This window comes from Candoia aspera, chromosome 13, assembly GCF_035149785.1.
Source record: "Candoia aspera isolate rCanAsp1 chromosome 13, rCanAsp1.hap2, whole genome shotgun sequence".
Classification (NCBI taxonomy): domain Eukaryota; kingdom Metazoa; phylum Chordata; class Lepidosauria; order Squamata; family Boidae; genus Candoia; species Candoia aspera.
Genome location: NC_086165.1, coordinates 101,174 through 162,121, shown reverse-complemented (window position 1 = coordinate 162,121; position 60,948 = coordinate 101,174). Strand labels below are relative to the sequence as shown.

At 49.3% G+C, this 60,948-nt stretch overlaps 1 protein-coding gene across 1 annotated transcript; it reads right to left on the bottom strand.

Annotated features, from left to right (window-relative positions):
• Nucleotides 1-1,009: 1,009 nt before the first annotated feature.
• Nucleotides 1,010-59,436, bottom strand: UNC13C (unc-13 homolog C). The gene is made up of 31 exons (XM_063314469.1): nt 56,465-59,436; nt 51,765-51,787; nt 51,142-51,203; nt 49,816-49,894; nt 44,868-44,936; nt 44,162-44,381; nt 43,135-43,362; nt 39,186-39,327; nt 29,541-29,710; nt 28,955-29,070; nt 28,086-28,249; nt 26,334-26,484; nt 24,275-24,343; nt 23,984-24,073; nt 23,614-23,742; nt 20,953-21,086; nt 20,392-20,477; nt 18,012-18,138; nt 17,277-17,373; nt 16,764-16,907; nt 15,278-15,355; nt 12,868-12,945; nt 10,033-10,121; nt 9,056-9,202; nt 8,441-8,564; nt 7,810-7,866; nt 6,619-6,699; nt 5,129-5,276; nt 3,443-3,535; nt 2,664-2,823; nt 1,010-2,574 (listed from the first exon to the last, which is right to left on the bottom strand). Exons 1-31 carry the CDS (start codon nt 59,391-59,393, stop codon nt 2,286-2,288), a joined length of 6,573 nt encoding a protein of 2,190 aa, XP_063170539.1. The 5' UTR covers nt 59,394-59,436; the 3' UTR covers nt 1,010-2,285.
• Between the last annotated feature and the right edge of the window lie 1,512 nt (nt 59,437-60,948).

Genomic DNA, 60,948 nt, shown 5'->3' with positions numbered 1-60,948 from the left:
TTGCTCAGCGGGCTGCCACAAGCGAAGCCAGGAACCTCCTTTCCTGCCGCTCCACCAGGCGTGGTCTGCCAGCTACCCCCAACAGAAGGCGCAAGGGCAAAGCCTCTCATCTCTGGCCAGGAGAAATGCTTTCCGGGGCCGGAGGGAGCCAACCGAGTTCCAGAGGCCAACCTTCCTCCCTGGGGCTGCAGCCTTCCCTGCCTTTGAGGGAGCAAGAGGCATGAGGAGGGCATGGCCGTTCCATCAGCAACCCAGGCTCCCTGTTGTCCCTCTCCCACCATGGAAGAGAATCAAACCGTAATAGGAAGCAGAGATTATACTACCTGTTGAGGCTGGGGGCGGATCAGGGGATCCAATCAACAGGACTGAGGCAGCCAGGCGTCTTTTGCTGCTTCTGCTTAATTTAAGCTCCGGAGATTGGAACTGAAAGAAACTGGGGAGCAGCAGCCTGCCGGGCAGCGGGAAGGGAGAGTTGGCGGGAAGTGCCTACCTGCATGTGCAGGTGCCTCCTTGTGTGCTGAGGAACCTGAGCCTTCCCTGGCCCAAGCCCCGCACAGCCTTGCAGGACTCAAAAGGCCCAGCTGGCCTCCCCTCACCACCCCACTCACGAACTGCCACCCCTCCTGGGGATTCATACGACTGGGGCACCTGTGGGGACAGCAAGGTCTGGTTCTCCCTCTTCACTGCGGTCTCATCTTTTTTTAAAAGACTGAGAAACAAACAGCCTATTTTTCCAAAAGGAGCACAGCAGAAGGACCATGGGGCAACTGCGTATAACGAAAGGTTGGCCTCTCCAAGACTCGGCACAATTTCCCACACCCAACCTGCTCCGTTTTGGCAAGGCTGGAGACCTGGTTGTGCATGGAGCCTGTTGTAGGTCCTGGCGCCTAGCTGTGATTCTCTCCAGGGTCTTCCGGTCTTGGTAAAGGGACGAAGATTCAGAGCGGCTTCACTGGGTTGCTCGAGGGCCTCTTGGGAGGAGCTGATGGGCCAATAAGGAACAATGAGGAATAGTTTCTTCTGGCTTTATTTTATAATTTCTCATGAAATATATTTACATCACATGGATGTTTGTCTCCATGCAGGACATAGGCATGTTGCATAAGTAGAAACTTTGAATTTTTATGAAAATAAAAAATAAGAAAGCACTTAACTGAGATTTCAGCTAAGAATCTAAAACAACATCTGTAACAGCCAGAGTGAGAAATGTTAACAGCAAAATTGCTTCTTGATGGAAACCACTCACCAGCACGCTCCATCTAATTAACCCTGTATAGTCCAACACCTTTCACACAACACAACCCTGGGAAACTAGCACACTGTACTGACGTTCACTCCCTGGGAATCCTCCTCACACTCCAAGGGCCTCGAGCCAAGGGCTGCTGGCATCCTTTGGCAGCCTGCCTTCCTCACTCCAGGGGTCCTGCCCCAGGTGCCTCATCTTCCTCTTCTTCCATTGGGCCACAAAGGAGGAAGCAAGATACCCCGGGGAGCCTTTGCTCAGAGAACAGATTACGTACACCCAGGACCCATCTGCGAAGCCCTGAATCCAGGGACAAAATTACTCCTTAATACAAATACGGTATTACCTTGGTGGCTCTGGAGAGCAAACTTATCTCAAGATATTAAGCATCCATAATAAACGTGGCCAGACTTCTTGAGAACTTGCTCTGCCAGCTCTTCCTCACAGTGGTAAATATGAAAGACTGGGAAAAAAATGGTCAGCATAAAACATTTCCACTTTTTAAAAGTTTGTATGCAAAAAATCATTTCTTTAAATCAGCAACTATAAAATTACAAACACTTTCTTGAAGTAACTGCACCTGTAGATGGTAGAAAAAGGATTTCAGAAGCAAGACTTAATGGGCTTTGCATAAAATGGGAGGAAATAAGGCCAAGCATCCAGAGTGATGCTGGAGAGGTGGGTCTGCAGTAACATGACATTGCGTGGGCAGCAGGACAGTTAATGGAGACGAGAAGTGGCAACGAGGAAGGGGCCGTCATGAGACAAAATCAGTATCTCAAAAGATGCTGTTCATAGTTTTGCTCTTCACTGCAGTTTTGGCACTTCAATGGAACAATTCCATTTTTTCCTCAAGAACCTGAACACGTAGAAAAGATTGACAGCTGTTGGACGTACCTTGCAACCATAGTAATTTATGTTCTGGCAAACACAGAAACAGTCAAACATTCCCACAGAGTTGCACACACATGCACGATTCAGACATTAATGAGACAGGGCAAGGATCTTGGGGCTGGAACTTTGCATTTCCTTGCATGGAGAATCAGGCCATTTCTTCAATGGACCGTGTTTCTGACTTGAGCCGGACAAACTCCTTTGCCACTTCGTCGCTGGTCCTCTGAGAAAGAACCTGCAGGATGGTCAGCCCAGCCTCATCCAAACAGATGCTTCTCAGCAGGGGGTGCCATGCAGAGCCACAGCCTCCTCTCTCCAGGAGGCTTCGCAGCTGGACCACGGCCACGCCGATGAGCCGGTCTTCCCTGGCGAAGCAGTAGTCCTTCACGGAGAGGTGCAGCTCATAAGCATCAGGCTGTTCCTCGCCGCTCAGAAGACTAGGGAGACGGGAGAGACAGTGATTCAGAAACAGGGCAGCCAGCCACTCGGGGAGGGCTCAGCCACTCGGGCAGCAAAGGCCACTTACAACTGGAATGTTTCGTTGTATTTTGGGGACCACGTGTTGGTCTTGCTCCTGGTGCCATGCTTCCTCCTCTTGTTGCTCAGGCTGGGCCCCAGAAGGCAAACCTCCACGAAGGGGCGGAACGTGGCGCCAGTCCGCCAGCGGAGGTTGTCAATTGCTACAACTGCAAACGGCAATGGTGACCACAGGCAGGCCCATTTCACAATATGGTGGGGCTCATGGACCCACCCACCCAACCTCTCCTCTTCATCTTACTTCATGGATTGATCCAAAGAGGAAGGGCTGAGAGGATGAGCTGGGTTTGCAAAAGGCAGGGGGGTGGGGTTGGCGGTGATGGGAATCTGGCTGGAGAATAGCCAGGAGAGGAAAAAGCACGTCGTGTCCCCGGTCATCTCTCTTTTGATGCCAGGGGTTGAAATGATGCTGCCTCTTAGCCAATTGCTTTAATCAGACAGCACGACTGACCAAGACAGTCATGGCCTGAGACACTTATTCATCCTTGTGTGCTGGCAGCAAATGGTCACAGGTGACCCAGTCATGCAGCAGCTATTGTTAAAGACCTCCCAGCCACCACATCCTGGCTTTGAACGAAGAGGAAAACAAAACTGAGTTCTAGCAAATGAAACAGAAGGACTCGCTATCCTTCACCACCCCTCCTGGGCCCTTTTCAATTGCCCATCCCAAAGCAGCTGAAAACTAAAGAGGACAGCGTGCCGAGAGAAGCCTGTGTCTTCTTGGAGGGCAGGGCTGGATTTGTGCCAAGGAGGCCCTGCGAAGCATACCTCTGACAGTGACTTTATGCTCGCCAGTTGCAGGATGTGTTGCCAGATCCACCTGGAGATTAATCTCCCCCACTGTGTTGTCTGTTGTTTGATCTGCAACAGAAGGAAGTTTGTGACCTGGAGACAGTGCCCAGAACTCTGATTTGGGCCACAACTGAAGGCTGGCACTGTGGGAAGTAATTTACATAGAGGCACTTGAAAAACTAATTGCTCAGAGCTGAGAACAAATGCACTGGGATGGAAAAGCCTTAGGAAGGGCATGAGGATTTACTTGGGTAACATGGAAAGTGCAACTTTCCTGTTTTCCATCAACATTCTTGTATCTCTCCAGCAGGAAAGGTGTATGTGTAGATGGAAGTGCCTCTTGGAAGCCAGATCATCTGAGGGTCCTTGAGCAAGGGCAGCTGCTGCTTTTTCTATCATCTTTTCCTCCATCAACAGGAGCCTAAGCAGCACCAGCCCACCACCTGCAACCACCAGGCTAAGCCCAATGATAGTCTGCAGGAAGCCACTCCAGCAGTTCAGGAAACTGAAACAGAGAACAAACAAGTTGGTCTGGCCCTGGAGATGAGGAAGGGAGTGCCCTGGAGAAGACTGTAGTGAACACAAAGGCTCAACTTCCTGCTGAGCTCAGGCTGTGTCCTCCCAGTTTCAGGGGAGAGCCTAGAGCAGGACAATATTCAGCCTTTACAATGCAGTCAGCGGAGAGTCTCCACACACGATGGCAAAGAAAGAACATTTGCTCGGAGTACAGGGAGGCCAGATTTTCATGCTGATCAACTGCATGGCAGAGGTGAGAAGATGGGTGGGGTGATGCCCTAGGGAAGCGCCTGGGACAACATTTGGAAGCCTGCCTGGCTCAAGTCAGAAAGCAGCCCTCCCTCCCTGCTCATCAGCCAACACTGCTGCTGATGCTAATTTAGAGGCACAGCCTTTCGATAAAGCTCATTCATCACTGTCCAGACGGTATGTTAAGGGAGGCCACGCTCTCCCTGCAAAAGCAGGGACCAGAATTGGATGTGAGCCAGCATGCCAAGAAGACAGGAAGTGTTGCTGTGATGCCATTGTCACAATCTCCATCTTTCTTGTTCAAGACTGAGACACTGATCTAACTCACCCCCTAAGCTGCAGTGGGGCCACACATTTCAGCAAGGGGCAAAAGACTTCCTTGGTACAGCTTCACAGCTGCACTGCCAGAGCCAAGCCTTAATGCCTCCTTGGAACTGTGGTGGCACCACTGAAACACCACAGTGAGCCAGGCCCCAGAACTGAAGGTGCTCTGTCCTTGGAGCAGCATTAGGAGGAGGACTTTCCCCAGGGCCTCTCAAGGCTTTTCAGTGGTGGTACTGTGCGCATTATCACATGTTACCTCCTGGTCATTCCCCATTCCAACCAGGGGCCATCATATCTTGGCACAGCCAATGGGCCTATCTCTGAGGGAGTCATCCTGGAGAAGACATACTCTGTGCCCAAAAAAAGCTAAATAATATCTTTTTAGATCTGGTCAAGGCTCAAGTCAGAAACCCTAACCCAAAGTGACATTTTTTGCACTGGGACTGGCAAAACAAAAATGCTGCAAACTGTCTTTGAGCAGGAAGAGCCCAGTCCCCTCATGCCCCCTCCCCCCCATGGGCTGCTGGCCATGAAACTCCGAAGAAAGGCCCGTGCATTTGCCCACTCACTCACTTTGAGAAGTCTGGCTGTCGATGAATTTCTTGATCAGAACATCTGTGGTCTGCGTGTAAAGATTCAGTGCATATTTCAGAGACTGCAAGTTTGGACTTTTCTCCAGGAAGCTCTTCTTCAGCCCACTTCCTCCAGCATGAAAATATTGCTAAAAAGGGCAAAGAGATGAGAATTCACCCACCTGCTCCAGGGCCCCAAAGATTATTTCTTTGCTTCTGAGCTGCTCGGACACCGGAGGGAACAAGAACGTGAGGAATAAGTGCCAGGTACACAAAGCCAGTTTTCCTCAGTCAGGGAAAATGTATCAGCTCAACCGACAATTAAGCAGGAAGATTACTTTGAAAGATGACAAACCTGCACAGCCAGGAGCAACTGGCACAGTGTTGACAGGACAAGTCCGACTCAGCCAGGTGCTGCCCTGGGGGAAACACCCTCACAGACACTCTGGCCGAACCAAGAGAGCTGTGGGTGAAGAAGGAGGAGCCCATTTCTGCAGGATCCTCTCCTGGGCCAGCAGCTGGGAGGGAGGCTCAACTCTCCATTAAAGCTCTTATCCCTGTTTGTATGAAACAGCTGACCAGCCACAAACAGTCCCAGCCTGTTTAGTGTTAAACACAACTTCCTGCAACCCCAGAACCGGCTGGATCCAGCTTTTTACACATGCACTGGCCCAACCCCCCCACCCCCCCATGATCCAGGACCTACGGCCTGAGAACTGGGTCCCCACGTGCCTGACCTGACCAGCGCTGAAAGTGAGCCCACCAAGACAACACAAGGTATGTGACAGCACTCTCAGGTGCGCAATAAAAAGCATAAATGCAGAAAGCCATTATGCAAACAAGAGGGGTTATGCAAGCTGGCTTGTAGCCCTCTGAAATTTGCTGTTGATCTGTTATATTCCCGTGCTAGAGAAAGAAATCAGGGCAGACGCAGCATTTTTCTCTACACTTCTTGCTGCTATTCCTACCACATTTTCAAACTCATGTGGCAATTCTACGTTTTCCCACTTGATGGATTTCATAGTGCAAGATGAAGAGTTGGAACGGCTTCTAAAATGATTCTTGGGGAAAACAGGACAGAGGTTTGGGGGCAACAGAAAAGGGACTCTTCCCTGAGAGAGACCCGTCTCTCTCCCTCTTAACCACAATAGGGCAAGAAAACTTTTTATCCTGCGGGGCTCTTAATTTGTCCTGACCTTCTCACTTTCAGCACGGGCTGAGGTATTTTTAAATTAACCAAGCTAGTTTTGTAGCCTCCTCTTGCTACTAAAAGAGAAAGCTAATTGCATTTGTTAATGGTGGACTATTTAAATGGTGCCGTTTAAAATTCAAGTCAACGAATTACCAGGTCCCGAGGAAAGGAACCCTTGCCCGGACTGGTGCTCTTGAGTGTCTGACACAGGGGCTTCGACGAGGCTGGACAGATGGACAGACAGGAAGGAGAAGTGGCCACCGTGGCTGCGCCCGCTGGGCACCCCCCTCCCACTCTACCTTAATGGTGGTCAGAACCACCTCCATTACTGCACACTGCCCCAGAGTCAGGCCTTTTGCTTCTTCTCCAATGACGTGGTCCTGAAAAAAACAATGCTGGTCAGCAGCTGAGGAGCTCTGGGGGTACGGTGGGACATCTGCCTGCACAGAAGTCTTCACTGATCATACTCCCACCCTGTGCCTGCAACACACCTTCTTGCAACTGGATGTTCCACAAAGCGTTAACTTCCCTGTGTGCAGGGAAAGGTGCCTGTGCCTCCCTGGAGAGACACCCCCGTCAATATGTAGTCTTGAGTCTCTAAGAAGCAGCCCCATGGGCTAAGATGGATGGGCCGTTCACGGAGGAGGAGAGGCTGCACAAGGGCCATCAGCCTCTGGGTTCAGGAGCAGCTACCTCTGAGTTACAGGGCCATGACCTCCTGCTACATCTTGTGGGTTCCTAAAGGCATCTGGCCAGACTGCTCCCAGCTCTTGCCACTCCCTCAAAGAACCCCTTAACACAAAGAAAATGGCGACTGCACACACGGGGTCCAGGCACCAGCAGCTTCTGCCTGCTGCAGGAACTGAGGCGGCGGCTGCAGCTCAAAACGGCGAGAGGGGCCACACCCTCTGTGGCCGCAGCCAGGACAAAGTGGGGCAGGGTGGGAGGGGCATGGGCAAGGTGGTGGAGGCTGCCCACCAAGGAGACTGAGCAATGGGGACAAGGTCCCTCGTTTGCTGTGATGAACCTGCATTAGCAGCAAACCCAGAGCAAGTTTGAACCGTTTCACTGGGGAGAAGCTACCATTCATGAACTTGCTTCCATGCCAGTTGAAGGGCACAGGGTTGCCCCCTTCCGCCTCAAGCAGCAGAAGCAGCAGTTCTGGCCTCCTCCACACTCTTCCTCTGAGTCCCCTGCTGCTGCTGCTGCTGCAGACAAGGACAATGGCAAACTGAGGCCACAGAGAAGTCCTGGGATGGGAGAGCTGGAGATAGATCCTTCAGCTGGAAGACCTCGTGTGTGCAGAGGGAGACGCGTGGGTGTCTCTGCACGTGTGCACTTCAGATTGTGCACCGTTCTGGATACTGCTGTACCTCTGGCAGGGGAATCTGCACCACAAAGACCAACTCTAGCACTTCAGGCATGCAACGCGCCCCATGGTGGTGGCCACTGTGCCACTCTGTGTCTCTCTGCCACCCCGACCCACTTACCTTCAGCTTCGACAACTGGCTGAAATCTTTGGCTGCGCTGAGAATCATTGGAGGGCCCTGAGGAGAAGCCAAAGAGGGGAAGATGAGGCACAGTTCCAAGGGCCATCCTCACCTCCGGGCATGGTGAGGTCTCTGGACCATCAGGTGCCTTCACTGCCCTCTGCTCCAGGGAAGGATCCCCTGCAGCCAACGTGGAGAGGGCGCTTCCAGGCTGCCGGCTGAGCGTTCCAGGAGGGAACTGCCAGCCCAACAAGGTATAGACAAATCTAAGCATCTTACGTTATTTCCTTGGCCTGGGCTCAGGCCCTTCTTATCTGACTGTTGCCTTGGTAGCAGTTCTTCCTCCTGCCCTTTAAGGCCATTCCCTCTGCCCTCCACATCAGCTGGCCGAAAGAAAGGCACAGCTCCGCAGCAGCCAGCTCTGAACCCAACCACCAGCCCTCCTCTTTAAACGCCAGAGAGAGAAAAAGAAGGTACCCCCATTTCCTCTTGCAGAAGGAGCTCTGTCTTTGGAACATCTGCTGGACACCTGAGCACCTCCCTTGCGAGGGCTGGCAGGCCAAATTTTTACTTTTTTATGGCTGAATAAAAAAGGAGCTGCCCATAGGTTTGGGGTGGCTTGGAGACTCACAGTTTGGTCTGCCAGGGGTGGGAGTACAATCTGCCTTTCAATTTTTCTCAGGACCAACTTCCAGAGCTCTTTCAAAAGCCGCTTCAGAACAGTCTTCTCACAGATTTTTGCTGAGGTACTTAAGCTGCGAAGAAACGAAACCATTTTAGTCTCGTGCCAAGCCGCACGTTCTGACCATGTCAGCTAGCAGCATCCACAAGCAGGTGAGCCCCTGACGTAGAGTGCTGGATGAGGCCTTCTCAGGGAAAGCACAGCTGCTCCCTCATCTCCCCAGTCCCTGAGGACTGTGCAGGATGGATGTTTGCGGCTCAGCCCTCTGCCCAGGAGATAGGGTGAGTTTCCTGGGCAGGAGACCCTGGTCTTCCTCTACCCTGAGGCACAGGGGAAGCGCCAGGAGGACCTGCCACCTATGGCAAGCCAGAGGGTTGGGGGAGGGAGCAACAAAGGGAGGGCTGGAGAGCAGGAAGGCCTCACCCGAGAGGGGGGGGTCGAAGCATCGGGGTGGGTGCCGGGCAGAGGCTTCAGGCTGAGCATCGGTGCCTCCCCCGCTCTGCCCGGCTGCAGCACTGTCTGTTGCACGTGCCAGATCATCAGGCGCCCGCCTCCTGTGCTTACATTTTGTCAAGGAAATCCATCAAGGGGCGCAGCACAATCTCGGCCTGCACGGCACTGCTGCTCCGGCTGCCCGCTGCTCCGTTTCCTCTCAGCCGGTTTAACTCCACACTCATTTGTGTCACGCAGTCCTCAATGAGAAGCTGGAAACTAAGAGGACCCGGACAGGAAGGAGGACGGAAGGAAGGACACGTGAGATGCCCCCTGCTGCCGCCCCGCCCCCACCCCCGTCCATCTGACACACTGTGGCCCTCCCCACCCCCAGGCCTGGTAGCCACAGAGTGAGCTGAATGGTCTCATCAGGCAGGGACCAGGCTACCCAAGGACAGGTGTGTCCTGTGGGGGAGGCTGCCTTGGCTGGGGTTTCCTAGGACTGTTTGGACTGGAAGCCCTTTGCAAAACAGAACACCAGCACCAGCACCGTCACCTCTAGGTGCCCGTTTCATCCTTCCCTTCCCTTCCTGTCCCTTTGAGGCCGAAGTGGAACAGTTTTGCATCTGGAAACCTCACTTTCTTTCCATGGAATATTTTAATAATCTGACTTTTAGGAAAATCCCTTACAAGTCAGGGTATTAAAATGGGAAACAGTATCACGTATATGCATAACAAAACCAGAACCACAGAATGCATAAAGCAGCGCTGTTTTAAAAAGCTGCTTATAAACCATCTACTTTATCCAGACTAAAGCTATTCGTACAGCCACCACTAAATAAAAGCTATTTTCAAGCAGGCTCAAAGCTCCATCCAGCTTAGAGAAACCCCAACCCCTGTGCACTTGGTCCCAATGGCCGGGCCTCCCCAGAGCCACACAAATGCAGGTACGGTTCTCCAATGGAGCCCGCAAGCTGCCCTTTGGGGCAACTTTCCCCTTTCTACAGGTGTTCCCAGGCCTCCAGGAAAAGGTGAGGGGTGAGCCGTGGCCCTGGATCTGCAGGATGGGGAGTAGGTGGTGGCCCTGGTGCACAGGAGCATGGCCTTACCTGGCACTGTATGCCACACTCAGCTCGTCTAGGACGCCGCTGAGCTTGGTCTGCAGCTCTTTCAAGACCACGCTGGCCTCGGGGTCCAGCTGAAAAGAAGACACGGGTGAGGTTAGCCTCTCCGTCTCCCCTGCATCCATGCTCCGGCACATTCAGCAGGGAGAGAGATGAAATACCCATCAATCAGATGGCATTAATGGAAAACGAACGTGGAATCCAGCACCTCTTGGGCTGAAAGGGGAACATCCCACGGGTCTTAAATGGTCTCCTGCAGATGCCGCAGGTAGCAGCTTCCTCTGGCCAAGACGCAAAGGGTCCGCTCCCTCCCCCTCCTCTGCCTTCAGCAGGGCCATCTGCAGTTCAGGGAGGCAAGGTGGACCCGTTAAGGGCAACTCCCACAAGGCCCCAGAAGTCAACACTCTACTGAGCCGGGGTGCCCTCACCTTGGGGCTCCACAAAGCAGCCCATTTCTCCCCCCCACAACTCCGTTTTTGCAGCCAGTTGAATCATGGTGGGGAGTTTCCACGCTGTTTTGCATTAATAGTGGGTAGAAGCCAAGCACTCAGCAATGAAACGTGTGCAAGGAATTCTTGGAGTTCATGCCACTTCTAGGGGAAGGATATGCAGAGAGGAAGGTGTCCCAGCACCCCAGGATGGGTGTGCCTGTGCCCACTCTGTCCCCCAACAGCGTTTGGCCGCCCCTGGTGTGCTTCAGGCATGCTTGGTGCCCACGTGCCTCCTACCAGTCTCGCATACCAGGTGAGCCACAGAGGCAGCACCTCTTGGCGAGCACAGAGAGCCCTCAGGAAGGGGAGGGGCTCCATGCAAGGGCAGCGATGGCCCGCCCGATTGTGAACCTCCCAGGGGCTGACTCAGAGACTGTGGGGGTGGGGTGGGGAGGGGACCTCGCCCTCCTCCCTGCCAAATTCACTGATGAACAGCACTTGGGGCATGCCAACATTCTCCCAGAGATCTCTCAGCCTTGTACTAGATGCTGGTGTTCCCCTTCAGGTGTACTCCTGTTTGTGTGCTGGGGCACTGGAGGACGCTGCCTAGAGTTGCATGAGGTAAAGGGGGGGTGGGGGGCAGGAGGAGCTGAACCCAGCAAACGGTGGAGGCCCCTTAATCTCTTGCTTCAGCCGAGATGGGCACATGAGGCTGAGCTGCTCTCACGCTGCCACATGCTTGATGAACAAGCTCCTTGCAGCCTCCCTCAGCTCTGGGATGTGGGGCAGAGGCCATCTGTCAGGCAGCTCCTCCCTCCTAGCCATGGTCGCAGGAGACAAACTTCTTGCCCGGCCAACAGCTTCCTGGCTTGAACCCAGGGCTGCCCCAGACTCCATAGGCACCCCAGTTCTCCCAGGGAGCTTCTACTGGGTTGGACTGAGGGCCCCTCCGCTGAGGTGGGGGGAGACGAGTGCTGCTCCGTAGCCGGTTAGTGAGGCTGGGGGGGTGGGATCCGGGGAACCAATCATCCCTTGCCTGAACACAGGAGAGGGGAGATGCCAAATGTATTCAGCCCCAGGAAATTTTGCAAACCAGGCTGGAGGCCTGTGTGCATGTGTGTGTATACACATGCATAAGGGAGAGTGAGCCTGCGCACTTGCACTTGTCCGCGGAGATATTAAAGGCCGTGTCTGCTGCCATTCTCCCCACCCCTCTTCAGTGGGCTTAACGTGCACCATCTAAGGTGGGGTCTTTCCTCTTGCCCAGTTGGTTTGAGAGGAGTCAGTTAAGCCGCAGCTTCGTTCTGAAAGCCAACAGTCTCACTCTGTGCACCCAGAAGCCCACTTTCTGCCCACTGAAAAGTGGAGCACAGACTGGGCAGTCCAGAGGATCTTTCTGAGGACTGCACACCTCTGCAGACACCCCTTCCACACACAAACCCATAGACCTCGCCCACGCAACTCTTCTGCGCCCCAAATGGGTGGTTGGAAACAGGACACGCGAGAGAGCTTGGCATCACAAACCTCGTAGGAAAAGTGCTTGCCTTCTTGCTTCTTCTCAGGGATGGCGAATTACAGGCAGTAGACAAAGACAGGACGACACATTACAGACAAGCACGGGCATGCCCCCACTCCCCGCCCAAGTTGTGACTGACAGGACTGGGAGCAAACCAATGCCAAGCAAGGAGCCCAGAGAAGGCTACCCCTAGACAGCGGGATGAACTTGCCCACCTGCCTGACTTCCCTGCCTGCCTCATGGCAGGGCAGGAGGGCAACAGCAGAGGAGGAACCAGGGAATGAGGTGCAGATCTGGGGTGGTATCACATCTCTCAGTTTTTGGCCAGGAAAGAGGACAAGCCCTTTCGCCTGGGAGGGCAGAAGGCTCTTGTGGCACCGTTGCAGTGGGAAGGAGCCAATGGCTTTAGATCTCTTCTTCCTTGCCTTAGGGGACTGGAAGAGACAAAAACTGTGCCATTTTGCCCCTCACACCTCCAAAACACAGAAACACTAGCAACAAGAGGTCCCTCAAATGGCCTAGTCCCCCAGGGGTAAAACAGCCAGACCTGACATGTCTCTAGGAGCAGTAAACGGGGAGGAGCTGCCTGTGGCCTCTGACAGTTGAGCCGGGCTTAAAAAAACACCACCCCGAGGAAGAGAGGCCACCTACTTGAGCAAGCAAATGGGGATGCTCCCCACCATGCCCGCAGATTCACAGGCGTGGAACCCAAGGAGGCTTGGGGGAGATCTACTCATGATCTGCCAGTCATTGGCCATCCTGCCAGTTACTCCCAGGGCACTTTCTGTGGCACAGATGCTGCCCTCCTTCCTCTTCTCAGCTGTCAAACGCTTGGGAAGAGTTCAGTATTCAAGGCGGCAGCTGACTACTCACCTCTTTGCCACCCATGGCTTCGAACATCTTCTCAAGTTGCACTCGCAGTTGCTGAATGTTGTTCATCAAGATACAGGGCTGGAAACCACAAGGAGGGAAGCCGCCTTAGTTTGGTGAGAGAGAACTGACTGGGCAGGACACCACAAAGTTTGGGAAAAGGAGCATCAAGACTGGCTGAGAAGTCCTAGAAGACTACCTGGAGGCGTGTAAGCCACCCTACCGAATGAGGAGCTGGAAGGAAGAGGTGCACGGCGGACACGCCGAGCAAAGGGCTCCCCGTTCCTCTCACTTCATTCAGCCATGCCATTCCCACCATTTGGGACAGGTTTAAGGGCATCAGAAAGCAAACCCTGCTCGAGGACGTGGCTGTAAGACAGAAAGACGGTTTCCAGCATCCTGGCCCTTTCTCCCTGACTTGTGTTCTCCAGCCTGGGGATTGAGGCTTCCTAGTGAAGTGGCATAGGGCTTGCCCCTCCCTTGAAAAATCAGCTGCCAGACTTCCTCCTGCCAGCATGAGCAGGATGTCTTTGCAGCAATGCTCAGAAACCAGTTTGCACCTGCATATCTCTTCTTTCACTCATCCTCAGGCACTTTCCTGCAGCACCTTGGAATGTCTCTGCATGTGGGCACTGTCCAGTCAGTCTTACTGGGCAGCCTATTGCTTTCAGAAGGGCCACAGGCAGACGTGGAAACCCCCCAAAGTGCTGCTTCCTGGTGATTACCTAAATCCCTGAATGGTCCAAAGATGCGATGCAGAAGTGAAGGATGCTATGCAGGGAACAGGATTTGTGCTTGTTGGAAAATGAACAGCTCTGTCCTCGAGGAGGGCTGGTCTGTGCTGGCCTGTGGCTCTGCCACGCACAGCAAGGTGCTGCCTTTCCCATCTGAGTGATCAGCTCAGGTTTGGTGCCACTTCTCTCTCACTGGCGGTTTCCACCACCAGGCATGCTGTTCTGACTCCCTGCTTCCATGACCCTGATCCTGCCTCATCTGACTGTGAGTTAAGCAGAGCCTCGCACCTATGATGATGGTTATTTTTCTACAGTGGATGGTAGGTACCCTGAGAGCTGTTTGCCCTCGTTTGGGCGGGCAGGACTGAAAAATGAGAAGAAACACCTGAATGGGACGGAGCATCCTTTCCTTCCAGGGATGGGATCATAAAGCAGTAGGACCTCCCAAGGAAATTCAAGAGGAAAGACAGGGTGGAAGATGACCAAAGGAAAGTTCTCCATCTCCATGGCAAAATTAGTACCGCACCTGGGAGGAAGGGACCTTCTCTCCCTTTCTAGGGACTGTCCAGCCAAATGCAGCAACCCCCTTGATGCCTTGTAGGAAAACAGGTTTGTGTATTGAAAACACCCCACCCTTTCTCTGGACCCACCAGTTCTGCATGTCATGGATTCCTCAGAATCAGAAGACAAGAAGCCATTGGACTCCCACCCTGTTGGGGGGAATCAGCTGGCTCTCCACCCACCAGACAGCTGTGTCTGCTGATGAACAGAGTGACAAATTGCCCTGTTGGAGAGGCAGTGAGGATGCGCAGCTCTTGGCCAAGTGCCCAGTCCTAAAGTTAGGAGACTGCTGTGAAGCATCAGGCCAAGACAATCCCTCTACCTTTCAGACAGGAAGAGACAGGAATCAAGACATCCTAAAACATGGCTGGGGATGGGTCATACCAACAAGAAAAGCCTTATGGGTAGCAATCACTAATTCCTTGACTGACATCTCAGTCCTAAAGAAGTCCTGAATTCTTGGGCCTCCTTCAAACCAACTGGATCTTCTTCTTTTTCTGGCAACACCCCTCCATCCTACAGTTGGCCTCAGGTGAATCTCAGTTGGCTTCTACAGACTCAAGTTGTCTATGGCTGCTTTCTGTGTTCAGCGCCACTTCTGACTTTCTCAGCCTGTCTTGATGAGGACTTTGTGACAGGGAAGATGGTAGTACACTTTGGGAGGAGGTGTCTTCAACCGACAGGCCAACTTTTATTTTGGGGATAAATAATATCCATGCCCAGGGGTCATGGGATATGCATCTGCTGATCAGCAGCTGCAAGACACACAGTGCCTGGACAATACCTTCGGTTAGCCAGTTACTGAAGGCTCTGGAAAGGAAGAGCATCCTTTGAGATAGCATCCTTTCGCAGGATGATTATTGCTATGGCAAGGCTGGGTCTGGCTGAGTGTTGGTTGCTACCTTAGCCTGCAAAACTGCCTTCTGGGCTACTAATCAGTAAAACAAAAGAGATCTTAAAATACCAAGGAAGGTGATAGCAGAGCACAAAGCAGGGTTCTTCAGCTGTAGAACCTATCCCCCTCTTTTCCCCTTGTGCTATTCAATTCCTTATTGATCATACAAAGGTTGCAAAGCACAATATTAAATTTGAAAAAGTAACAATCAAACTTTGCTCACCACATTTTCCTTATCACAATAAGAGCTGAAATCCTTTGTTATAATTGCAGCATACTGAGTAAGCACTTTATGGATTATCTAGAACAAAAGAAAGGAGTTACTGTGGAGCAGCACAGCTATTCAGGGAAGGATCTAAAAGGCTGCATAGTTTGGGCCATTCTCAGGGTTGGGTGGAACAAAGCTGAGTCCTATCTTCACCCTCAACTTGCCCTCAGTAGAGCACTGTGAGCTTCTGCATCCTTCTTTGCTGCAGAAGCTATAAGAAAGATGTTCCTTACACAGGTGGTAACCACCCCAAAATTCTTACAGAACATAATGTATCCTAAACAGCAGTTTCTGGAAAGTGATTTACAAAGGAGGATCCAGGAAGAGCCAAAAAAAATCTCTCTTCTGGCTAAAACTGCTGAAGCCCAGGGAGGCCATTTACTAAAGCCGAACGGGGGGAGAGTTAGGGGGAAAAAGGCAGAGGGCACATCACAAGAGCCCCTTCCTACAGGTACAAGTGAGTGCTTCGATTCAATACAGGGAAACAGGCACCTCCCAGCAGAAGCAGTCCCAATTGTAGCACCTCTTCCCTGAAAAGCTGGCCTGGCACCTCTCTGGCCATCAAATGAAGATGCCTCTATGCACTCAGGCCTTTTAATAACTTCTCTTGATCTCTCCTTTTAAAATCAGTGTGTTCGAGTTTGGTTTTTTTCTTCTGAGTGGCAATGTTACATTTCATGTTGATTTATCTTCTTTGCTGCATTTAAACACTATTTTTAATTTTAATTAATAATTTAATTCTTGTAAGCTGCCCAGACAAACCTGTTAGGGGGCAACACACAAATGCATTAAAAAGCAAATAGAAGCTGTGAAGCTGCTGCCACCCTAGGTAGCTTCAGAAAGAAATGAGAAAATCTGTGGCATGCAGACTAATAAGAACTATGAAATGCCTTCACGTTCAGAGGCCCTCTTCACATGAGCTGGGTGGGAGGGTGCAGAGCAGGAAGGCATCTGGCTGGTCTCAGCAGAACAGGATGCTGGGCTCCTGATCCTGTTCGCTCTTGTATTCTGGTAACCCATCTCTCTTCCAACAATACTACTTGGCCTCAACTGAAACCACATTAGAAAGCCATGGCTTTCTGTGCCTGGATGCACCCAGAGAGATTGCTTTGCTGCTGGATCATAATTGGGATGCTGCCAAGCTGGCATCTTTTGACTTCTTCCCTTGAAGTCCCCAAGCATTCCTTAAGTCTTATGGATTCCTAGTTCTCTAGACAGATCACAGCTATCTTAGAGAACATTTTTGCCTTGAGATTTATTCTGATATGTCACAGGGCTAGAAAAATGAGATACCATTTGACAGGATGAAAAGCAAGAATGTGGGGCCACCTCCAGCATTCTTCCAAAAGACACAAGGTAGAACATCCACTTTAATCTGTTGTGATCCACTCTCACATGTAGATCGAATTAGGCTCCAGCAATACAACACAACAGCACCCACCTTTGCAAATTTTCTCATGAGATGAGAAAGTGCTTCAGGATTAGGACACTCTAGCTTCTTTATGATCTCGAAACTCTGGTTGAGCTGCGTGAAGACATCTACCACTGAGCAAGAGAAGAGAGCATGGTCTGATGTGGGCTGGAACTGCAGGGACAAGAAGAAACAATACACTGTGGAGAAGCCTGGTATAAGGAGCTGTTTCTTCTCAAAGATGTGGCTGTGCTACCACTTTGGAGTAACAGAGAGCTCTGCAGGACTGGATCTGAAGAAAGGGGGCCTTGGAAATAACCACAAAATCTACTGCTTAGAGGGACTGTAATGCAGTAATCTCTCAAGGGATCTTCCTGCTAACTTTGGTGCTACAGCAGCAGCTCCCTTTCCTTTCTTGTGATGGGGCCAAGGTTCCTGATTGTTCTGCTCTCTGCTCCCTTTTTATGGGAAACGGCTGGCCTCGTCTAGGTGGGGTTAGGGCCATGGGGGTGGTGACAGCCTTCACTTTGTGGTTCTGCTCACCCCATCTTTCTTGTCCCTTCCCAATGCGCCGTGGAGGAATTCCATGGAGACATCCTCATTTTCCTCTAGCCACTGCATGACAAACGGCTCAAACCACCTAGGATTGGACACATGCATGTGGGTGGGTTTTCTCTTAAAACCAGGTTCCCTTAAATTCACTTTAGGGCTGCACACTCAGAGTGAAATGGGTCAGTGCTGGTGCAAATGGATGTGTCTTGTCTCAGACATATAATCGCACCCCTTTCCACCATGATGGGACAGCCTTTTGCACACGGGGGGTAGAAAGCAGGCTGGCTTAGTGGCCCTTTCTCTTGTTCTGTAAATGGTCACAGCAGGAAGCTGCACCTGACATTTTGGGGCGGGGGGGATGGTCTGGAAAGGGAAATGCCGTGTGTGGGCCGAGGCCAGGAGAGCCGCCTCCTCTGCCTCCTGCACAAGCGGGGGCTAACCGACCATGGTCCCCTGCCTCTCCCCTCAGAGAATCTCTCCAACCAGCTTCTGTTCAGAGCAGTGATGGGGACATGAACAATAATTTCTTCATTGCATCTTTGCGGGAAACAAGAAGTCAAGGAAAGATGCCAGACTTCTTTGAAGTTCTAAATGCACCCATCTTCCGGGGTTCTCGTTTCAAGGTGGAGCTGGACGAAGACCGAAAGGTGCCTACGCTCAGCCAGAAATGAAAGCTCCAGCCCAACCCTCCCTCTCCCCGTGCACCCCCATCCCCACCCCACTTACAGAGAGTACTCAGGCACTGTGTTTCTGAAGGAGGGGAGCTCCTGCACATATTCATTATAAAACCATTTCACTTTGAAGTGTAAATTCATATAGTCTGTGCTCTTGCATAACCTGTGCTTTTCATGTTCTGTAATGGACACAAGACAATACAAAGGTTGAATAAAGCGGTAGCCGTAAATAAATAAGATTATAGTCTCCTGGCAACATTTTAGCTCCGGAGAAATAAATCATACTGGACTTTCACAACTGATAGCTGCCTAATTTTCAGAACCGCTCTGTGTTCGCTGACGTATTGCTGTGCGAGTCCTGTAGCCACACTGGATCTGGCACTGCAGGAGCCCGAGTACGCAAGCGGCTGCCAAAGGTAACCGGACGCCCAGTGGGATTCTCCTTCCCCAGCCGCGTCTGTCCACAGGCTTGCTTGGGGCGCAGTGGGGGGAGTTCCAGCAGGTATCTCCCTTCACTACTGGCTGAAGGTGTTTGTATGACGGTCATGGCCTTTGGCCGGGTGGCTGTGGAAGTCTCAGGCTGAGCCAACTGCGCTAGTGCAGCGAAAGCAGGGCTGCCTTCAGGGACCCATTTGAACAAAGGGATGGATTTGCATGCAGGGCTGACCCCCATTTCACTGCACAGAGCACACGGATCCACCAATCATTCCAGGCACTTTCTGGGCCTTTCAGCAGCCTAAGTGACGACTTGGCCCCAGAAGGTCCTCTGGCAGCAAGCACTACAGCCGACGCAACCCACTGGTTTCCCTTCTCCTGCTGTGGTGTGATAGGAAAGAGGTGGGGAGCAGCGTCTCACGTGCTTCGGAGGTGGTCAGAGGGGTTTGGCTGCTGCATCTAGGCAGGATCTGCTTAGACAGATCATCCATGAAATGGCAAACCTCCAGGTGCCTCCTGGCTCTTCCCCCCAGCCCAGCAAGACTATTTGCAGAAAGGGCTGAGGGTGCTCCATGCCTCCTTTAGGGTTAGGGTTGTGTACCTGGGCTCTGGGTATTTCAAAAAGTAGCAATGTGCTAGCCAATCGTGCCATGCCAACTGTAATACCCAACTTGCTGGTGTCAGCTGACCACTGGCAGATCATTTGGCTTCCTCTGTGGCACATGGGTGCTGCGGCAGCTTTCCAATTCTGGAAGTGGAGGCCAGGAGCTGTGCTCGATGAAGATGGATATCCAAGGATTCTGTGTTTTGCTTCCAGCAGCACTCAACCAGTCCTCCTTTTGAGTGGATTGCAGCCAAGCTGCCCATCTCCCTGCCGGCTACAGTTCTCGTTAAGGAGAGCAAGCAGCCTGAATCCAAGCTCAGCGTGGCCCTTGGAAGCACCAAGTTCAGCTTTCCCTCTCTTAAGTGAAGGGAACCTCTCCTCTTGCTGTGCATTTACTAACCAAACCTATCACCATTCTGAGGTGTCTCGCCAGGCGCAACAGGTACATTTCCTGTTAGCCTAAACTGTCTCACCGCAAAGCCACAGATATTCCAGGAGGCGGAAGGGTATATGGAGCCGGACAATCTGGCCGCTACAAGGGATTTAATGTGGTTTCTAATAATAACAAAATGCCCACCTAAACCAGATGTTGAAAGATCACTACGGTTCCCTCATAAGACTGGCCAAAGGGGGAAGGTGCACAGGACAGAGGTAAAGAGAAAAAAAATCCTACAAATTTTCTGCACTGTTGCACGACGGCCTTTCCACGAGGCTGTTGCGCACTTCCCGCTTGCCCCAGTGCAAGAGTGAGTTGTGAATGGTTTCTTAGGGCAAGAGGCTGAAAAGTGAACCCTCCACCCCCAGCCTATCCAAAGCAGCCTTTTCACAAATATGCTGGCACCCGCCATGCCCTGCAGCCCATACGCCACCCTTCAATGCGCTGTATGCAAGGCCTCTGCTCCACCCTTTCCCCAGCAGGGAGGCGCTCTGGGCCTTTCTCTCTGGAAATGCGCCGGTGTGGTGCTTGCTTCCTGTGTCCTGCGGAAAAGCATCCCCTGTAAATGCAGCCGTTTGGAGTACTCCACTGGATATCTCCCAAGGCTGAGGCTGTTTGCTGCCACTGCTCCCTTGTGACCCTTATCAAATGGGGATGGTGGGGAGCCAGGGTGAAACTGACGGGAGTTCCGCCAATGTCCCCTTCTAGCCCCAGCGAGAGCAAGAAGGGTATAAGGGTGGTGGTCAGGGGTTGGACTAGATGACCTCCTAGGAATGCTTTCAACTCCAGGGGCATTGTTTGCTTGTGCAGGTGGAAGCCAAGCGTCTTCCAAGACCCACCCCAGAAAGGGAGGCGACTGGGGCTTGCTTCCTGGCTGCTGAGCAGAACTTCCCCTCACCCTGCCCCAACACACACACCCCGCAGCTCAACCTGCCTGACCATCTGTGCCGTCCTTACCTTCCAGAGCAAACTTCACATCCTGCGCAAAGAGGGTCCACATGATCTCTGCACTGACCTTGCCCATGTTCAGCTCCTGAGGGAACCTGCAAGAAGCCAAGCAGGGCACTGTCTGCTCTTTCAGCAGTAGGGCGGGCACCCGGCCGCCCGCCTGCAGCAGCTCTACCCTCCAGGGGAGCCCCTTCTGAGTCCTTGATGCTCCCCAGCTTGAAAGTCTGGGGTCTCACAGTCAGCCCAGGAGGAGAGGAGGACCTGGGGATGTTTTGCAGGGCAAAAGGAGGTGCGCCCAGGAAGAGACCCTGAAGCCCCCTGGCAGCCGTGTGGGAGGGGCTGCCTAACAATGCAAGGAGCCCAACTGCTGCCAAGGGGGCTCGTGGCATCCTCCCTTGGGGGTGGGGTGCAAGGGGTGGGTATCCCGAGAATCCCCGCCACACTGGAGGAAGCTGAAGAGATGCCTCAACTTCCAACCTGAAGTTAGAGACAACTGGGGTGGGAGGTGCCACTTCTGTGTGGGGCACCCCAGGGGCCCTGGCTCCCCAACGCTGGCCTTTCTCGCCTTACTGGTTCAGGATGGGAGTGTAGGCTACTCCGTCTTCGTCGATGATGGTAATCATCAGGGTAATGAGCTGGGTCCAGAAATCCAGGTTCTTGATCGTCGGGCCCTGTTCCTCTCGAGGAATGTCTTGCTTTTTACCCTGTGGGCCAAAAAGAGGGAAATGTTGCATTCATTCTTTTCATCTCCACTGCTTAGCAAAAGCCCTGCAGAAAAGACTATTTCAGGACCGCTTCGCTTGGCAACTCCTCCTCCACCCTCTTGGCACCCTAGGAGGACATCTTGTGTTTGCCCAGAAATGTCTTCTTTGGGCAGAGTTCTCATCTTAGGCGAGGAAGTCACTCCATTGGCCTCTGTGGGTTGCAGCTGCTGCTGTTGGTTGGTTATGCGCCATCACGTCCGAGTTGCCTCTTGGCCGCCACCTCCATAGACTCTCCAGGGTGATCTGCCCCCAGCCTGGCTCTTCGGGCCATCCAGGGGCGCGTCCATGCCGCAACAATTGAGCCTGTCTACCTTGCTTCTCGTTCCTTCCCTGTTCCTGGCCCTTCTCAAGGGACCTGGCCTTCACCTAGTGGGCCCAAAGGGTGATAACTGGAGCCCCGTTGTTCATCCGGTAGCCCCTCCCTAATGGGCAAAATCTGCTGAGGAGCCACAAGACGCCAGGTCCTTCTTGCCGTCAGCCATTTTGTTCCCTGCCAAGGCTGAGAGGAAGGGAAGGCAGCTGGGAGGCCGGGCTCCCTGTCCTCCATGACTCTGTCCTTCCAGCTCTCGAGAGGAGGCTCAACAACTGCCTCCCCCTCTGTGGCTTAGACTGTCGCCCATCCATTGCTTGGGTGACGGGAGTGGTAAGGAGGATGGGCCACACGTCGCCTAACTTCGGCGGGTGATGCCAGAAGGGAAAGGCTCAGCGCAGGACAATGTGGTGTGCAAAAAGTCCTTCTCTGACGTCGTGCAATCTTCCACCATTCAGCTGAATCAGCAGACCCCACCGTTAGGTGAGGAAGAGGAGAAAAACACTTTCCTCCTCCTCCCTCCATCATGCCCAACTGCCTGTGATCTGGCATGATCTTCTCTGCTCGGCTGGCTCCTTTTCTAAACATAAAGGCCCCTGTGCTGCAGTCCTCCTTCTCTGTCCCAAAAACACTGGGCTTGTCTTTTTCCGATCCTGCGCCAGACCCATGGGAGCCTGAGACAATGGATGTGGAGTCAGCGCAATGCAAGCTGGTCCTCCATGAAACCCCTTTTCATAAACCCCTCTGGCTTGCGCAGTTGAGATTCTTGTAAACAGAAGCAGAAACTGGAAAGGGAACGACACCTCCAAATGTCACCAAGAGATTAAATGAAGAGAAAAATGATGGCTCCAAAGGCCAGGCCAGGCACCTCGGATGAGATAGGGGCTTTCAGGTTTTTGCATCAATGACTAAACTCTTGTTTGCCACCAAAAGCTGACCATTGAAATGACAGCTCCCTTCATCCCAGATTAACAGCACCCCCCCCCCCCCCGCATTACAGCTGTCAACATGGCTGCTGCTCTGAAGAAGCATCGCAGAGGACTGTGATAAATGTGGTCCTCTGCCACTGGCTAAGTGGGAAGCATTACCATCCTTGCACAGAGTCTTTCTTTGAAAAACGAGAGGTTCCAATTGCAGACAGTGCTGAATGGCCCCCAAGCCAGCCCGCGTGTTGATTCCCTTCCCTGCTCTAAGTGTCGCCAGTGGTATTTTCAGTGTGATGCTCCTTCAGTCAATTATATCCCATCCAGTCCCCCATCTTCCTTTTTTCCTTTGGGGAAATAGCGTGAATGGAGCATCACCGATCTTTACCTTTAAAGGAATGATTTCAGCACCCGGCTGGCTGGGATGAACAAAGAAGCAGTCGCGGGCTGGAGCTTGGTGAAGGCCCCCCTGCAGATTGGGGTTCTGCTTGAGCAGTGCCCAGCCAGAGGCTTCCCGAACTCTACCAGCAGCAGGTTGGACCAAGAGGTCTGGGTGACTGTCTGTATCAACCCTTTGAGGTAGGCCAAGTCAAGAAACAGGCCCAGCATGGATTGCAGGAGGGCTTTTCATTGTAGTAAAGCAGCAGAACAGAATCTTGAAAGCTTCCTTACAGTCCTTGGCACCTGGTTTTTAGAGGTAGGCTGCCACTGGATGTGGAGGCTCCATTTAACTGCTGTTGCTAACCACGGCAGTCACAATGGGGATGGGAATCTCTCTTTCTGCATCCATTTGGGATCAACTTGTGGCACCTCCAGTTGTACAGCCACAGCTAGCAAGCGCTTGCCTATGGTCTGGTCAGTGGGAGACCCTGACTGGCCATCTGCTGCAAGCCCGGGACCAACGCAGCCCCCGCGCCTGACTCAGAGGCGGCCAACTTTATTCTGCTCAGAATTGCCCCACCATGCATCCTCCGCTGCTTTCATGTGCACTCTCCTTGGGACAGGGCAGGGGCAGGGGGTACGTTAGAGTTTTCAGATTGACCGGGGCCCTTGGGGCAACCTAATACCGGCCACCTCCTTGGTCTCCCAATAGGGACAATGCATGCCCCACTGGGTTGCCCATCTACTGTTTCTAGCGGTCTTTAAGGCTGCTATGGAGGCAGGACAGGACTTGACCCCCCTCAAAGTGAACCAGAGGACTCCTGGGGGGAGAAAGCAAGGAGAAGGCACTCACCTGGCCCATTAACCGAGCATACAGATCATAGCAGTTGTCGAAAATGTATCTGTATGTGGAGTCCAAGCAGGCCCGGACACAGTCTTTCACAACGGCACTGGCTCGAGGGGGACTCTGCAGCTCCAGGACCTGGACGAGGTGACCCAGAACTGACCCTCAGGCTCCTCCACCGTTAGCAGCCTTCGCAGCTCAAAGGCCCTGCGTTTTACCAACGTCCACGATGGGGGAGATCTCCAGCAGCAGGGAAATTATTCCCTTCCCTCCCACTGGCTTCACTTCAAGTTTAAGGTCCGTATGAAGAATACAGACTCTGGGAATACCCTGGACTTAGATCCTGGCACGTAAGTGTCTAGGAGGGAGCTGGACTTACTTTTAGGCGAAAAAAGGCAATGCTTGTCAGCAGGTCCACCGTTGATTTCAGGTCCTGGAGCCTCTCTGGACTGCTGGCAGGAAAATTTTCCTGCAGGTGAGCAAAACCGACAGATGCTACAGCCCCCATGGCAAGCAGCCAAGCAAGGGCTGTGCAGACAGGTCAGGGCTTGTACCCTGAGCGGCTACTCTGCCATGGGCAGCCCTCTGCCCAGCGTGGCTGAGACCGAACCGGCTGGTTCTCCAGCCAGCGGGAGAGGCTGCGGCTTTGCAGGAAGGAAGGCGCACGTACCCTGTACTTGGAGAGATCGATCCTCAGCGAATTATGCAATTGGTCCAGCAGTTTGATGAACTTTTCTCTCTGCACAGAAAACACACAGAGCAGCTGAAGAGGCGGCTATAGTGGCAGCCCATGACCAGGAGCACACAGGAGGGTGGACTCCCTCCGCCGCCGCTCCCAGGAATGACCAGCCTGGGAAGCAACAGAGGTGACCCCACCCCCATTCCACCGAGAAGTGCCACCTTCCTTGCTACACCAGCCCCTTTTGTGGAAGCCGGCTGGCTGGCTGTAGCTGGAGAAACAGCAGCCCAAGTCAGCTGCCAAGGTCTGAAGCAGCAGGGGGGCCTCAAAGGCAGCTCAGATGGGTGTGCCTGTTTTCCCTATGCAATGGCCAGGCCGAAGTAACCATTTCCTAAAGCCACAGCCCCTTTGTGCTGGGTGAAAGGGTTGTCCTTCAGTGAAAATGTGCCTGTTTAGCGCACAGCGTGCCCCTGCTGCAATGCCACAGAAGGCAAGGAGCCAAGAGAAAGCCGGGGGGGTCCCCACAGGAGGACAGTCCATGGGATGATGATGGGGAAGCACACAAGGGGGTTTGGTCTGGCAGCCCTGGGCAGGCAGAGTAACTGGCCAAAGAAGCCACCATTCTGCTCTTTCACATCTGTGGCATCACTTGCTCGTTCTCAGCCATCCTGGTCCCATGTCCGGCCAACCGGAAAGGAGCCCCAAGTGAGCCGCACCACCTCAAGCAACGGGTCGAGCAGTGAAACCCAGCCTCGAGGGGCTGCCAACTGTCTCTGGGGTAAAGTGGGCTGCTCCTTGGCCACCTGCTGACCACCCACAAAGAAGGGAGAGTGTTCCTCCCAGAAGCAGCTTCCCTTCAGTGCCTTCAGGAGTTAATTTCTGTCCTGAACACACTGAGATCTGGAGGTTGTATTTTCACAGACGTGCCATGACATCACCATTCCTAGGAAGTCTGTGCTCTTACACTAAAAACTCAGCAAGAGACAAATTTCAATAGGAAGGTGTGAATCAGGCTTCATCTGACTTGAAACATTTTTTTCTATTTGGATTGGTGATCCAATTTGATGATCAAGCCAATTCAAGTGGGATGACATTAAAGCCATTTCTGTACTTCTCCAAATAGATCCAACTGGTTTGATTTGGGGACACAAATCTCCTTTAAGATCAAATTTCTAAAATCAGTATTTGTAACCCCCTTATATTCACACATCTTACCCATTGCAGTAAGCAAGGCTAATAACAGTTTTGTAACTGTGTAAACCTTCTTAGAAACTGTGAGAATGATCATTGCTTATCTCCCTGAGTTTAACCAAGTAGCATTATTGCTTCTCCATGACCCAAAGCTGTTTACTGATTTACTGTACTCTACTGATTGATCGAGTGATTGATCAGTCACAGAACTAGCAAGCATTCCCTCTTCCATCCCCCCCAACCCCCACAAATAACCACCCACCAGGTAGGGTGGAATAAGGAGAAAGACACCCTTCTCATCGCATGTACAGCCAGAGTCTGGTGACTGCTAAAGGGTGGAGCAAGAGTCAGAGATAAAATGGCTCAGAAGGGGCCCAGCACCCCAAAAGCCACACCTTTCCCTAACCCTCTAAGGGGCATCTTTCTCGCTGTCTCACACAATTCCCTCATCTGGCTGGAGACAGGCTTCTGTGACATTCAGCAGGGGTGGCGTGAACAGAATGCCACATTGCAAAATGAGACGATGTTTTCTAACATAAGTAACTCTGAAGGAAGAGGGATTGCCCCTCAAGAACACAATGCATAAAATGATGGCTTCAGCATATCACTTCCACCAGGTGCTGGAAGGAGCATTCTCAAGACCAGGAGAAGCTCATTCAAGAAACGGGACTGAATCTTTTGAGGTTAACTGAATTGATCCTAGTAAAAGGACGTATTTTGATGGATTTGGGTTTTTCCCTAGGACTGCTTTCTATGAGTTTTTCATTAATGTTAGAGCTTGGGGAAAAAAAAGAAACTTTCCTGTATTCATAAACTGGAATACTGATGGTGAGGCGCAGCACAAGGAAACCACACTCACCCCAAAGTTGGTGGCAGCAAATCGATCAGAAGCAGATACACTAGTGGTGGCTGTGGTGTGAGCATAAAAGGCATTGATGTTGGCTAACAAAGTGCTCATAGCAGCTGGAACACCAGGGCACATGTATTTGGAAGACAAGCAAGAGAAGTGCCTGAAAGACAAACCAGGGTGGGGGGGCTGCTATCCAGAGATGCCGGGCGCCTCTGGGCAGCAAGACCAAAGGGCTGCAGCACCCATGCCTGTAGGAACACGGCTCTCTGTTCAGTGTTGTCTGACTGGCTCTTGAAAGCCCCACTCTTCAGGGAGAGGCAGGACGGACCCTCAAGAGTCAACACCTGCAGACCCCTGCTTACTCTCTGAGTAGAACCTTGCCAGAGGGTCTTCCTTGACCAGGCTGGCCCAGCACTGGGTTCCGTGTTGGGCTCAGCCCGCATTACCCAGATCAGCAGGTCTGCCCACAGACTGCTCTTCAGCCACGGAGCACCCCCAGAGAAATCAGTGCAAGCACAACGGCGGCAAGGGTGTGTGTCTCTTTCTTGTCCCTGCAACGAGGAGTCCGAATGCTGGCCTGGCACCAGTGTTCAAGGACCGAACAGTAAGGAAGGTTTCCTTTTGGACAAACTGTATTCTGTTTTCTGCAGTCAGCAAATGCCTTTGGTGGAAGGCACTGATTAGGAGGGGGTTTGGCTGCACTGTAGAAATTAATCAGCACACAAGTATAATGTGTTCAAAATGATAAAGCCTTTACAGAGAGCTTTACCTTTTCCCTGGGCACAGCTAAAAGGGCATCGTTCGCAACCTGGGCTTCAACACTGAAATAAAATTAATTTGGTGTGTCAAAACCAATTTCACAAAAGGGAGGCACACCTTTTGCCTTGCAGGTCTCCCTGAAATGCCAATGATGAGGGCTGTTCGTTGGCATCATTAATGCCTACATATTCAGAACCACCAAGCCTTGACCATTTCCATTTCATCTTCATGGAGAAGATGACGACGATAATGATCTGGAATTTCAATGCTACCTGCTTGTCTACTTTTGAATTTGAACAGCCATGTTAACTACAGAAAAGTACAGAGAGCTTCTGTAAATGAGCCTGGGTAGAGTGTTCTTACTCAGTCTTAGTAAATTGGACAGTGTATGTGAAGGGGGAGCAGGATGTTCCCCCTGAACTATACTATAGGGTTCTTCGGGCTTGGAAGGGTTAGTAGACACCTGCCTCCTTCTCTGGACATCTCCCTGCCAGGTGGATGTTCTCAGCACAACTTTCTCCTGATTCCTCTGGCTGACAACACTATGACCTTGCCACAGTAAGCAGCTGGCAAGGCTAGCTATTCCTAAAGACTTGATCAGCAAGACCCAATCGGCTCAGGCACGTTCACACTCTGAATGCTGCCTGGTGCCCTGGCTTTGATAGAATTGTCCTCAGCACTGGGGATCTCGGATCCTGAAGAGAGGATATTGAACAGTTTGACCTAAAGGAATCAAAGGGTGCATATAGCTGGGGGAGAGAGAATATTATAGGAGAGACAGAAATCTACACCTTGTTCCACTGTGATTGGGCAGTCAATGCACTCTTCTGCCGGGGGTTTCCAAACCAAGATCTGCTCAGCCACTGGCAGGAACATAAGGCAGACTGAAATAGTCAGCTGCTCTCTCTAAAGAGAAGCCTTTGAAGAAACCTGGGGACAAACTGTCCTGCCAGCCTCTGCCCAATCCACTAGCCCACCAGCTGAAGATGAGATGCTACTTGCGTCATCGCTTGGTAGATGTTTTCGATTCCATAGCGCATTGCAAATTCATCCACAATCTCTTGTGCAGCGTCATCAAAGTAGACCTTCCAGGCTTCATCTCCTTTGACTGCCGGGATCTGTACAGCTCCACCTGCTTTCACCTCAGTCAAGTAGTGGAAGAGGTTCTGAAAGAAACACATTTTTCATTTCAACTGGAAGTCTCAACCTTTGGCTACTGTCAGAGAAGATGGAATTACAACGTGCTTCAGTTTTCATTAATTCCTTCTTTGGTTTGTTTGGTTACAAGTGTGACAGGCACCCTCAATCCCCATCCTTGGCATGAGGCACTCAGGGGAAAAGCATCACTGGCTTCCAGCCATCCTTGAGGCACCCACCCCATGGTGGGGAGAGCAGGGCAACCACAGGACAAGTGGGCAGCCAGGAAGGTATTGACAATGTGCTGCTCTAGTGCATTCTTCACAGGGCCCTCCTTTAACAAAAGCAGGCTTCCTCTCTTCACGCTTAGCACTTCTGCTCACCTTGGGCTTTGCTGGGGTGCTGCAGAGGAGACACTGAGCCAGTTCCCTAAGTGGGGAAGGGGCAGCTTTGACCCCTTGGCCTTGTAGGGAGAGGCTCAGCCTCAGGAGTGGCTGTGCCGCCTTCAGCCATTCTCTACCCCGGCAGCTCCCTGCACTTCACTGGGATGCTTTCTCCTGAACCCGCTCCCCGCCACCTACACAGCAGCGTCTACATCCACAGAAGGGCAGCCCTGTCTTTCTTCCGCCAGCTGCCTCTTCTAGACTCAGGGAAAGTGCCATCAAGCTTGGAGCATTACTGTGAGTATCTCTCGGTGGCAATGCGCTGAGGGGGAAGCCATTTCCACCACATACCTCATGTAGACAGGTGTACTGCACATGATATGGTGCAACCTTCTCCTCCCCTTTTATTTCAACACTGAGTTTCAACCGAATTGCCCCAGAAACGGCAGATTTATCAGTGCGCTTATCTAGTAAACAAGAGGAAAAGGAATATGTTGGCTGTCGCAAAGAGCGCTTGCTACCGCGGAGAGGGGCACCGCTGCTGTTCATTTCTCTGAAGGAATACCCTTGCCGTGTGTAGGGAGAACCACAGATTCTGCTCATCCTCAAATCAGGCTTGGGGGTTGACTTGCGGGACACCTACAGCAGGCCCACAGAAGCACCGGCGCGCCTGCTTTGTTTGGGACGTAAGAAGAGGCACTGCTTGACTCAAGAAGGTGCAAGCTGTATTCTGCAGCAAGAGACGGAGCACCTGCTTCTTGAGAAGATCCCTGGCCACAGGAAGGGAAGACACAGAGACGGTGCCCTGAGGCAACCTCCGGGGTCTGGGTCAGGGGAAAGCAAGGCTTTCTGGGGTTCCAGGAGAAGGGTCTGCTCAGGTGCTGTGGGAAAAGGGCTGGACTCCCTCCTGCTCCTTTCAGAGACAGGAGTCACCTACCCAGGTTATACCAGACATCCATTTCCCCACTCAGAGTTCTCACATCGATGATTGTTTGTCCCAAAAAGTCATCTGATTCTTTTTTGAAATGCTGCTTCACTCGTGACTTGATATCGTCATCTTCATCCCAAACTCTGACCTTTATTCTGTCGGTGGAATTGTGACATTCACTGCAAAGGAAAGGCAGGGAAGAGCTCAGGGGCTTGCAAAGATGCAGCTTCCGCTGCTCTACCGGAGCCTGGATCCCGTTTCTTTGTGTTTGTTAAGCAGTCCCCACAAACAGCTAGCACAACGGCAAACCCAGGCTAAGGAAACATCAACAATGGCCAGGACAGGAGCTAGCCGGGTTTCCACAATACACTGGACCACCAGTGCCCCAGCTCCGTTTCATTTGGGGCCAGGCCCGTGCGAGCCCAGCCAGAAAGTCGCACCTCCCCAGGAAGAGGCCTGGCAAGGTAACACTTCGAGTCTGAGCTTTCCGGATACTGGGCCACCTTACAACGCAAGGGGTCAAAGGCCCACCCTGCTCAGGGTGTGACAGGCAACTACTGAGTTTGGAGGCTTCCCGGACACAGGAAGACTTGGGGACATGTGGCTGGAGAAAACCAGATACAGCCAATCAGGTTTGGGAAGGGCATGGCTGGAAGCCCAAAGAGAGGGTGTGGGCTGGGCTGGGGCTAGGCTGACAGGAAGCAGCTGCCTCTGCAGTCAAGCCCCCCAGCCCCCCCCCCCAGTTGGAAAGTTTCCTTGTACTTTCTGACTCGGCATCTGGATAGCTGCAGCAATGAGTCCAAAGGAGCTAATTGGAGCAAATGCAAACACGTTTGGGTTTAGCTTTTGATCCATTACGGGGAAGAATTTGCTTGTGCTTATCTGTGGAAACTAATACATGTCCTGTCTCACTGAAAGCATACAGAGCACCAATCTAGGTCACTGCATAAATGGCCCCGTTACTGTGGCTCTTTCCAGCCAGCTCTCCTTAATTAGACCCCTGGTCTCCCAACGACCACATGTCTTCTTTAGCCCCAGGCACGGCTCTCCAGATGACAAATTTTCAAGGCCTAGGCCTGAAAAGGAGAAATGCAAGCAGCTGATTACCACCACCCCACATCCTGGGGACGCTCTGCTGCCTTGGACTCTGGAGAGGCAAAGGCTTCTGGGCTCAGATGCTGGCCTGGATGTCAGCCCTGCTGAGGTCCGTCCTGGGAGAACAGAGCCTCAACACAGACCCGACCGGCCAGACCCGGATCTTCTCGCACGGGGGGCTCTCTGTGTTGTGCCTGCCTCAGGATGCTGCTGGAGGGCCAAACTCCTAAACGGAAGTATCCCTCGGAGCACCGGGCTGTTTCTTTCTCTCCAGGATCAGCAGCATTTTTGCACAAGCAATCATTCCTCACAATGAATAATTGAATGCATTTCTGCGGTGACTGGCTGAGTCCTGTGATGGGAAGTACAGCCAAACTTCTTTGCTGGGGAGGGGACTCTCTCTGGGTTCAGCACACCAGACGGCATCCCTATTGCGGGGCTTCATCGTCTTAATTCAAGGCCTGAACAGCAGCAGAATTCATTTACCAATTTTTAGAAGACAAGGGGAGGGAGGCTCAGCTCTCATTCTGAAAGAAGCACCCTGCTCATTTGAGAGCCCCCCCTCCCCGTTCCAGTCTCGTTGGTTAGAATCGCGGCCTGAGGGACCAAGATGCTGCCCCTATGTGGCTCAAGACTCCAAAGAAACTGCCACTAAAATGACCCACCAAAATCTTCTGGGATACCCAATTTGCCGCAAGTCTGGTGAGGGTCCCACCATCCCAAGATAAACTTCCATCTCTCTGGCTTGCTGACAAGAACTATTAGAGATTTCTGCTCCTTTTTTGTTTTGACTAGAGGGTGCCTCTCCTGGCTGCCAAATGCAGGGCATGCCCACTGCCTCAGATGGGCTGCAAGACTTGGGCTTTGTTTGGAGACTGCACCGGAAGTCGGAGTGATCCTGGGTCTTTTTTGAAAAGAAGCGTTTCCTTCCATGCCCCAGTGTGTGATCAGCACTAGATCCCTCCAGTCTTGAGGACCTCCGCTTTTGAACCCTTCCACTTGCCTGCATGTATTTCAGCTCTACCTGAGCAACCCATTCACACAAGCTAGTCTGCTTTTTATTCCTGGCATTACATTCCAATGTCCCATACAACCCTAACCCATACAATGTCCCATACAACTCTGAGATGTGGACAACTCAGATTCCCTTCCAAAAGATGCCTCCATTTCTAAATGCCACCTCCTTTAAGATGTCAGGGTCTCCAGTGCATCAACATCTACTTATGTTGACAGCTGGAAGAGATCTGAAATAGCAGCTCCCAGGGTTTAAAAATAGGTCTGTCCCCATCATGAATGAAGAGGAGACCAATCAATAAACAGAGCACACCAAGGAGGGTTCTGAACCCATTCTCTCTAACTTTCATCCTTAGCTGTGCTTGGAACAGGACGGAATCAGCATCTTTACCCAGACGTTTCTCTTGCTGATAACATTTGCCTTTTCTACCAAACCAGAACCCTCTGACTGTATGAGCTGTCAGCCAGTAGAACAGACTGCCATGTGAAGTGATGACTTCTCTCTTGAGGTCTTCAAACATAGGGCAGATGGTCATCTGTTACAGATGTTCTTGCAGTTCCTGCGCTGAGCAGGGGCTTAGCTGGATTACCTCTAAGATCCTTTCTAACTTCATGATTCTAAGCATTGCATATTCAGACATAGATGCTATTAGATTATAAAAAAAGAGGATGAAATGGGGGTGGAGGGAATGATCAAATATGTAAAAAGCTAGATTGACAGAATATTTTCCCCAATACAATAGCCACTTTTCTCTTTCAAAGCAAACATGGGATTATTTGAAGACCAAGCAGGATCAAAGAAACAATTTGCATAATGTAAAATAAATCCATACTTGTAATCAGAAAGCTGTACACTCTAAATCCTTGGCCATTTATCTTAATCTCATAGGCCACAGATAGATTGAGAGATGCTACAGCTGAATGACATCACTCTTCCACTTTTGAAGCCTACAATGGTAGTGGAAATTATTGTTTTCAAGCCAGCATCTTTTCTCCCACAACAGTCAGAACTGGTAGAAGGTTCCCTTTCTTGTTCCACCAAATCACAAAAAGAGTTCTTGCTGGCTTACTGAGAGTCTGGCTTTAAACTTTGCATGTTCAAGCTGCAGCAGCCAAACCACTCACTCCCCTGCAGTCAACAGGCTGCCCCAAGGAACACAAATGTCTGCAGATGATCCGTTTCTTCCTTTCTGCGCTCCTCCCCAGGAAACTGCTGGACTGGCAAGAATCTCAGCCCAGAAGGGGAAGGAACCCCTGCCCCACCATGCTGTGGTGACAAAGCACAGTCTAAGCAATGGGTGGCACAAATCATCTGTCACAATTGCCAGGGCTCTGGCAGAGATAACAAAGGGCAGAGGGCTCAACAGCACTGTCCAGCAGATTTGGAAGGGAGGAAACAGTTCTCACCCTCTCTATAACTGCATTCTGAAGAGAGAAGTTGGCTGGAAGTTACCACCTTTGGTTGATTTTCATGATTCCCTTTTGAACCGATTCAGGGAACCCTCATTCAGAATTCTCCAAAAGCCAGTATTAACATCTGCAACCTAGTTCCTTTCAATAGTGGACAACCTTTGAGGGGATTCTCATGTGAGGCTGCATACAAAGCCACCAGTAAGCCCTACTGCCTCCTCCTTCCTTGGCTTCAGGGACATTTCAGGAGAAAAACTATCCTGTCACCACCTCTCTGACTTCACAGTGAATTGGCCCAAGATCTTCTGTATTTCCTGATGGATCACAATGAGGTTTCAAATTCCTTCTGCAGAGACCATCACTTGGATATTTTAAAATTAAAGAGCAACAATCTGGTCAGGGAGCTCTCACCATCTTCCACTAATTTCAGCATGATCTGATGGATGTTTATACAGAACAAGCAGAGTTCCCCACATTCACTGGAGCTTATTCTCAATTAAGTTGTCAAGGATGATAACATCTCACTCTTCTTTTATTCAACAGCATATCTGCAGGGTGAATACTGGGGCTTCTTCACCCATTTTCCTTCCATGGCTGAGTCCAACTGCAACTAGGAGAATTGCATTTTGATACCTTCCCTGGTCCCTTTCCCCATGCTCAATGCTTTAGCTGAATTATCTGGCTGCTTTTAATCTTTGTTTATGATGGGGAGCATGTATGTTAATTAATTCAACCAAATGCTGTCACTTTAGTTTTAAAGGCTGAAAACATGCTGTTATAAGGCTGGCATGATGCACTGCCAATTTCTGCTGTACACACACAGAAAGGGTTTTTTCCAAGCTTCTTTCAAGAAAGGAAGCTGTTCACATGAACTGAAGATGAGCATATGCTCCTACAAAGCTTGATTTCCGAACACTCATGCTTTCCCCAATTTCCTGACGAGGAGGAGCCAAGCAAACACAATTAGCTCAGAATGAATGTGCTGGTGGAAACAGCAATTCACGTACTTCAAAACCGCCACTGTTTTGAGTTGAGATAATTAACATTTATTTGCTTATTTTGGAGTGAGCAGCCAGCAGGGGTGGAAACTGTTACTGGTGCCAGATGGGAACCTGACGACAGCAAGCCAGCCAGCTAAAGGAGCCATCCGGAGTCAATAAAACACAACCACCAGCTAAGAAGGGCAACATTTCAGGGGACCCAACGGTTGCTTGGAAGCACCTGCAACGGGGATAGTACTGGGTTGCCTGGAGCTTGGACCTGGAAGCATAGTCCTGCCCAGGCTGATCTTGGGGCCACGCAGAATGGCTGCAGGATAAAAAGCCAAATGTGTTTCCCAAGGCTTGTCAGAGCATGGAGGAGAAAGTAAGCCAGCAAAGGATCTCCTCCAGGATTCAGTTGGTGCCCAGCAGCAAGGAGACTCCCCATTCCTGCATGTCCTCTCTTGAACTGAAACCAAGATGGCAATGGGTTTCAGGAACCCTTGCTCATTTCCAGAGGCAGCAAGGGCTGAGACCTGCAGGCAAGCCAGTCAATCATGAGAAAACAGGAAGACTGAGGATGGGAATCACACAGTGGGGAGACACCAGGTTGCCAAATCGAGATCCAGAGGAGGGCCTTCTTCTTGGCAAGTTTCAGCTTTTGGACTTTGGCCAGAAAACAAATGCATTAGAGTGAAAGCTAGTACATGGAGTAGCTAAGGCAGCTCAGGACAAGAAATAAAAGGAAATGGAACAGAATTTCAGAATTAATTTCACAATCACTAATGTCTTCCTTTCTAAATCCTTGAGAAGCACCAATATCTGGGGAGTGGGGTGGGAAATGGCTGCAATCTTCTCCAAGGCTTGAGAAAGCTGAAGGATTGCCTTCTCTCCCCAGAATGAGAAGTTCAATGGTGGGCAAAGAAGAAAGCCAGGCAATGGGGACAGGAGGCCTGATCAATACCAGAAGGTGCCTTACCTTCCGCACATACACTGAGAAAGACCTCCGGCAAAGCCCTAGCTCTGCAAGGAGGAATCCCAAGTTGAATCCTGGCAACTCTGTCAGGATAGGAAGGGAAAGAGCCCTACTGGGGCCTTAGCTGCTGTTACTGGTTGGCCTCCTCAAGAAAGGGACTGATAGGCAGAAGTCCAGCCCAACCTAAGATGCTTCCTGTCCTCTGAGTCCTGTGGCCCCCATCAGGACTGAGGGTGTGTGTACCCAGGGCTCACCTGCTCAGACTGGCTTCCCCCATGCTGATGGAGGAGCAGTGCAGCAGAAGATGGATACAAGCCTGCAGTGAGGATGAACCTGGCTTGGAAACCCTGATCTGAATCATGTATGCCTTAGAAAACATGGCCAGATGAGGAACAATGAGAAAGGCTGGGGAAAGAAGGCAGAACAGCTGACCACAACTGGATGTCCTCTTAAAGTTGTCCAGGGATTGTCCTTGCAAGCAAACAATGATAAAATTCTTACCGGCCTATCAGACTCCTGGCCAATATGCAGAGTACATCATGAGAAATGCCGGGCTGGATGAATCACAAGCCGGAATTAAGGTTGCCGGGAGAAATATCAACAACCTCAGTTATGCAGACGATACCACCCTAATGGCAGAAAGTGAAGAGGAACTAAAGAGCCTGTTGATGAGGGTGAAAGAGGAGAGTGCAAAAGCTGGCTTGAAACTCAACATTAAAAAAACTAAGATCATGGTATCTGGTCCCATCACTTCCTGGCAAATACAAGGGGAAGAAATAGAAGCAGTGACAGATTTTATTTTCTTGGGCTCCAAGATCACCGCAGATGGTGACTGCAACCATGAAATTAAAAGGTGCCTGCTCCTTGGGAGGAAAGCTATGGCAAACCCAGACAGCATATTAAAAAGCAGAGACATCACCTTGCTGACAAAGGTCCGTATAATCAAAGTTATGGTTTTCCCAGTAGTGATGTATGACTGTGAGAGTTTGACCATAAGGAAGGCTGAGCGCCGAAGAAGTGATGCTTTCGAACTGTGGTGCTGGAGAAGACTCTTGAGAGTCCCTTGGACTGCAAGGAGGTCAAATCAGTCATTCCCAAGGGAAATCAACTCTGACTGTTCATTGCAAAGACAGATACTGAAGCTGAAGCTCAAATACTTTGGCCACCTAATGTGAAGAGAGGACTCACTGGAAAAGACCCCGATGCTGGGAAAGACTGAAGGCAAAAGAAGGGGGCGGCAGAGGTTGAAATCATTAGATAGCATCACCCGTGCAATGGACATGAATTTGAGTAAACTCCGGGAGACAGTGGAGGACAGGAAGGCCTAGTGTGGGGTCACGAAGAGTTGGACACGACGTAACGATTGAACAACAACTGGATACATGCCAACAGAGTCTGAGGCCCTGGCTCCATAGCCCAGAATAAGCCCTTGAAGAACCACCCTAGCACCACCTTCCCCCTGTTTGGGCTTCAAGATACCCATGGAGCAGCAATGGCAATGCAAAGTCCTACTTTGGGCAGGGGGTGGGGGGATTGCATCCACCAAGGCTCTCATGCAAAATCACCCCTGAAATCTGGACCTGGGACAGGGCACTACCCATCAAACAGATGCTGTTATCCAGTTGTAGAGAACCGCACATGGGCTCCAGGCTCTTGAAGGCGATATTCCTAACAGCCAGGCAAGTGCAAAGAACTGGCAACCACAGAATGAATGTAGCTACAAGCAAAGATCTTCCAGGAGCCAAGCCACAGGTGTACTTGGAGAGGGTGATCTCTGAAGGATGCCCAGCTGCTCTACATGTCCACATTCCAGCTCAGGTATTACTAGGCACAACCACCTAGCTCAGAAAAGTGTTTAGATCTGCATCACTCTGTCAATAATAATAATAATAATAATAATTATTATTATTATTATTATTCAACTTATATGCTGCCCAACTCCCAGCAATTCTGGGCAGTTTACAATTGTTAAAACATTTAAAAACAAAGAACAATAAGAAAAAAACACAAAAGCACAAAAATAGCAAAGGCAGAAGAAAACAATGGCAAAGAAAATAATGTTGTGTCCTAATACATTTGGCCAGTAACATATGGCTGCGAGAGCTGGACCATAAGGAAGGCTGAGCGAAGGAAGATAGATGCTTTTGAACTGTGGTGTTGGAGGAAAATTCTGAGAGTGCCTTGGACTGCAAGAAGATCAAATCAGTCCATCCTCCAGGAAATAAAGCCAGACTGCTCACTTGAGGGAATGATATTAAAGGCAAAACTGAAATACTTTGGCCACATAATGAGAAGACAGGACACCCTGGAGAAGATGCTGATGCTAGGGAGAGTGGAGGGCAAAAGGAAGAGGGGCCGACCAAGGGCAAGATGGATGGATGATATTCTAGAGGTGACGGACTCGTCCCTGGGAGAGCTGGGGGTGTTGACGACCGACTGGAGGCTCTGGCGGGGGCTGGTCCATGAAGTCACGAAGAGTTGGAAGCGACTAAACGAATAAACAACAATAAGCTGTAACAGGAGGTTTGCACATATACAAAAAAATCCTGAGATGTGTAGATACATAAAAATATTTCAATGGGCAGCAACACCTAAATATAACACAATGAAAACCAAAAGCATAACCAGTGGCAAAATAAGTGCAATGTTTGTTGGGGAAAAATCAGAAAACTCAAGGGAGGAATGGAATGGAACAGAGAGGACTGTTTGGCTGAAGTGCTGAACAGGGGCACATTTTACTGCAACATTATTGCAAATGTCACTTGTTCCATCTTAATGATTAATAGCAATCTTCTCATCTCCTGCATGTGTTCATTAAATACTATTTTACACCTCCTTTCTGTGCAATGCACTCACCAAGTCCATAAAGCTAAAAGAGGTGATGCAGAGTTTACAGGCTTAGGAAAGATACTGACAGCTCATGTAAAATAGAAGCAGCCAACATCTATTTGCCGCACCAACAGAGAGGAAGGAGCTACAGCTGACTCACAGAGCCATGACACTGGATCTGGCCAAAGTCTACATAGCTGAGCATCTGTAATGGACAAAGCTGGTGAGGCAGGAATCACCAGGTCTTAGGCCAGACCAAACATGGAACAGGTTTTGGCAATTCTCGAGGCTGGGGAACAGCCCACAGTTCATTACTTCAAAAGGGCAGTAGAAAAAGGCCTAGAATTTAAATCCCAAGGATGACACAAGGCTGGGGTTTTGTTTTCTGCAGGAAGCTTCTGCTTTATTAGCAAGAAAACAACGTCAATAGTAGTGCTGAGTCTGTGAAGCTTCTACTGTTAGCTGGTTACTGAATGCAGGACTGAACTTAGAGATTCATTGAGATGCCTGCATCAAGACTAACTGCATCCCACCTGGGGCTTGAATTATGGGACATGCTGAATTGGGGAGGGGTAGAATTTCACCAGCCACACTCTCTAATTCCACTAATTTTAGCAAATTCAGATCCCCACTTTAAAAAAAAATCACCAAAAGGACCAAATAAATGTCCACATACACCAAGTGGGTGATCCTCCTTTTGTAATTTGGGTTCTGAAGCTTACTTTCCAAGCACTGATCAACAGGTACTTCTAGAAAATGCTCAGACTGGGCCTAAAGTCCAGGGCCTGCTGCTGCTCTCCAGAAATATTCTGTGGTTTATTCAGAGAAAAAGAAATCTAGAATACAAACAGTCTACACCCAACCAATCTGGATAACTACCAGACTGTAGTGACACTGTCCCTCCTCCTTAAATTAAGCTAAAATCTGAGAGACAGTTTGTTGCCAGTAGGGTTTTCAACGCTGCAGATAAAACTATGGCTATATGTATCATGATTGCATTTTAAGTCCAATGAAAAAGAAAAAACATCATCATCATCATCATCATGAAATGAACTGTGCCTTCTAGTCTACCAAAAGTTGGCCATTTCCCTGGCCATGAAAAGAAAAGGTGGAAGAGGTGGAAGAATCCAGCTTCCCATCCTCCAATAACAGAACTTGGCACAGTTCCCTGATTATTCCATGCCACAAACATGTGAACTTTGAATAATAAGGATCAATATTTTGACTGTAACTCAGAAGCTGAATGAGAAGGCTCGAAGTTTTTTGTACAGCCCAAAAGATAAACATCCAAATAAACTGAATAATGGAAGCAAAGAAGAATGCACAAAGCCCTTATTTTTCAGTACTCACAAATAAAACTTTTCATCCCACGTTGGATTCAGGTTTCCGAAGATAGTCTTTGTCCTCCTTTTCGTTTTGCCAATTTGCACAGTAACATATGGATCGCTGGAGCCAGTTTTGTCCTTGGCTTGCAAGCCCTGGGCACAAACCACTGTGAGAACATGACAGACAAGAAGCTGAATCTGATTTGCCTATCAGGACTGGCCCAGAACACACCATGCTCCTGCACCTGAGGGTGGCAATGGGGGAGCACAAGCTTTGCATCCCAGAGGCCCCAGAATCTCTGCCTGGCCAGCTTCGCTAGGAAAAGTCAGGCCACAGGGGATGGACGACCTTCTGTGGAGATCCTGGAGCAGCTGCCAGACCAGCCAGGATTCAGTGAGAATGGGAGAGGTCAGAGCCAGAGAAGACGCCTTCTGGACTCTGACCAAGCAAGGCACAAGCACAGACATGGCTTCAGCCCCAGTGCTGCACCTCTGCCTTGACCACTGGATGATCACTACACAGAGGACCAACCCTGCATGGACAGAAAGGTCTGCAGGAAGCAGGGGGAGAAACTCCCCAGCCACTGGTAAGCCAGCTTGGTAAATTGCCTGAAAGCTCTTCCCCTGAGCTGCAGCAGAGGTGGTGCCCTGAGCCTCCTAACACTGAGGGCCACCATGTCCTCGTTCTCCTCTTCCCTCCTCCCTTTTTGTGTCTTTTCAGCCTGAGCCCGAGGAGGGGAGGGGTTGTCTTTTTTTACTGAGAAAAGCAATGACAGAGCCCCAGCTTTGAAGGCAAGGAGATCCACTTCAGATCTGCAAGAAGAGCTGGGGAAGATCCCAAAGGATCCGGAACCCAGGAATGATGAGCCAGCAGAGGAGACAGGCTCGCCTGGAGAGACCAAAGACCTGGTCCCAAAGAAGGGAGCTGCTTCCTATGTTGCTTATCTGGCTTTTTGATGCTCATTTATTGTGGTCACAGATCTGGATCTAGATCAGCTGGATTTCTACAAACATGGACACTTTGCCTTGGTTTTCTTTTTGTCCTAGATGGGGACTACCCATGCAGGAAAAAACACATCATGATATGTGCATCAAGCACATGGTAGAAATAAATATAGCCCTGGCTATAAAAATAAACAGTTTCAATAACACAGAGAAGCAGACAGGTTTTATAACCAAAATGGACAATGTAGTCTAAAACCAGAAAAGCAGATGATGAAACTGGGGAATCTCAGGTGAGGAATACCCCTAAGAGGGATTGCACCTCTCTGACCACATCCCACAAGTCAGCTTCCTCCAGCTGGGGTGGATTATCACCAACAGAAAGTCTTTAGTTTAGCTTGAAAACAATAGGTTGTCCCTCAGAAAGGTGGGATAAGCCAAAGCTGCAGGATGTTTTCTACGAAGTCAACTACCTTTCATATCCCAGTAAATCCTTCAAACATCTCAATCTCAGGAAGAAATGTCATGTTTTATCCTGGAGCAAGGCACACATTCCAGATCCCCCATTTCTCCAATTTGCAAGCCCAACTGAAAACTCTCCCATTGCAGATACCAGAATTTATGCTAGCTAGTGTGTACTTATGCTGCTATAAATACTTGTCAGCTGCTTCTTCCATCACAATTCATAACAAAGCAAATTGCTCAGCCAGAAGCCAGAAGCAGGCTCAGGCCACTAAAAGCAGGAGCTGCATCACAGCCACATGTCCCCCCACCCCCAATTTGTATTATTAATTTTGCCTGTATTATTTACAGCATTTAGGCAGCCACATGGTAGCCACATTTTTGAATGGTCTCTGCTAGGATGGTGAGCCAGTCAGATGCCTGCCCAGAGAAGTGTTGGGGTCAGAATGCCCTGTTCCCTCAGCTCTACTTGGACCTGGGAGACCAGGATTGTGCCCCCGCCCCCGACTCTAAACCGTTCAACTAACGATTGTCCTGGGGTGGGAAGGGAGCACCGTGAACAGCAGCTGGGAGGGACTTCAACCCAAGGAGATGAGGTGGTAGGAAGGAAATAATTAAATAAAATTTGGGGGGGGAGGGAAGTTGATTTAGAGGTTTATATATATATTTTTTTTCCCCCCAAATATAAGGGGAAGGAGCAATTGTATTTAGTGATTTTTACAATGTGCTAATGGTATGATTTATAGAAATAATGTGATCTTGGTTTGATATAGAGTAAGGGATTAATTATGGAAATTGTTGTATATTCTTGTTGCTGAAAGTCGGAAGTCACTTCTTCATGTAATCTCCAAAATTCTTTTTCTTGTGTTTCACACTTTTTTAAAAAAAAAATTTCCTTTTTGTAGTTTTTTGCTTTTTTGTAGTTTTTATCTTTCTTCTAAACTTAATAAAAATCTTATTAAAAAAAACAAACCCAAGGAGATGAGGTGACCCAGGCAGGCTTTTGAATTCTTTCTCCTGGCCCAACAGGTCTGCGCCTCCCTACCATGTCCTGGAGCTTCGTCAGAGAAAGTGCCACTTTGTATCCAGATCGTCATTTCACCCAAGTAGATGAGTCAAGGCCCTGGAGCCTAAACAGCATCTTGCTTTCTCTTCCCAGGGCCTGTTCCTTCCTACCAAGTCCTGGGGCATGGCTGGATACAGGGCCACTCAGCTCCAGAACTCATCCCCTTCCTGGCCTGTGCAGTTCTCGAGCCCAGGCCCCGTCGCAGACGAAGGGCTCCATGGCAACTGGCCCCATGCCCTGGATTGTGCAGAGGACTCCTTCTCTGCTGGAGGCCTCGGTGTTACTAGTGAAAAGTTACCCCTGGTTGGGCAGCCATTGTTTGGGATGGTCTGAGGATTCCTGCCCTGGGCAGGAGGCTGGGCTAGAAGACCTCTGGGATCACTTCCAACGCTATGATACCATGAAACAAAAGAAATGGATTCTTCTATGAATCTGAGAAAGAGAGAGCTTTCTCTCTCGGTTTTGACAGCAAGACCCTCCTGTGGCCTTGCCTACCTTTCTACCAGAATCATCCATCCCACAACCAAACTTCTTTACAAGCTATTTGACCCTCTTCCTATCTTGACACAGCAAATCTTTGTTGTTATTATGGCATCATAATACAGTGTCCATTGTGCATAGTATTCTTTTGTGTAAAGCTCTAGAAACATTCCTGCTGTAGGTCCCTTGTATAGTTTCACAACTGAACAATAAAACTGCTATGCATAAATAAATAAATCAACCAGCTATTAACTGTTGGCCAGTTAATATGGTTACTTCTCTGCAGAAGGGACACATCCTTCATAACTCACACTCAGTTTCAGACAGTGGAACATTTCCCAGTTCAGTAAAATTATGCATAATAAGATACTATGAAAGGTGGAATATAAATGCCATAATGAAAAGATAATTTGATTTAGCACAAGTCTCCCTGCCAGAGGGGACAGCAAACTTGGACCATGGGATGTCAAAGAGCAGGGAACTGACAGCAAGGGAGGATTCATGCCCAAACCCTCTGGAGTACTTTCAATTCTCCCCTGTGAGCGTGGGGTTGCATAAACAAACCTCCAAGCAGTCCGTGGATAACTGATATGAAAGGATCTTTGCAAATGGGCAGGACAAAAGTTGTTATTTCACCATGAGTACAGTATGCATGAGCTGGAGAGGACCAACAATGCCCCCTGGCCTACCCCCTGTGCCAGGGGAGAAGTCTACTGCACCATTCCCAACAGAGGGGCCCCCAGCCCCCAAGTGAACACCTCCAGGGAGGGGAATCCACCTCCACTCCAGGCAGATGGATCCGCCACTCCACCCCATCAGAAGACTTCCTAGGTTCAGCCCGAGATTCCAAAAGATAAGCCTCAGCCTGAGCCAGTTCAATCTGCTCATGAAGCCTGGCAGAACTGCCTCTTCTCACAATGGATGCACCATTTTGTTTGCATCTTTCCATTTGCAGGTCGTAAGGCAGATTGCTGGACCAGACACAAAAAGACAATTGGAGAAAAATGCTGGGCAACCATCGCACCTGTGATCATTATTTTGGCTGACCACTTGGAGGTGCCATCCAGGACACTCTGTTTGGCTGCCTTTGTGTGCTTTGAGAAGTCTTCCTTTGAAACCTGGAACACCTCCTGGATCAGATGAAAGACCTCCAGTCTGTTTTTCTCTCGAATCGTCATTTGTTCCTTCATGGCTGTAATGATGTTCTGCGTCTTATCTTCAGCCCCGTGCTTTGAGCTCTTCTCTGCAGCCCCTGAGGGAATACCACAATAATCGTGTTACAAACCGTAACTCATTGACCTGGGCTGCTGAAACCTCTGTGGGTCCTCTGGTTCATCCGTCCCTTTGTCCCTCAACTGGGGGGGGGGGTTAGAGAGCTGGTTCCTCTCTAAAAGTTCCTCCCCACCCCTGGACAGCCAAACACAGCAAAGACCCCTGAGAAATGCCATCACTGCACGCTGTTGCCAAGCCCCCCAGACGGAAACCAAAACTGAAGGGCATGCTGGCACAAAGCCGAGCCTTAAAGCCCCTGTTCTAGCTCAACCACATGTGGGGGAGCACCAAGACCTGCATTTTGCCTTTGGTGGGACAGAGAAGTCCATGACATCTACAGGGCCTAGGCTTGACCTAAGGTGACCCTTCGCTGATTTCGCGAGATGCAGGAAGCGATGGCTGTAAACCATCGTTGTATACGAGATGGGCAGCAGAGAAATTTGATAGATAAACAAACAAAAAAACAAATACGGGGAGGAGCAGTTCAACATGGAGGCTGCCCGACCCACCAGGCCACGAAGGAGGCAACTGCCTTTAGCTGATGCTCTTGGGCTAACCCAGCCAGTGGGTCTAGCTGAGGTTCAACGTGCTGCACGAACCAGTTAGCAGAGTGAGTAAATCTTGGGGCTAGTAGAGACAGCGGTGAAGGGCTAGTGGTCCACAGCATTTGGGTGTCAGTCATCCCCAGAAAAGGACTCACTATGGCCTCTTCCCCCCCCCAGATGCCCACAGAAGCAGGCCCCCTTCCTAGAAAGAAGGAGCAGCATGCTGAGACTCACTCTGCAGGCAGTCGGCGTTGAGAAGGTCTTGGCACTTTTCGTGGCATTTCACTCCACACTCGCTGCATCTCATTCCCTGCCGGGCGATGCCCCAGAGGAGCCCTTCACATTCATAACAGTAGGTGGGGGCTGTGGCTGTCCACACCTCAAAGTAGTGCGGAGTGGTCAAGGACATGGGATAGATGAGCGCCTGCAGAGTCTTTTTGAAAACATGCATTTTCTGTGGGAGGAACACAACTGTCAGGGCATGTTGGGGGAGAGGCAAGATGTGTGTCTGTGTCAGGGAGAGAGAAAACGGTCGCTGGCTACAGAGGCAGCATCTCTCAATTCGTTGTCATTAATTTAATTAATTTGCCCTGGTCCTGCCCATTTTTTTTTTTTGAGCGTGGCTTCAGCCAGCTGTGCACACACATGCACGCACATGCGCACACACACACCCAAGAGTGCTATAAGCACATATTTCTAGTGGAAAGGGGAATCTAAGGATTGTTCGGCTGGAAGTGGCTCCCCTACATAGGCAGGGCAAGGAAGCTGGGCACAGCACAGGGGCTGTGTTTGTTTTCTACCGGCCCTTCCTTGGGGGTGGAGGGGTTATCTTCCATTCAAGACCAGCTTCTTTTCACAACTATGCAGCGAGGCAGGCCTTCCACCCGAAAAACAGGTCCTGGTGGAGGCCTCGGAAAGCATGTTCCTTTCTCGCCCTTACCATCTCGTTACTCAGGGATGTCCGGACCAGTGTGGCCAGTGAGACTCCCGGCTTTCGGGCAGCCAGTGTCTGTGGAAGGCAAAAGACGCAGCAGTAAGAGGCAGGGCAACAAGGAAACAGCGGCCTAGAAACCTTTCTTTGGACCTTTGCAGGATGAAGGCAGATGAGCTGCTCTCAAAATCCCCACCAAGACCCCTGCAATGGTCTCTGGGCCCAAGCAGAAGGACCTGCCATGAACAGCAGGCAAGAGGATAAAGGGTCCAAGGCCGCCTTGAACAATCTCTTTTTGCCACCTCAAAACCCAGGGACAGGTCTGGGGAATTCTGCAACTATGTGCCAACTTGGGCTCTGGCAGGTTCCAAGAACTGATCCACAGAGCTGGACCTGACTCCTAGCCCAGGGCCAGCTAGGAATCAGAACGAAAGCCTTGCTGGCTGGTTCTTCCCTGGCCTTTGCGTGTGATGGCACCTCCCTGGAGGACTGGTCTCCATTGAACGGTTGCTCCTGTTAAAAGGTTTTCCAGAAACCAGGCAATGGGGCAGAAGAGCCAGAAAAGACACCCCCAAGCTTCCCCTTCCAATGAAACGTATGTCACTAATATAGAAACAAGACTGCAGCAGCAGGAAGACAACCCTGCCGATTTTGAGGAACGCTGAATCTTTTAAACTTTATTTTTAGCACCTTTCACAGATATAAAGTCACTTTATATCTTTATAAAACCTGTAATATATAGTTTGGTTCATAAAAGTATGTTTGGTACAAAAGAATGAAAAGTATGTTATTCAGACAATAATTATAAATGTATTAATTCAATTTCATTTAAAATGTTCAGGTTTTGTTACGAATAGAGTACAAGCTGCCAAGGAATTATGTCAGGTAGCATCTGTTTTACTTTTATCATTGAGAGAAGGAGAAAGGCAAAAAGTTAATACTGAAAACAATGTTGAAACAATAAAAATCACACCTTGTGGACCTTTCCCTCCACACTCCTGATACAGAAAGGATCAATTTGCAGGAAGAACATTGGGGAAGCGTGGGGGAAGGAGAAGCAAGTACGTGCCTCTTCCTGCATGAAACACTGCCTGATGGGCTGCTCTCTGGACCTCTCTGCTGCTACTCACCACCCACTTCCCCCTCTCCCCCCCAGCAGTTTTCCGATCCCTCGTCCAGCTAGTGGCCTCCTCTCCGTGTCCTTCCACAACAGCCACTTATTTTGAGCCTTGAGACAGGGATGCCAATGACCTGGCTTCGGCTGATTAAAACCATCGACCGGCTCTTCCTCTTGTCTGGCTCTGGCTGTGATTCCCACGGCAAGGAGGGGAGGTGCTTCAGTCCTGGAAGAGGCGCCTTCACAAGAGCGAAAATCCCAGATTACTCCTGATGTAGATCCAGGGATTTAAAGTGGATTTGGGGGTGAGGCTTGAGACCCTCTTGGGGTCATCTTTTGTGTATAGAAGTCAGGACCACCCCCTCATCTGCATATCCTCCTGGAGTTGCAACCTTTGTTACATTAATGAATGGCCCACAATGAATTCACAAGCTGTAGATCTCCATAAACTGCAACAGTTATCCAAGTTAATAGGAGTGTTTACAACTCTCCCTTTCAAAGCGTGATGCAGGGTCAAGGTTATTGTGAGAATAACGATCAGCTCGACTGGCACACATGGATCCCAGTACCCTCTGTTCTCTTTCAGTTACAAAACAATTCCTCATCAATGGTCAAATGTATAGTACGTTCACTTTCAGTCTCTGTAACCCTGTCTAAAAACTGGGATGATCAGTCTCTGAATTCTTATTAACAGCAGGAGACCAGTGACTCACTGTTGACAGTTTTAATAAACTGTTGTGTTCTGAGTTTTTCTACCACACATGATTAACTCCACACATAATTATCAAGTAAGGGAAGAACTAATCTCTGGCATGATGTTATTTGATTTGCTTCATTATTGCAGCAATATGGTTAATAAATTAATTTGCCAAGTTCTTCTTCGCAAATTCTTGGCCATTTAGCTGGTTTGTGAGGCTAACTCATAATGAATCCCCCTTGCTAACCATTAATTATGAATACTTCTGTCTGCTTGTCACCTACCATCTTTCACCAGGGACTGGGGCCAAGAAAGCAGAGCACAGAGTGAGAAGCAGGAGGCCGGAGGGAAGACAGAAAACTACAACAGAGGCTAGTAGGTGGTCGGTGATTTCTACCTCGATGCACACCGCAAAGAAAATAAACTAGAGATTCTCACTCAGGAAGGCAAATACGGCATGACAGGCAATGCTGAAACTTGGCGGGATGATATTTGGGACTGGCACAGAGCACTGAAAGTCTCCAGTTTATTCAAAAGGAACAGAAGAAGAGTAAGGATGTTGCACTTCAATAAAGAAAATAGACACTTGCACCGAATTACGGAATTCCTGTTGAAAGTATTCGGGCAAGAAAAAAAGGAGAGAGAAACACAAGTGATGTTGCTGTGGGAGTTCATTACTGACCATCTGGGCATCTTTCTGCATCAAGTGACCAGTCTTTCAATAGTGATTATGGGGCACTTCAATTCCCTTGACATCTGCCAGAATTTAACTCTACCAGGATCCAGAGATCCAACAAATGCTTATCTTCTCTCACTGGCAACTTAATTTGTCAGAAGATGGAAGAAAGACCAAGGGAGTCTGCTATCCTTGGATCTAATCCTCTCCAACCAGGATGATAAAATATGAGTTAGATGAATACTCCATTGGCTGAATAATCATACTCAAAGATTGCTTATTAATGGCCCACTGCCAAGGCCCCACAGGATGCCCCACCAGAGAGCAGGTGGCCTTTCTGCCCCAGAGAGCTAGCAGCAGGGTTTGGATCCCTCTGGCCATAAAATGCTGTGGAGGGGAGGAAAGGCAAGGCTGGGCAGCCAGCTGTGCTGCTCTGGCCCTCTCCAAGGCAGCCTGGCCTCATTCTCCCACCTCTGTCACTCGCTCTGGCGTGGTCAAGCTTCACCCTCCTGCTGCTCGCATAGTTCCCAAGTACAATTAGGGGGAAAACACATGGAGTAACCCAAACTCTGGCTTTCAACGGAGTCTTCAGTCTCCCAGGGGGAAGTCAGCTGATCTTTTAAGAACTTCTTATAACGGCACAAACTGCTCAGAATTGCCTCTTGGAAGCACCATCATCAGCACATCTCTGCAGTCAGAGGATGTGGGAAAGCTCATCTATCTTTTATTTTAATAATGAATAATAAATATTTCTTCTCATAACACACCCATCTTCTAACTTCAGAAGAATCTAGACCACAAAATGGTTTCCTATCATAGCAAGGAGTTAATATAACAAACATACAGAAGATGGCCTGGAAAATGGGGAAAGACACGGTGTTTCTCGAGCTGAAGAAGCTTCATGGGCAGCTTGCCAACCTTCAGCAGGACATGTGGAGCCCACCAGCAACCCCCCACTGTCAAGGGTAACTGTGTTGTCCTTGCCTTGCAAGATTACATTTGCAGAACCCTCTATATGTTTTCCCCATCCCAGTGTTTGGAAAACCTTGAAAGGGACAGGCGGGAAAATCCCCTGCAATTTCTGGGAAAATCCAGTCCTACAAATTCATCTGTTTGTTCGTCCAGTGTGATTCTAGCAAGTAAGACTGACACCATCAAAAAGCAGAGTGTTTGTCAGTTATTATTTACTATTTCTCTTTTCAAAGTCCTGAGTCACAGATCTTGGGGTCACTCTGAGTACCTCCCAATTTAATATCATCCACAACTCTGATAAGCAGCCCACCAATCCCTTTATCCAAGTCACTAATAAAAATGTTGAATGATGCTGACCCCAAGACAGATCCCCGCAGAACCCTACTGATCCCTGCTGGGTCCACTTTAATGGTCGCTTGCTCAGCAGGTGAGAAACTTGAGTCCCGGAGGCTACCTTGAGCACAGTTCCCCTGAACAAGCAGGCTCAGGAAGTCCAAGCCGACTACTGCCAAGAGTGAAGGCTAATCTCGGAATTGCACCTCTGGATGACTCAAGCTGTTTTTAGGACTGACAAATCATTTTAAGACAGATTTTAACTTCAAACCAGTTTGGCATCAAAGCATTATTTGTTACGAAAAATGTCTAATTAGCAGTGAACAGCTGCCCTGAGACAGAGCTTTTGAGAAATGCCATACAATAATTGTGAAATTTCACAACATCCATCAATGAAAAACACTTACCATTGCCTGGAAAATCCAGCATTGATGAGAAAGAATTAGGAAAAGCATTAATAGTCAGATGTTGTAGGGACAATGACATGCAACAATTAATATTTTTACAGCCATCATTGCAGCAGAGATACCACGGTTAAATCCTGTCTTACTTTCTCATTTTGAAAACCTTCCAACAGGTAATTGAACTGATCCAAATAAGAAAACTCTTAGAAGGGCCCCATCACATTTCTGTTTTTTTCCCCCCATGAGCACCATTTAAATTCATTGAGCATAATATTTTGGTACAGTACTTAGGCTAAAATATTCCCTAACTTCAAGAGGGATACTTTTTTAAAAATTGGGAGATATTGATCAAGAGAGTAAACTACAAATTTCCCAGAAGGTGGAATTACTTCTACAGCCACACGTAACTACCAACCACAAAACACAGATGGATGCATCTGATTGTCCTCTTACTAGACATGAGAAACAAAATAATGGACATTCTTCTATGGATGCCTCATTGGCAGTCTGCCAGTGCATCTCTTGGTGGGGATTACAGCTCTCACAATTCATTATCAATGCAGTGGGACAGAGTTGGGACTGATGGGATGCTGGCCCTGTGGTCAGAAGCAGGGCTCCATCTTTCTAAGGCCAGGTCAGCTCTCTGGTTTAGTTCTTGGTGAGCAGAAAAACACCCACTCTCAGCTGAAGCAGGGACCAGCCACCCACGGCATTAGTGCATTAGCATAGTGTGAAATAGCATGCTGCCAGGAACTTACCACATCTCGGATGACAGGAAATGTGTTCTTTCGTCGCAGGTCTGGCATGCTATCAATCCCATACAGAGCACTACCAGGGCTGAACAGGTGAGAAAGTGGGATGGATACATGGTACACACCGACATGTATGGCTCACATGAAAGAAAGCAGCAATGCTTATCAGTGTTAAAGGGCATGGACTCCTGCAGTCGCATGAGACCTTTTGGGGACCCATTGAAAAGCCCCCTGGAATGAGAATGCCATGGCCTTCTGAGCTGCAGGGCCACAGGGAAAGCTCATACACTATTTGTTGCTTTTATAACGCAAATGCTCCTTACAAAATGCTACTGCCAATGAGCTATTTTCAGTTTCTTCCATATTTTCCCCAGCAAAACTGTGTGGTGTTTTCTCCTTGTACCAAATGTCCTAATTAGAGCCTGGAGGTAAGACATATTGTAGATTGACATTTCTCTGCACTGAGTGTCATGGAATAATAATAATAAAAAACCTCTATAAGCATAAAAATATTGAGCAGCAGACAGATATCAGAGGGGAGTAATGAAATTACCAGACACACACACACTGAAAGAAAGAGCCTATCACAAAACTCTTCCAAATCTTTGGGGAATATGAAGATTTGAAATCAATGGAGGACCACAAAGCTGGCCAACAGCAAAATTCAGCTGACTGGAAACTGGACTTCAGTTTGATCAAGAAATTATTTTGTTGGGCCAAATCAGAGAAATCAGGGGCTGCACATTAAGAGAAGATTGTGCCATGATCTGAGGGGCCAGGAGGCAAAGGGCCTGTTCTGGCATGCTTGGGATGGGAGATGGCGATGAGACACTTAGGTTGGAGATGCCATGGCAAAGAAAGACCGGAAATGCCATCTAGTTAATTGGTGGCAGCTCTGAATGCTTTTGCTTACTGATGTTCTCCTCCTTTTTACCAGTGAGAAGTTTCAAGCAGCTGACAAACCTATACATTTCGGACAACTGGCAGCATAGCTAGGGCAAGGAGATTTGGAGGAAGGGGCAGATCTCCAGGGCCTGCAAGTGGGATGAACTTTTCGGAAGGCAAGGTAGGAAGGAGCCATTCACCGGCTTTGTCTCTCCATGCCTCCAGTCTGAATTCATCTTGCACTTCTTCTCAAATGTCCCCAACTTTAATCAAGTCTCTCCTAAGCCACCTGAGCCTCATCTCTGCTGCTTCGCTTCTCCTCCCACCCATGTTGAGGCGTGCGCAGGCTATGGCTGCTATTAATGCTTCCCCCAAAGAAAGAGCAGCAGCAGAGAATGTAACACACTTCAAAGCTGCATTCTTCAGGCAGGGGGTGCAGGGACTTACCCAGAAAAGGCTTGGACTGCAAGTTTGGAGGCCTCCAAGGAATGTCCGCTGGCAACGTGAGCCTTGAATGAGAAGAAGGGAAAGCTCAGCTTCTTAGCCAGCGCTGGCAGGTGGCAAGCAGAGAGGGGCCATACACAGAACAACACTGAAGACGGAAACACGAATGCGAAGCAAGGCCAGCTCCACCACGCCAAAGCTAAAGCCTGTCTTGTTTGAAAAGACAACAGAGCAACATTCGGCATCTAGGGAGAAGTCTGGCTTTGTGCAGCCCGACCCCCTGCAGGTGGTTTCCCTTTAAACCCTGGAGCACAAGCGTCTGCCAGCCAACTGGGCGTGCTGGCCCCAGGGTACAAAACGAGAAACCGGGTTTGGCAACAGCAGATCCCTAAGCTGGCACGACTTAGGAGTCTCAGAATCACAACAGGGAAGACTCGGTCGGTCTGCACATCAATGGGAGGCATCTGGACACATCAACGGAGAAAGAGGAAGACAGAAGCGTGGACAGCTGGGGGGCATGCGCATCTCACAACTCAAATTAAAAGACCAAACGGGTCAATTGAGCCACAACCACACGCCCACAAAAGACAGCAACCACCCTTTAAGGAAAGATGCAGATTTGGAACCTTTTCATCCACAGATCTGCTATCTGAAAAAGAATTGGGAAGAGGGGAATAAAAATTAGACACAGACTCTCCAAGAAATGTGCATAGTGAATATTGCAATCCTATCTAGAGTCTGGCCAGGAGGCTCCTGAGGCACCAGCTTTACACTCTGATGCTAAACCAGGTTGGGACCTCCCCACCCATCCACCCCCCCACCCCACCTTCTGCCAGGCAGGGAAATCTCAAGAGCTATGTATGAGGCTTCTCTCTCTCACACTGGTTCCATCCTATAGGAAGCCTGAGGAGAAAATGACGGATGTGCATTTGGACTTTCAAGTGTGACACGAACCCTCAGGCCATAAAGCAACTCATCCAAGGGGGTCTTCGGAAAGGCTTAGCCACCTTTATGAAGGGATCCCACAGAGCCTTCCTCAGAAGCAGGAGTTCTGCTTACTCAGATGCCAGCCTGGCAAACTGGCTTATGCTCCATTTCTGATTAGAAAGTTCCTTCTGAGTGCAGCACTGTGGGTCACTGAATCACAGCAAGAGTCCGTGGATTAAGGTGGTGACCTCCAAGTACTGGGCTGAAAGCCCCTCCTGGACTGCAAAGCTTGAGCTAAATCAATCTCCATGACTCACAGATGGAGAAAACGGGGGCAGCTCCAGAAGGAGGCATGCTGGGAAACTCTTGCCCACCTCACACGTTCTGGCCAAAGGACCATCAAGCCCCAATTACTGTCTTGGATGCCTCCAGCATCATCCCTGCACTCCTGGCCCTGGATGGAAAGCCTTCTGAACACCGTGCCCTGGTGGGCTCAATTGCCTTCAGAGCCACTGCTGCCCCAGGGGGTGGACAGGACAGTCATCACCTCTCAAGGGGCACAAAGGGGAGGGTGGCCCTTTGTTTCAAGCCCAGAGAAAAGGGGGTCCCCCATATGCCAAGAAGGTATTACAGATCCAGAAGGGAAATTTAAAGACAAAGAATGGTTGACCTCTGCGAGTAACAATGAAAGCAGCACAGCTTTAATATGCTTCTGCCTTAACAGCAGTCAGTCTAATGAAGGACAATAATTAACATAGGGACATTTATTTTCTTGTAAATCAGAAAGATGGATTGGGATGATTAAACTCCTTTTCTTGGCCACATAAACAGATCCACTCAATTACGATCACTCAATTAAACAGAGGAAGCCAGAGTGAAAAGAGGCAGAGCATAATACTTTTCCCTCTGAACACAACGGATCCTTCAACAAATGTCCTGTTATGAACGATGCTGCATCTATCAAACCTTTTGCAGCCATTAGGAATTAAGGCTTCCTGTGTCTGGACAACTAGTCAGCTATAAGATACGCATTTTAACCGATGGCGTCTTCCACAGCACCAGAGCACTGGCCAGGAAGACTTCTACAAACAGAACTGATGGTGGTGTGAAGACTGGCATGCGTGCCCAGGGGGACGGTGGAGAAAGCTCCCCAGGAAATCAGATGCATCCTCCCTGACGGTCCCCTTCCCTGCCTTTCTGTCTTTGCCACCAAGTTCTCCATGCAGCACTTGGTCACTTCAGCCTTTCTTACACATTCAGGGCCAGGAAACGTTTCCTGTCAGCCTTGCAAATAAAGGGACCTCTTGGTCAGAAGGTGCAGCAACCACTGCGGTGGCCCAGAGAAGTGTCAAATCTCATCAAGAAAATGCATAATTGCCACCCAAGGAGCCCAAGTGGGTAGAAGGAGGGACCCACTTGCAGAGCCCCTGGCTTGCTTTGCCTGCCCAGGCAGCAGTTGCCACAGCCCCAGGATGGTAGCTCTGACATATTCTAAGACCGTCACTCAGTGCAGGGTTGGCCTGGAGGACATCATTTTACTAGGAGCAGGCAAAGCATCCAACTAAGTCCTGTGCCCAGCTGAGGGGATTATGGCACGTAAGGCACAAATAGCAATAGTCTGATCCAGGGAAGTTCAAGGCAAAATGGTAACTGGTTGACAAATTGCAATCAACGGCTGACAAGTTGGGAGGCTGGAAAAGGAGCCTTGGCAGACTAAGCTATGTGCCCAGACAAAGGGACTGTGGGCTCCCTCCATCTGTTCCACCAAGCTGGGGGCTCCCTGGTCCCCCATCCCAATAGTAAGCTGGGGGGTTGGGGGCCACACTGTTGGGTCCCCATCACAGTCTTTAGGCACCCTATTGGAGGCCATCCTAGATCATTCTCCAGTGTTTCTCCTGCAGAAATGTCTTTGCCCTCGTCTCCTCCACCGGTTCCCCACAGCAAAATCCATGTGCCAGGGAGAAAGCCACAGGTGCCCGCTGCCAAGAAGACCCCACTGCCACCCATGGAAGACACAGCCCAAACCCTTGAAAGAGCTGCTGCGACAGAGGCTGGAAACAGCCTGGCAGGGAAAGCAACAAGCCAAATAAATCCAGGGCTGCAGAAAATTGTTCAGAATTTCTGAACTCACTAGCTCTTGTGTACTTTTTGCTTAAGAAGAACTGCACAAAGGTCTGCAGAGGAAGTTCTTAACGGCATGTTGGCAGATCCAGGTGGGAAACTGCATCCCTGCCTGCTGCTTGCTTGTCGACTCTTGGCTGGAACCCCCCACCTAGACATCACATCATATTATTCTATGAATTCTATGAATTCAGACCACCATTTTTCTGTGGAACCACGCCCTTCCTATAGCTAGGCCTAGGAATGGGTACCGAAATGAGCACACCCTTACCCTACTACTACTGCTACTACACCCCTTTCTCCCTGCCCACTTTCCTTTTTTGCAGGTTTCTGCCACCTGTCGGTATTTCAACTGGCTCCTTGACGCAGGGCAGGACCGTCTGCCCTCTACATAGCGCTGTGCCTTTCTAGGGCTCCAGACATGCACTCCTGACTACAAAGGAATGTTACTATCATTGTGCACCCATAATTTTGAATAGATATTGCATCCCTGGGGCCAGTTCCCTTTGTTCCCTATCCACCACCAGTTGCCTCCTCAGGCCATCCTGGGGAGGGCAGAAGTGGCCTCATAAAATTGAGTGGAACTATACTTTATTGAAATAAGCCTTGAGAGCTGGACTGCCCCTCCCTCTTATAACCCCGTGAAGTAAGGTGGAGCCCACCTGAGCCTATTTGCCTGCTTCCCGGGCTTAACGTATGCTTTTGTTTCTGTGACTGTTTCTGCGTAGTTTCTCCAAGATCATCTCCGTGGCTCTCTACAGATTGCGGTGCAGTTATCAACAGTGAATCCCCTGAATCAAAATGATCAGAGAAAACAGGCATTCTGATTCCCATGGCAACCTGCTCTCTGAAGCCACAAGGAGGAAATGCTAACATGGCACTTTCAGAACCAGCCAAACGGTGTCCTGACTGCTCAAGTAAAGCACTTTGCACCTGCCATGGGCCTTAGTGGTTATAAATTCTTGACTGCTCATACTTTGGACATGAGTATCCGAAGTCCCCCACTCAACTCATCTTTGGACACCTACTCTTCAGCAGGCAGTTGGAAGAACTAACACAGATTCAGCCAGGGTGACTGTGAGGGTTGTCAGTCACAGGACAATATGGACCTGACACTTGCAATGGATAATGGATATGGACCGCCCAGAGTCCCCTCTTTGGGAGAGATGGGCGGTGATAGAAATTTGAAAAATCAATCAATCAATCCCCAACAACAGGAACTGGCCTCTACCCATCTGGCTGGCATCAAAATGCTCTCTCTGGTCGGAAGTCGATGAACCCACATAATTATAATAATGCCTACTGTTCCTACATTTTAATCATTATTTTCTCATCTGTCCTGTCCACCACCCTCACCACCACTCCAGTCCTACACACACTTTAAACAGCATCAGCACACCACACAAATATTCCATGGCCAATTGTTCAAAACTCTTTTGAGATGAGACCCTTTAATGCTGAAGGGCTGCTCCTGGTGCATCATGCAGCATCATGTAGGCAGCCTTTCAATATTCACATTAAAGGTAGAGATTGGCACCCAAGCATGGCTTGGGAAAACAATAGGCCTCACCAGATGCTACAGGTAATCCACCCCAAGTGAACTTCCCACAGCATTTTCAAGGGTGGCCCCTCACAGGAGGCACTGGGGTAGTCCAGCAGGGGTGGTTCCAGCACGTGAGAAAGAAACTGGATTCCTTGCATTTAGCCTATGCCTTTCAGAGCACCTTTAAGATCGTATGGTGAAGCCTTAACAGAGACTTGCATCCATTAAACATAATTTTAAAAATAGGATGTTAGCTGCATTTATACATAATAATATGCATCATCAAGATTTCTAAACGGTGATTTATTGCCTCCCACATCACACTCAGTGATAATCACACATCACTTCGCCCCCAAAATAAAGAACCTACCGTTTGGCCTCAAGGTAATGTGTGAATTTATCCACCACCATAGAGTTGGTCACAAGCTAGGAGTTTGATTTACAGTGCCCTGAAGCCATAACTGTACTGTATTTAAACCACTTCACTCTAATCAGTTCAGTGGGACAAAACATGCCAAATCTTTGACAGTAACTTAGATCATGCGGTGCAGCTTGTAACAGCTTTAATCATGGATCCTCCGGCAGAATTCAGCAGAATTTCTACTGGAGATAAACAGCGGTTCTCTGACCCACTGAATCCCAAGTGAGAAAGGAACTCTTAGAATTCAACAACATCCCTTTCCTTTCCTTTTTTGATTTATTGCTGTTTATAAGCAAAATGTAAATCCACCCTACCTCCAGCAAGGATCTTTTCCTCCAGCTCCCTCATCTGTTTCTTGTGTGCCCTCAGAGCAGCTTCTTTAAAAGATGGGATGCCTTTTTTTTGAACTGGTGCTGTAGCAGGGACTATTGGAATATTCTGATTTTCGTCTTCACATGCATCCAATTCATTCTCAACCACCGTATCTTCACCTGCAACTTCCCGCTTGTGCTGACTGGCCAGATGGCTCCCTGAACAGCCACCAGGAGAGCCTTCTTGTGAAATGGCTGAGGGGCTTTTTTGTAGAGCTGCTTCCGGTTCACATTCCTGGGTCTGTTTTTCCAATTCATTAGCACTAGTTCTGCTCTCCAGCTTAGCGAGGACTTGTTCCACGACTTCTACATAATCTGTTTCAAGCTCCCCCATGGACTCACTGGGGTCCTCCTCATCTTCAGCTCGGTAATAGGACGGCTCCATGCAAACGTCAGAGTCCAAGGTGGTGTTTGATTCATTAGCAGTGGATTGAGACATTGTCCGAAGCCGCCCCATAAAAGACGATCCGCTGTCCTCACAGCCACTTAAGCTCTGTGTGCTCTTATTCCACACCACTTCCAGAGCCGACCTTGCCCGTTGCAGGGTATTTCCAAATTTGGGAAAGAGGAAGGTTTTGTCTGAAAGGTCAATGCTCAGCCGGCTGTGCCAAGACTTCGGAGGCACTTCCTCGGCGTCCTTGCTTGGCAGCTCGCTCTGGCTTCGATACATCACAGGCTTCCTGTTTTGGTTTGGAAAGCAGGCACTGGCTCTGGTCTCCTGGTGCTCAGTGAGCTGGCTGAACCAGGGACTCTGTACTTCACTGCTGGACCCTATGCCAGAGAGGCAGTTACTGTCTGGGGCGTAATCATAACTTTCTGTCTCATCCTGGGCATCTGAGAACTGGCCACAGTCTACCTGTTGGTCAGAAAAATCATTTAAGTTATAACCCAGATTTTTGTAGTTTAAGGAATTTACTCCAATGTCCCTATTTTGGTCTAGCTGATTCCAATCTTTCCATGGTGAAAGCGCATCTTCTAAGGAGACCTGAGAGTTACTGTAACGACTTCGGTCGCCTGATGCACAGGCCACCCCGTTGCTGACCCCGCTGTCAATTGTTTCTGTATTCTCAATTTCGCTCTCAAATCTATAAGGGGGGCCATCTTGATTAAGCCCCTGTCCTTGCAGATCACCGCTCCAGTCAGATGGGTCACCATGTGTTCTCTGCCAGAGTTCCCGATCGGAAGAGGATAAGAGTGAGCTCCCATTCGTTTTGATGAAGTGTTGGTTCTCTGAAAAATCTTCAGAGTAAGACTGGCAGAGTTTAGAAAAATCTGATTCTGAACGACTGAGCTTTAGCGCTGCAAAATCGTTCTGTGATGGCCACACAGAGGTCATGTTGGAAGAGCAGCAGGTTCTGATCTCCTTCTGTGGGCTCTCTTGACCACAGAAAGTATCGCCATCTGGAGCCCTTTTAAGAATGTCTCCCCTGTCCTTTGCAGAATTTCTTTTCATTTGCGGAGCAGATTTGGATATTTTTGCATACCTGTTCCAACCGATATCAGAGTCCAGTTCTTTGCCCCGGTCATCAAGCCACTCCCAACCCTGCTCTTTAGCTCTGAGGTCAGAGGCTGGGAATTTCAAATCCATGCTCTCATACGTCTGAGAGGAAGGGAGGGTTCTCTCCTTCCTCTCACTTGAATCACGAGGGAGAATATCAGTTGAAACCCCGAGGCCAGTCCCCTTAAGCTTGTAAGACTTTTTCAGAACCAAGTCTCTGTGCTGGGATGTTTCAAAATAAACAAGGATGGCCCGCGGCTTGGCATTAGGACAGTCTCTCTGCTGTCCCAGTCGCTGCGCAAATTCTATTTTGACAGAATTCTGGGCCTCTGAAAATCCCATTTTCTCTATTAATGTTCTGTACACTACATGCTCGACATTCTCAAACTTCTCCTCTGGCACATTTAAAAATCTAAGACTGGTTTTGCTTCCTGTGCATCCAAGTTGCTTGATATAATCATATATATCACGCGTCTCCCTTCGTGACTGTACAAACCCTGTCCGCAACTGTTCAATCTCATTCTGCACGACTTCCACGCTGCTGGAGATTTCATCAATCGACTGTCTGAGGGCGTTGACGTGCCCCCGCAATTCAGAGAGTTCAGTTTCTATTTGACTGATACCCTGGAGCTCTTTGAATATCATTTCCATCACATCGTGGGTCTGGCTGATGCAACCCGTTGAGCTGAAGCTTGGTTCCAGTGGACTGGACTTTTGTGGGCGAGCTGTTCTGTCCAAAGACTTGCTCCTCAGGCCCCAGGTTTTCTTCCATGTGCTGAGCTCAGAGTCCGAGGAGACGCACTCCTGGCTCTTCTTCCATTTTCGCAATTTCCGTAAAGCACCAAGCTTGAGGCTGTGCAGTGTGCGGTCCCCTTCGGAGCTGCCGTCCGAAGGGGCGAGGCTACCCACACTCTTCCTGTTGCGTCTCATAGGCATCGCGTGCGATGAATTTTCTTCGCTCCTGTTCTTGTCGTTGGCGTCACTTAAAAATTCTGAGAATGAACTCCCCTTAGAAGATGCATCACGAAAGGGATCTTCATTCTTATTTAAGAAAACCCTCTGTTGCAATCCATTTGCTATGGCTACCCGGTAGCTGAGAGTTGGAGACAGAGAAAATTCGTGGTTGCGTCTCTCCTCTTTAACTGACAAATTGTGAACAGCGGTATGCTTTGTTACTTTTTTTACTGAGCTTTTTAAACTATTTGAGAATTTGGGATTCTTTACTTGTCCAACCTGGAAAATATTTAGTTCCTTTTTGCTTTGACTGCTCTCTTGTTTGTTCCTTGTACTGTTTTCCAGTTTCTTTGTAAACATTCCTTTGTAAATCCTGGATATATAGAAAGGGTTAGGGTTCTGGAAGAGAGCAGAAACCATGGAAGGCCAGTTCAGTTATCCTTCCCCACAAAGACAGCAGTTCCTCTTGTCGCAACCATCTGCGGGTTTCCAAGGCAAGATGAGGCCAGGCCCTCTTAATGAACTAAGGAAACCATGGCCAGCAAGTGGCAGGAAAGCTCCAGGAGGAAGCCTGCAGGTCTGAAGAACTCTGGTTCTATTTCCCATTACTCCCTGAAGCATCTAGAAAGCAGAGAAGACTGTTACCATGACTTCCAAAGCCAGTTCGTGATCTTATATATCCAAAAAATACTTAACACTTGCTCATCTGACATTTTGATAAATAGAACTATTAAAAAAGTAATTTATTACATTTGGAGAAATCACATTTCCTATTTACAGAAGAAAAGCTGATCAAGAGAGAAAGTTGTTCAAGTAAGTTGTTTTCATGGCATACTTCAACATACTGTCAGTTTGGGAGTTAGAAAAACGTTAAAAAACAAGCAATGTTCCAGATTAGAGATCCTCAATAAGATCTTTACAGCTGTGTTCTAGATAGGGTTCCTTGGTAACAAATGACATTGAAGTCAGCAGATCTCATGTATGCAAAGCATTTTGCTCAAAGCCATTTGGAATCAGGCAGTTAAATGTAGAGTCTATAGAGACACAGATACCGCTTGCTAGTAATTCTTTGGACTACACATAGGCACATTTGCACTTTACACTTTAAAAAAAAAAAATGGCATCAGTCACATGTCAGGAGAACTTTACACATGTTCAGAGAGTACCCAGGTCTGATAATTCCTTCCTCTTTACAGCCCACCTATTCTGTTTTAGCATTGCTAGAACAAGTGCAGCACAAAAAAAAATTCCTGTAGCAACCCCTCTAACTAGTGTGATGCATGTGGTTGCTGACATAGTTTGAAAGAAAAGCTCCAGATGTGAAGGGGAAAAGAAAAAGGGAAAATTCAGGGAAGAGCAGAAGGGATTCATTCTCCCCAATGCTACCTAAAAAGAAAGTTTTTTGGGGGGGAGGAGAAAGAGTAAAAAATCTTTTAAAAGAATGATGAATATAAAACAATCAGACAGGGTACAAATAATTTATAAGTAAAAGATTTTTATAGCATCAGAACACCTCAATATATGTAGGATTAATATATGAAAGAACAGAAAAGTGTGCCTTAATTCAAGCAAGGCTTCAGTTCTTAAGACTCAGAAATCTAAAAATGAAGTGCCAATAATAGCCATAATTCAGAGAACAAAACTGAATAAACAAAATCTAAAGGCAATTTTTGTGCAATGAGACTTGTTTTCCATTCTAAAAATATGAATATAAGGAGAAGTATAAGATCACAATAAATATTTTCTTATTATATCAATGATTACATCTATTTTCCATTTTATTTCTGCCAACATGTCAAATTGACTATATGAAGACATTTTGGTTCCTTGGGAATTCCTCAGCTTCCTCAGTTCCATTTGTAAAATCTTAAAAACATTTAAAGTAAATTCATTTAGGAAACAAATGTCTCACCAAACTATACTTCTATATTTAATAAACATAACTTTATTAAGGTTACCGATGTGCATGTAGCAC

Bases quoted from the DNA above. Each gene is read 5' to 3' on its own strand.
- UNC13C (XM_063314469.1), bottom strand. From the start codon at position 59,393: ATGGTTTCTGCTCTCTTCCAGAACCCTAACCCTTTCTATATATCCAGG. The intron at 23,743-23,983 runs GTAAGTCCAGCT...CACCTCGTCCAG, and splicing joins TTGCCTTTTTTCGCCTAAAA to GTCCTGGAGCTGCAGAGTCC. The intron at 2,575-2,663 runs GTAAGTGGCCTT...CCGTCTCCCTAG, and splicing joins TACAACGAAACATTCCAGTT to TCTTCTGAGCGGCGAGGAAC.